Source organism: Coenobita brevimanus, chromosome 51 (genome assembly GCF_032717465.1).
Source record: "Coenobita brevimanus isolate Jiangsu-jjx chromosome 51, ASM3271746v2, whole genome shotgun sequence".
NCBI lineage: Eukaryota > Metazoa > Arthropoda > Malacostraca > Decapoda > Coenobitidae > Coenobita > Coenobita brevimanus.
In genome coordinates, this window is record NC_137004.1 from 897976 (window position 1) to 970064 (window position 72089).

A 72089-nucleotide genomic window follows, 5' to 3' on the forward strand; every position below is an offset into this window, starting at 1 on the left:
GAGGGGTGGAAAAGAATGGAGGGTAAGGGGGGAAGAATTTGGTGACGGTGAAAGGGAAGGATGAGAGGTGGAAGTGTCGAGTATTGTTTTAATGGCAGCTTGATGCTTGCACAGTATACCGATTCTCGTATCTTCGACATACACCCTTTATTGTAGCTGTGTTATAGATGGATTTACATTAGGAGTCCATGATATGCAGTTATATAGGCAGCAGTATTAATGAAAGAATGATTCGGTAAAATATTAAATATCATAACCATACAAGTTTAATAATTGCATGCTGTTCATACTGCTAAAAGATTGATGAGGTTATATGTTGGGACAAAAATAAAACCTAATTTTGCTAAGATCTAACCAACGTGCAAGAGAAAAGGTTAGAAAGGAGGAGGCTCCTCCCCATCCATCACACCATCCGATAAAACCGTCAGGAAAGAAAGATGCAAATTTGTGAATGGCTGCCCCCATTGATTCTCGTTCAGTTATAACAAATAATGACAATAAAGATAAAGGATACGTTGGATAGGATGTCTGAAAATGAGAAATACTGAACATAATAATGTTGACTTGTCACCAAGCTAAACCTCAAGAGTCCCCCTTAAAGAAGAAAACGAAGAATAACTGGTAACGCAGAAAACAGTGTTAAACCGTAACCTAAAGAAAGCTGGAGTGTTAAAGACAAAAACAGAGTCGTTGTTTTGTCCACAGATTAAGTGTAACATGTGAAACATTATGAGAGTTCTACCGCAGTTACATAGTCGTGTTTGGCTAGCCTGACTTCCTTAAGCTTCATATCTGCTGGTGATTCGGTGACGGTATACATGAAACCAGGAAATTCCGAAACCTTAACATCGATTCCCGAAAACTGCGCCCGAGGGAGGAAATGAGAACGATATTCCGTTAGACGATCATAGTCATTCCATGAAATAACACCTTACCACAAAACGTCAGGCAGACCTAGTATATACTTTGGTATGGGGAGGGAAAGCAACATGCATCCAGCTGCTTGGAAGATGAGAGAGAGGGCAGGATCTTCCTTTATTTGTAGGGAGAGAATCCAGGACAAATAGTGCTAACAATTGATGTGAGAACAACCGCAGAAAGGTGGAACAGGTGATTTCGGGGGAAGGCACAAAGGAGAAGGGTCATATTTCAGGTCACTGAATAGACACTAGAATGCTAATCACGTGACACGGCGACAAGCAAGATCGCCATATGACAGGGCAAGGGTCGGGGAACTTTTTTAGGGTACCGTATTATCCAAAAAATTATTTTAGTTAAACGAAAATACCTCAATGACTTGAAAGTAAGCAAAAACAAGCAAATTTTGTGTACACATCTGACAATAGTACGGAACAGGCGGAGGGGAGTGCTCGGGTCACGGGCGGCAGGAGGCCCTGCTCCAGGAACCGCAGGAGGCCCTGCTCCAGGAACCACAGGAGGCGGCCGGGCGTTGGGGGTGGGCCGTCTGGAGCGTATTCCAGGGGTAGGTCGCCTGTAGGGTCGCCACGAGTCCCGTAGGAGTTGGTGGGTGGTGTGGTGGGCGGCCCTCTTTCTATAGAGGCCCTGGGTGATGCGGGGCTCTCTGGACTAGGGCCGAAGAGTGCCAGGAGGCGCACCGCACGGCGCTGGCCCTTAGTCGTTGTTGGGGTACTAGGGGCGGACCTGGGGAGGCCCGAGCCTAGGGGCGGCTGTGGGGATGGCGGTGCCCTGGCTGAGCTGCCGTCTTGTCCGACAGAGGCGGCCGTCAGGGAGGGTCTGCGGCTGCCGTGACTGAGGGAGCCTCGGCTACTGCAGCAGGCGCCGGGGGAGGCCTGCTGATTCTTGGGGCTGCGGTCTCGCCGTCGGGAGGAGGCCGGCAGGGACGAGCTGTGGCCTCTCGTCCTGGGGAGTCCAACAACACCTGGGGCTGCAGGGACAAGACACCGGGCCTCGGGGACGTCACGCCCACTCTGGTATTTGGTGGGGTCCCTGAAAAGGTGCAGAAACTGCCCTCTCGTGTAGAGGGGCAGGGAGAGGGGCACCTTACTCTGCCACCGGAGTGGTGGTCAGGGCAAGAGGTACCTTCCTCTGCAGGAGCCTGGGGGCGGGGGGAGGGGGAGTGGCCGGGGCCAGCTCTCCTACTTGGTGGGGCAGGGAGGCCCCGCCGGAACTCCAGTCCGGGCTACACGGGGGAGGTCCAAGGGACTTTCCTTCTGTCAGGCAGCCCCACTGGGCACTGCCTGGGCTTCCACGGGAGACAGGAGGGCAAGAGGAGTCGGGAGAGGCTCCTCTGGGCACTACAGACCCTGGCGGCGGGGAGAAGGTGCCCAATGGTTACGCCCGGCTATTGCCATAGCTCCGACGGAGGCTGCTATGAGTGTTCTTGTGTGCCTTTCCTGCAGCACTGAGGGATGCTTTTGTTATGATTCTAGTGAAGTCAGTCATGTCTTCTGCTGTCTCCTCTATGTCTGTTAGCTGTGAGTATCTATTCTGGACCTCTAAATTATACTCTTCAGACTTTTCCCTTAGTTTGCAGAGGTTCGGTCTGATGCTTCTAACTGGCTTGTTTCTTTCTACCTTGAGGTTTAGTCCTATTCGCCATCTCACCATTCTGTGGTCACTTCCAACGTCAACTCTGTTTAGTACCGTTACATCTTTCTCAGTATCTGATCTGTCAGTAAGAATAAAGTCAGTTTCATTCTTTGTAATTCCATTAGGACCTTTCCATGTCCACTTTCTGCTTTCTTTCTTTTGGAAGAAGGTATTCATGATCTTTAGCTGATTTCTTTCAGCAAATTCTACAAGAGTATCTCCTCTGTCATTTTTGTTACTTATTTCAAAGTTACCAACTTCTGTTTCTCCTATTTTCTTCTTTCCTACTTTAGCAATAAAGTCACCAATCACAAATGTAAATTGAGTCTTATTCCTTTTCATGGCGTTTTCTGCATCTTCATAAAACATTCAACTTCGCCATCATGTGTTGACGTTGGAGCATATGCTTAGGCTACTTTTACGTGATACCGTTTATTGAGCTTAAGAATTATTCCTGCGACTTTCTCGTTGATACTGAAAAATTCATCCACATTTCCAGCTAGTCGTTTAATTAGAAAAATCCAACTCCACATGCTTTTCTCTCTTCTGTACCTTTATAATATAGTACGTGGCCATCAGCCAACTTAATGAATGACTCTCTTGTTCTTCTAACTTCGCACAGACCTAAGATATCCCATTTCACATCTCTCAGCTCTTCCAAAAGGACAGTCAGGTTTGCTTCTGAGGTCAGAGTTCGTACATTGTATGTTGCCAGGGTCAGATTCCAAAGGCGGCCAGTCTTTACCCAGAGATTCTTAGCACCCCCTGCTCTCTGGTGTTCTTCATGGTTACAATTTGGGAGGGTTAAGCCATTTGGGACTCATCACGCTGGCTTAGGACGTGTTGGTGAGCTGGTTTGAGTTTGGAGTTTTCCTTCTCCCAGGTGGACTGCCAGCCAAGGCTAATGAGATCCACCTACCCTGCTAGATGGTCGTTGGCTTGCAAGCTCTTCTGCCTTTATTTTTCGTCCTGCTGGGAGTCTAGCCACCCTCCTCACTGGAACGACATCCAGTGGGGGTGCCAGTTTAGTCGCCGACGAACCGACCATGGCACAGGTAGTACTGGGTTACATGTTACCAGTAGCAGAATCAGTATGTGATTACTTATACATTATCTCAGTTCGGTACCAAAGGCCTTTTCCAATTTAAATGTCTCCGTCTTTTCTATCCTTTTCTCACACACGTTGGTGGGGTCTTTATTAAAATCAGTTTTTAGCCAATAGAAAATATCAGCCAATACACCTCCTTTTATCTGTGCTTCATATGCACTACTAATCTGTACTTTCTATGTACGGTACCCCTAATCTGTGCTGCTCCCTATGTACTTCTGCTATCTGCATTTTCTTTGTACTCCTGGGAATGTTTCTGGAAGCAGCAAGAATTATCTAAAGTACATTTGCTAACCACGTGCTGGTGTAAATGTCACACAGAATACATGTCAGTTGGCTTAAACATCAGTCAGTATAACCATAAGTACCGCCAACAACACTGACGGTGAGTTATAAATACTATAGGCTGTTTATTTACGTATGACAAAGATCTCAAACTCCTTTCGGCTCAGCTGATTGCCAGGGGTTGTCAAGACTGATGGATCGGTTTGACTCTTAACCAAGGAGACTCATTCCTGACTCATAAATAAGATCCACTGAATTTCATGTATCCATTGCTTAGCATCCAAGGTGAGGGAAGAGCGTGGGTGTGTTAGATGAAAACAAAATTATACAGGCTTATGTACCTCATGACTCATTACGCCACTTTAAAAATTTGCGGAAATTGCGGTACAGAATTGGTATTTGATCTCAGGGTCTGCGTGTGGTGGGGTGATCGAACTAACTAATCTTGCAAACCTGGAAAAGTATGGGTTGGAAAAGTTTTTGCCTAAGTGCTCGCCGGACTTCTCAATCCAGGAGAGAGAGGAAAAAAAAAATGCCTTAACTGGATTGGATCTGGTTCCAATTAGCCCTGATCCGAGGGTGATTTACAATGCTGCCATCCACACGAACCCTTGCTACTTTTTCTGTTATTATCCCTTCAGTATGAGAATGTCAGATTTCCCCTTAGTTCTGCTGCTACAGGGCGGCTTTACTCAACTTGGGAAGGATCTCTGGTAGTGAAGGGGTTAATTAAGGCTGTATCTAATCTGTCAAGTTAGAAAAGATTTTAATATAGGCTGGTCACTTAACAAGGCATAAAACTGCCTCCACTCCATCTTAACTGCTGATCTGCAGTAAGAGAGCAACACCAGAATATGATGCTAGTCACGAAAAAGTGCTGTGTTACATGAATCAGGCCTATAAAAGAGAGTAGTATTGTAGGTGGGGGCGCTTACCATCCACTCACTCCATGTAGTGCTGCTCTCGGATGGCTGCCCTTTCCTCTCTTCCTTCCTTCCTCTTCTGTCTTTTTTTCCTTCATTCTTTCCTCTTCCATCTGTCTACGGGTGACTCTACATTGAGTGACAAGCCAAATGGTTTCCTGTACACCAGGAAACCATTTACTGCGCTGGGTGGTAACCATATAACCAAATTATGGCACCTGATGGTTTAGTGGGTAATTAAGGCGCCCCAGTCGGATTGAGCCTATGAAGGTTTATATCCAAGGGGTAGTTGGTGTTTATTGCTCATGTAATGCCACTCAGGGATGAGTGAGGCTGGTCACTCTCAACTTAAATGTCGGGACCAACTTGCCTGACCCCGGGCTACTGCGCTTCTCATGGGGCAGCATAGGATTGGATGACGAATGGATGGATGGATTATTATTATTATTATTATTATTATTATTATTACTGAGTGATGTTTTGGTATTTATCACAAAATTATTTCTACCATTACATGACTCGTTAAACAAGAAGAAACTTCACCATTACTGCTGCCTTTCATCTTATCTGGGTTCAGGTGACCCTTGGACATCATCAGCTGATAACAATGGGCAGGAAATCCACCAGCTCGTGGGGTGCGGAGGCGCTTGATTGACTGATACCTTAAGACATGTTACCAGCAAGTATCACTATTATTATTATTATTATTAGTGTTATTATTATTATTGGTGCAGTGTTGTTCCTATCGTGATCATCATTATTAGTATTTCTAAAAAAAAATATTGTTTAATACACTAACTGAACAGAAATCCAGTGAGCTTTGCATACAGTTTTCTTTCATCATTGTGACACTGCAGGGGTCTCTTAGTCCACTCCCATAATTTATCAACTCAGAATGATTTTAAGACTTGTAGTACACCTGTTCAAAAGTTATGTTTTTTTCCCACCAGTCAAAGCATAAATCAAGCCATGACGTCATCAGCATGCTCTTATCTATTATAATTTGCCATCTTTGTATATTTTAGATTAACACAGAGCACCGCCGGAAAAGTTTAAGGAAAACGTAGTGTTCTCATTCACATGGTTCGTTGTTGATACACTTACAGATATTTTCAACGTACACACACACACACACACACACACACACACACACACACACACACACACACACACACACACACACACACACAGAAGCATAGTATATTAGATTACTGCACCTTACTCGTAGGATTGCTTGCCATTCTATTCTGTCTGGTGTGTATAGTTTTTTTTTGTTTTTTTTTTTGAGAATCATTAATTGAGCATTCATGCTGTTAGCGTCACACCTTTGTCTTCTCTTATCTTGTTTGGATTTTCAGTTGGCAAGAGTGAGTAAATAATCAGTATCTAGTATATGTTTGTTTCAAGCCGTCATTTTCATAGTTAATAAATTACAGGCTTCACTCGCTGGTCAAAATGTGTGATGAAGACTTTTCCCCCAAACACATGAAAAAATATTGAAGTAACTCTAGTCGCGGCGCACGACTCTGAGGTTGTCACTATCGTGCCCTGGCAACCTACCATTCTAAAGTGCGTCTGATTTCGTATCATATTATACACGAATCATATTATTATGCATGAATATATTACACACAAATATTATTATACACGAACATGTTATACACGAATCACATGCGTCTCATATTGTACACGAAATCGGACGCACTTTTGAATGGTAGGTTGCCAGGGCACGATAATAACAACCTCAGAGTCGTGCGCCGCGACTATAGGAAACTATCCGCACAATTTTGAGAAGCGTCATATTGACAATGCTATCACTTATGGTCACCCTACAAAGCAGATGGAATTGTTAGATTCGGTTCAAAGGAGTATTACAATAAAAGCTGAGGGTCTCTAACACGTAAACTGCTGAGAGGGGTTCTTAAATTGCCATTATGTTCTTTAAAGCAGCAGAGAGAACGCCACCTTATGATTGATGTCTGGTATAGCCTGGGGAGACTTCCAAATACGAGAGTAGTAACTACCTTCTGCCTAGGAACAGGAGGGCTTTGTTGTGTGAAAAATAAAGGGCACAGCACAGCGAATAAAGGCCGGGAAGACCGGGGCTAGTTGGCCTGATGACTGAGATGGCCTTTGTGAGTTTATTTAGATTTCTGGCTCGTAGTACATCACTCTGAATCCACTACCACTAGCCTGCCGTATGGGACATCCGTCGCCCACAAAATTTCAGTGAGATACATTGGGCTGGGTTATGAATGAATGCTTGTCTTTGCAGCATTTACTCTCACTCTAGTACTGTATGTCTTATATGTCTGTAGATTACTTTATAACTGTGATTAATATATTCTTTGGAGTGTAAGGATTATATATCTGAAGGCATGAAGAAAACCTGTATTTATTTAGGCCTCTCATACATCAGGAAGGCTTATTAAACTCTGCTTGTAAACAATTTTTCAGACAGTATCGGCTATGGGCTGTGTTTCGATTTTTATATAAGACTAAGAACATTTAAATCCCTTGCTCGCAAAGCGAGAGCAGATGTTGATCTGTACGGGAGCGTGAGTGTGTAAACAAAGTAACCTTAAAAAGAGTTTTTGGAATTTAAACCAAATTAGATGGAGCTGTAAAAAAGGCCAGCCAGGGTGTTTACCTATTGCTTTGGAGAACAATAGGTCAAAGGTCAAGGACACAGGGCCAGGTCAAGGTGTAACCTAGCATAATCAGCGTAACCAGTTTTTTACTTGATTTAGACCAAACTTGGTGAGAGGGTTAAGGATAATGCAACACCGATAGGCACGGTCACATGGCTAGGTCAAAATTCGACTGGTGTGTCTGTATGTGAACAAAATAACAATAACACTTTTAATCTGATTTGACGCAAATTTGACGACAGGGTTATTAGTCACCCAAAGGGTCGACCCATTATGTTTGAGAACAATAAGGCAAAGGTCAAGGTCACATGACAAGGTCAACTTGAAAAAAAAAAATTATTTAACGTAAGCCAGACTTTGTTGGAGGGTTGAGGGAAAGACAAACATAAAGTGATTCCATTTTGATTTCATTCAGAGAAAGGTTCAGGTCACAGGGAAAGGTCAAATGTCACTGGCAAAGGACAAGGTTAACTCAGTTTAGATCCGATTTGGACCAAACTTGGTGGAATGGTCGGGAGCCAGGCAAGGGTGAAGTAATATGATTTTGAAAGCAGTTGGTCGATGGTCAAGGTCACGAGGCAAAGTCAAATGTTGGGTTCTTAGACCAGTTGGTTGGCGCGGATGTTGCACTCTTTGAGAGTTCCATCTTGTAATGTTTTTATTGCCAGTGCTAGACTGTAATCAGTCTCGTCTTTTCAATATGTTTCTGATTTTGTAAGAACAAATATTAAGGAAGTCAGTGGTGCAATATATATACTGATTTTTATTTTTCGTGAGGGGGGAGGGAATCGGTAAGGATGAAAATATTCATCAGTCAGCGTAAACATGTATGTGAATTTCTTTTTCAAAAATAATTACGGGATGAACACGAAGTGGTTAATGAGATTTGAATCAGAAATTGTGATTTCTGTTTCTGTTGTAGTTTCATGAATGGAAATGCAGAAGCTTTTCCAAATCAGCCCCGGTCTCCCCTGTGTCAACGTCTATTGGCGACGTCACGCTCTAGACAAACTCGGAGCTGTGTGCAAAAAGAAACACTAGGCGGGAGATGTTCCTGGCGTTACCAAGGCTCCTGAGTGTCAGCATGGTTAATAAGTACCTCATGTTAAACCGCTTATGTATTTTTAATATGGACAACATTTTGAAATAATATTTTTTCATCATATCACTCCAGCAACACGAGCTTACATTCTGTAAGTTAAACAAGTCCACCAGACGTACTTGGTACCTTCTTGACCGAAAGCGCTGTCAAAAATTTTTTAGTCTTCATCACGGTATTAATATTCTTCTTATCACTAATATGTCTCACAACGTTAATGTGATGAACCCTTTGCACTGGTGAAAGTTTGATCTAGCAAGGTAGTATGAAAAATGTCCTCCGACACCATCAGTAATGCGTCATGTTCTATGGTTCTGTCGTACATCTGGTATCTACTTTTCAATAAGCTGCTCCACGTAAGCCCTGTAATGCTCAGTATTTAAACTAATCTCCTCTTCTAGTGCCACCTGATTAGATAACCCTTTCATATTTCAGTTCTGATGAGGTACACTAAAGGGGTGAGATTCCAGGCTTTTTCTTAAAACTTTTTGACACTATCTCAGCTGTTGAGTAAGTGTCCTCGGGATTAAGTTTTGGAATCAGCTTGGAGGTGTACCACACAGCCAGATTTCGTACTCCTGAGTAAAAAAAAAAAAATGGCTGCGGATACCAGCTTTGATAACGCCTCTCCAAGGCCACATCGTCCCATTGGTATCAGCCTCCAGGTGCCTCACCCAACCTATACGTAGGTCTGGGTGGGGGCCTTCCATTTTGCAAAATTTTGTTTTCACGTTGAAGTTAACCTTGATGTGTCACATTCTGACCTAACCCTATGACCTTGACCTTAGACCCAAAAAAAAAAAAAAAAAAATATATATATATATATATATATATATATATATATATATATAAGTGCCCATCACCTTTGCTGCCTCTCTACCTCTCCACCACATTTGGTTAAAATCGGATACAACTGTTCGACTTATTTTGTTCACACACACACACACACACACACACACACACACACACACACACACACACCGCTCGCTGGTGCAGTGGTAACGCGCTCGCTTGCCAACTGGTGGACGAGAGTTTGCGCTTCGCTCAGGTTGCGAAAAAGTTTCACTGACGAAGTGGGTGGTTACTGTCCCCCTTGAGCAAGGGGACGGGTGTGTGCGTGTGTGAAGGTCACAGCCTTGCCCTTAGATCGGACTATATGAGCTCTCAGCTCCCTTCCGGGAGAGTAAAAGCTGACGATCACGACCATCAAGTGATCCTGACAGACCCGGTGAATTACACACACACACGCACGCGTGCGCAACAGCAGCTCTTACTTCGTGGACGAAGGTGTAAATATAGTTAGCTGCATGAGTACAAGGAAATTCATTATGATGGTTTGGTTTGCTTTTGTTATTTCTGTGTGAGAGAGAGAGAGAGAGAATGATCATTGCTATGCTATTACATTATTGTGAGGAACAGTAAAAAACTCTCTCTCTCTCTCTCTCTCTCTCTCTCTCACACACACACACACACACACACACACACACACACACACACACACACACACACACACACACACACACACACACACACACGCGCGTATATCTCCCACCCTCGCCTACCTATATCTGCTTCTCACAGTGACTGGCACGATTTACGGGTTGCTCTCCTGTGCCCACATCAACGTGACCTAAGACTGCCATCTCTTCATCATGACAGCAAATGTGTAACAGAAGATTAGCACTAATATATGGCGCTTTCACGTAAAAATTGCTGTGGAATGGATGGAGAGCCGTGACATGGTTTTATTTTCGCCACTGAGCTACGGGATATCATTAAGCTGCAAAATTATAATACCGCCAAGTTAAAGTGACGAACAATAGAGTCCTTATCAGCCCTTTCCACACCAAAGTTAATTCATTTTTTCCTCACTTACTTCCCTCTTCCACCCTCACCTCAAACACTTCTGCACCAGGTATCTTATCATCCCCTTCACAACGATTACACTTTTTTAAATGTATCTCCAGGCATGTAAGAGCAACTGATACTTATTTGTTGTTGTTTTTATTGTTGTTTTTGTTGTTGTTGTTGGGGAAGACGTTTAAAATAAAACTTCACAGCACTCGAACCATTAATCCTACGGCACCCATTTGTATAGGGTAGAACCATCATGGCGTATCCCCTCCCTCACTGCAGTCCCGTCTCATTCATTTCTTTGTTCCCCACTCGCACTTTTGACTCCCTGAAATTTTCATTCCCGGAGGATTTTTTCAAACTGTCAGTGCAGCAAACCACAGATCCTACAACACCCAGTTTCACAGGGTAAGCTTTCATGCCCCCGGCCTAACGCCCACCAAATTTCCTACCCAGCGCAACCAATGCTTTGCCCACCAAACCAATTGCTTTATCCACATTCATTTTTTGCGGTATCACGGTGCGATGCAGGTCACTCGCCGACGAACGCGCTTGTTACCAGCCGCGATAGCGAAACTGGTACTGTTTTCAGTGTGTAATTCACCGGGTCGGTCAGGATTACCTGATGGTCGTGATCGTCAGCTTTTACCCTCCCGGAAGGGAGCTGAGAGCTCATATAGTCTGATTTAAGGGCAAGGCTGTGACCTTCACACACGCACACACCCGTCCCCTTGCTCAAGGGGGACAGTAACCACCCACTTCGTCAGTGAAACTTTTTGCAACCTGAGCGAGGCGCGAACTCCCGTCCACCAGTTGGCAAGCGAGAACGTTACCACTGCACCAGCGAGCGGTGTGTGTGTGTGTGTGTGTGTGTGTGTGTGTGTGTGTGTGTGTGTGTGTTAGCAAGGTAACTTCGCAACCGCTTAAGATATCATCATAAAATTTACGGGTGTGTAGTATAGAAAAAAAGTGACCACGAGTTCGAAATTGGTGAAAGTAGGTTAAGTCTGTGTGTCTGTTACCACGATAACTTCACAACCGCTCAAGATATCATCACAAAATTTTACAGGTGTGTAATAGGGGTGAAAATTTCCCACGGGTATTGTTTTCAGTTTGTTTGTCTGCGTGTCTGTTAGCACGACAACTTCGCAACCGCTCAAGATATCATCAAAAAATTTTACAGGTGTGTAGTAGGGTTGAAAATCTACAAATTCGAAACTGGTGAAAGTAGGTCAAGGTTAAGGTCAAGGTCAAGGTCATATTCCGAGCCGCGCTACATATGCATCAGGTCGTGGCTGGTGTGATTCCCCCCTTGGGGGGACCTCTAGTTTAGTTCTGTAAATGATTTAACAAAAAACTGGAAAGATCTCTTGTGCCGAACGGATTCGTGATAATATCATTTCCACACCTGATGTCTTTATTTAGCTTTAGGACAAAGGATCATTGTGAGGGAGTTTAATGCAGAATATTTCTAACCTATTTCACCGTAAGGGTTTTCCCCAGTTGCAGGAAGTTGTCTGGAAACAGCATGCATACATACATAGAGAGAGAGAGAGAGAGAGAGAGAGACAGACAGACAGACAGACAGACAGAGGGTCGTTTGTTGCCATGACATCACATTGTAAGAAATTGAACACTCTCTCTCTCTCTCTCACACACACACACACACACACACACACACACACACACACACACACACACACACACACACACACACACACACACACACACACACACACACAACGCCTGCCCATGTGTGCAACTCACAGTGACTGGCACAACTGGCAGGTGGCTACGGTGCGTCCTCTTCAACTTGGGATAAAACTACCATCTCTACATCCATATTGGTGGGCCAGAACAAAAGATTTCGCTAAAATATGATGCAAAGAAAAAAAAATATGGAATTGTTATATTTTGCCACTCAGCTACGAACCATAAGTTGCAAAAGTATAAAAATCTCGCCTTTAAGGTAGACGAACTACGTATGAATGACGAAGATCACTTTATGTCTTGGAACTGATCGAGTTTTTGTACAGTTTCCCTACGAATCACTTTCTTTTAGCCGTTTCCTAGAGGTAATAACTCAGGTATTATATTCCAGTAACCGGAAGACGATTTTATTCAGCTGAGTACGTGTCCAGTAACCTGAGAGTGTTAGTACTCACCATTAACTTTCCGTGTTTGGGACAACACTGATATTCTATGGCACCAAATACAGTACCAGGCGGTTAATAGTCACCTTACAGCGAGTCAGGCCATCAACTTGTACCATGAACTCGCTCATGAATAGGACAAATTTAATTCATTTCGGTGATGAACTATGCATTTTATTTTATTTAATCTCAGGGACACGAAATTGTAGGGGTGGGGTTAACAGGGGCTGTACCTGACCCCTCCACTTCAGTCTCTCGTATGTTGAACAAAACCATCATCAAATAGCAAGAGGTATTAAGATATCCTCGGATTGGAGGTGTTAAGCTAATTCTAACCATCACTATATAACTTTATTCAACTCAGAGAGACCCACTGGCAGTGAAGAGGCAGTAAACGGTCTCCATTAACATCTTGACAACGAGGGATGTCTTCTACTCTCGGTAAAATCATCTGAAGCCAGCAGGAATTAAACATAAATGACGTCCTCGGCCTAAAGGGGTTAAGGCAACTCTACCGCTCAACTAATATAGGTCTTCCCGGCCGTTGCTAGGATCATCGCGGCAGCAGCAGGGTTGGGTAAGACATCATGGTACGAGTACTCAAGGTTTTTACAGACCGCCTCTTCCCTCTTCACTGTGAAAGATTCCCCCTAAACTGTATTACACTTCTTTACCTATAGAAGAAAAGTTTCATTCATCTTTGTTTACGCCCTGCCTCTCATCAAGACCAAGAAAATACATGAATAAATGAAAAAGAGCACGTGTTCACAGCTATGCAAAAAGTTCTATTGCATTCCTGCCCTTGTTACATTGTTTCAGCTGAATAAATTTGTCTAGCGTCAACAAAAATAGACGTAAAGGTGTCCGGACCTAGAGAGGGTTTGTTATGACAGTATTAACATTTTCAAGCCTCTGCAAGTCATTCTTAACTAAATAAATCGCCTGGCGTTAGCTGGAATCTAATTCTAAGGAAAATCATGCGCGACTGACAACAAACAACTTTACAACACGGGGAAAGTGCCATGTCATCTTTATTTTCATTCCGTCTTCAATGAACGTCAAGAAGTTATCAGGTATACATGAAAAAGTCACACAGGCACTTGACCCACAGCATCAGTGAGCTGTGACCTTGAGACCCAATAAGCCATAGTGGGTGCATGGTGGCGGTGGTAGTGTGTGGTGGGGTGCAGTGGTGTTGTTGGCGGGACGGGGTGGAGGTGGTGCTGTGCGCTATTACTTTGGCCAGTGGTGGACGTCGCACTGTCACTGCTTCTCTCGTCTCTTCAAAAGGATATAAACTACACCTTCTGAGGTATTTATTTTTCTGTTCGTGTGTGTGAAATCATAGATGATTATTACTTTGCAGTAATTTGAGAAATCAGGGGAACTGTATGACTGTTTTGCCTAGTTTCACAGGAACCTTATTTTCATTGGTTTAGAAACGATCGTAGCTCTTCCTTAGTGATTTAGTCTGCACGTTGAATCTAAGCAACATTTAATGTAATATTATGCTAGCTATGTCGACAATAAAAACATTACTAACAAGCAGATTAAGAGAATATTAATGTGTAATGTGAAAAATGAATAGTCAGAAACTGTAGCTACGATGCCTCCAATATCAAGGAGAAAGATGACTGTGTCATGATGTCAGTTGGATATTTATGCCCACATACCACATAATATACTGAAGCTGTTTATAGTCAGATGGAAACTGTTGTATATATATATATATATATATATATATATATATATATATATATATATATATATATATATATATATATATATATATATATATATATATATCTTATGTATCTACCTATATATCTGTCTATATCTATATCTATATCTATCTATCTATCTGTCTATATCTATCTATCTATCTATCTATATCTATATCTATATCTATCTATCTGTCTATCTCTATATCTATATCTATCTATGTCTATCTCTATCTATATCTACTGTATATATCTCTGTCTATATATCTATATATCTATCTATATGTCTATATATCTATATATATCTGCCTATCTATCTTTCTATCTCTATATATCTGTATCTACCTATCTATCTCTATCTCTATATCTATATCTATCTATCTGTCTATATCTATATCTATCTGTCTGTCTGTATCTATATCTATGTATCTATCTTTATATCTATATCTATCTATTTATGTCTATCTCTATATCTATATCTGTCTATCTCTATATCTATCTATCTATCTCTATATCTATCTCTCTCTCTCTCTCTCTCTCTCTCTCTCTCTCTCTCTCTCTATATATATATATATATATATATATATATATATATATATATATATGTATGTATGTATAATAATGTTACTGCAGTTTTAGATGAGAGTTAACAACCGCACTATACACCCCGACTATTTTCTGTGCTCTGCAAATTCGAGATTAGTTTGTATATCTTTAAGCGATAAGTAAATCCGAGAGAAACTATTCATAATTTACTTAATATAAACAAAACTAAACAAAATTGTCCTTACTTAAATTACAGGGAAAACATAAACTAATTACTATTTACAAAAACATACACAAAAACTAGCCAGCCCAAGTCCAGACCGTTACAGAATCTTTTGGGAGTTATAATACCTCTTGTATACTCGTAAAGGGGAGAATGAATCTTGAGGATGGAGAATACAAGAAAATGTTATAATCCCGTAACCAAGGCGCAGACTCAACACCCTTTACACCACGGAGAGAAGGCCAGGCTATCACTTTTTTTATTATTATTATTAGGCCAACAAGAATCGATAATCATGAAAGCCAAAATAATGATATGAAATATTTGCATCTATTTCACACCAATATTAAGTTATTATTCATAATTATGAAACACAATAAGTAATAAAGAATACATCAGTATACATGGATAGTACCAGGACAAATACTTCCATCTATACACCACATGTAGACTCATTACTATACTACTACAAAATAATTCAATAATTATCAAATTTATGTAAAAAATACATAAAAAGAACAATTACAAATTTACTGGTCCTGAACAAAAGAAAAAAAATACACATTTATATAAATGGAACCTCCTCCTGGGGTTCACAAATCTATAAAAGTGTATTGACGTATTTACATATGTACAAAAACCTTATCCCTATATATATATATATATATATATATATATATATGTGTGTGTGTGTGTGTGTGTGTGTGTGTGTGTGTGTGTGGTCCAATTAAACATGAAAATAGTTTTCTTGTGGGAAGATATGTAGTATAAATATACCTGCAGACTGAAGTGTTCTGCATCATAACGAATACCATGTTTACATAAAAAGGAGGTATGTGTACAAAATCTGTATAATAAATTCCACTGTGTTGTATATAGTGGAACCAGACCAATTAACCTGAGAAGCTTCGGTGACATCCATGTGCTCACTTTCCTCTGTTTGTAATCGTTTTTATTTCAGAAAGGGACCTGGAACCCCCTCCCCTCCCAAGAATCATGGGGGTCACGCTTCACAAATATCACATCGTGCAGCTTGAGCTAAGATATCAAAGCCACGTCTGTCCACCTTTTCGCATTTCTGAGTTTTTATTTGGTGAGGTGGCTGACCCAACTAAAGAATCAAGGTTGGAACACTGTGTATAGTGGAGTACCTTCGGAGTATCCAGAACTCACCTGAGAAATTTCATTCAGATCTATCACATAGCCTAGAAGGAGGTAAAGCGCTCGCGCACACACGCACACACACACACACACACACACACACACACACACACACACACACACACACACACACACACACAGGCTGAATCTCGCTCAACAGTACAGGGCGAGCTGCCGAATATGATACCCTCGTACTTCGCAGGAATAATAATAATAATAATAATAATAAGGTAACTGTGGTGCTGAAAGGGATTGTGTGCAACCCAGTAGACTTTATGAATTTGGTGGCTAACATGAGACGACTGTACCATGCTCAAGGAAAGCTTAACCCTTGAAATAATTTAGTAAATCAATGAATGAATGAATACAAAACAAAGAAAATGATAATCACCTTCTGAAGAATACAAACCTTTGCTCTGTTTCAACTTACGATGGGCGATTATAGTTTAAAGATAAATGGCAGTCTTAAAGGGAGGTAGCAACTAGGTAACTGGTGCAGATAGTATACTGACGGTGTGCAGTCAATTGAGGTATATTACAGGCCGTGGGGTAAAGAGATAATAACATGATAATTGTGGTAAATATGATAACTCAACCACGGTGCCCAAGTGGTTAATTTTGCCAACAAAGAAGCTGCCAGTAGCCTGATAGTGCCAGGGTTTGGTCAACTGGCGCCACTCGACTAAAGTGTCCATCCACCCTCTATAGGTTGGTATGTAAACTGAGCATCTAAGTAATACCTAAGGGAGACAACTGCGGCTACCTGGATGAAGTAGTTGCCTTGTAACACAGAGCAGGTGAATAACCCACAACAGGTTCAAATGCCTAAACCACGGGAAACACAGCAGCTAAGCGTCTCATGGCATCTACCCTCACCTTTACTTATTTGTGGTGCAGAACTGGTTGGTGTGGATTCTGGTGGGGTTTAAGGCGTTTAAATAGATGGATACTGTATTTAATCGAATATAGCGAGGATGATGATGATGTGTTGAAGTGTAGTATTTATGGTGCATATGAGATGCTTGAGTGATGAATCTCGCGTCAGGTATGTAGAGTAAGGAATGCTGGTGATGGTAAGAAGTTAACAAAAAGGCATTTCTGGTGCAGATGGGGCTGGTGAAGAAAATTGTGTTCGCTGTGGTGGTGGGGATGGTGGCGCGGAAGGTGTGGCAGCTACAGGAGGAGCCCCCACTGCCCACGATGGACCCGAACCCCTGGTGGGGGCCTGGACCCTGGCAGCAGGAGGACACAGCCATCAGGGAGTTCCAGATCAATATTTCCGAGACGGTAATTAACACTCTTCATTAACCCCTGATAGCCTATACGATAACATTATATTTTCATTTTACAGTTTGTTTGTATTTATTTTGCATGAAACCTCTTTTAGTGGAAAGGTTCGATGCACGGTTTATTGTGCTTGTCATATCGATGGCATATACTGTGAGAGGCGGCCTTGATTAGACAACCCCCAAGTATCACTGTTCCTTCTTAGTAATAACACGTCTTCCAACAACAATCAACCCTCCTTCATTCTGTCATACCCTGTCCTAAACCGGTATCATGGCTATGGCTCCAGTTATCTCTTTTATATTCGCTCCGATTTTAACTCTGCTAACCTTTTCAGTGTGGTGATATCTTTTCAGTTGAATCATAGAGCCCAATGACAGTTTTTATTCAGCTTAGAAAAGGCATTACTGAAGGTGTGATGTTTATGGTATCAGCCCCTTGACAACTAGACGTCATCCGTAAATTAAATAATATCGTCTAACAACAGCGGAGATAAAACAGATTTGCTGGCTGAAGTGCTGGGAGACAAACCCATGGGAGGAACATGCTCATATAAGTTTCTGATGAGCCTGTGACGAGGGAAGGAAGGTTTGGTAACTACCTTTTTAATTATTATTATTATTATTATTATTGATGGAGTGTGTGGTGAGATGCTGAAGCATGGGGGAGAGATAGTAGTAGAATGGATGTGGAAGATGTGCAGATTGGCCTGGGAGGAAGGTAGAGTCCCGGAGGATTGGAAGTCAGGTATAATTATTCCCTTGTACGAAGGAAAAGGGGAAAAAGAAGTGTGTGGTAGTCATAGGGGCATTTGTCTTCTTAGTATAATAGGAAAAGTGTATGGTAGGATACTTATAGACAGAGTTAGAGAAAGAACAGAGAAATTAGTTGGAGAAGAACAGGGAGGCTTTAGGAAGGGAAGAGGTTGTGTAGATCAGATATTCATTCTTAGATCTTTAGTGGAAAAGTTTCTAGAGAAGGGAAAGAAGTTGTATGCGGCTTTCATGGATTTGGAGAAAGCATATGACAGGGTGGATAGACAAGGATTGTGGAAAGTGTTAAGAATATATGGAGTAGATGGGAAGTTGTTGAATGCTGTGAAGAGTATGTACGATGGTGCGAAGGCTGCAGTGCGTGTGGATGGTGAACTAAGTGAATTTTTCTCTTTGAAAGTTGGGTTGAAACAGGGATGTGTCATGTCTCCATGGTTGTTCAATCTGTACATGGATGGGGTAATAAAAGAGGTACAAGGTAGGGTAGTGGATGTTGGAGTGGCCCTGGTGAGAGAGGATAGTGTTTGGAAACTCCCTGTACTGTTGTTTGCAGATGATACTGTGTTGTTGAGTGAAGATGAAGGGGAGCTGCAATGCTTGGTGGATGAGTTTGAGAGAGTGTGTAAGAAACGGAACCTAAAGGTGAATGTAGAGAAGAGTAAAGTGATGGTCTTTGAGAGAGGTGAAGTCAGTGAATGTATAGCGAGGTTGGATGGTGAGGAATTGGAAAATGTGAGTACGTTTAAGTATTTGGGTAGTGTGATGAGTAAGAATGGAGGTTTGGAGGGTGAAGTGCTTGAAAGGGTACAGCAGGGAAGAAAGGTTGCTGGTTCCTTGAAAGCAGTGATAAGAAACAGGGAAGTGAGCATGGAAGTAAAAAAGTTACTACATGACAGTATTGTGATACCAACTCTAACGTACGGAAGTGAAGCTTGGACGTTGTTGGAAGGACACAAGTCAAGAGTGAGAGCAGTGGAAATGAGTTATTTAAGAGGAGCCTGTGGAGTCACGTGGAGAGACAGGCTGACGAATGAGGATATAAAGGAGCGTTGTGGTGTTGATGTGGATGTGATAGGAAGCGTTGTGAGGAACACACTGAGGTGGTTTGGCCATGTGGAGAGGATGGAGGGTGAAAGACTGACGAAGAGAGTGTATGTGAGTGAGGTGGAGGGTGGAAGAGGGAGGGGGAGACCGAGGATGAGATGGAGGGATGGGGTGGAGAGGTATATGAGAGAGGGGGGTGTGAGTTGGGAGCAGGGTAGTGAAATGGCGGGGGACAGGGCGACTTGGAGGCGATTTGTTTGTGGCCACCCCAAACGGGATTGAGGCGTCTGGCAATAGATAGATAGATAGATTATTATTATTGCTATTTTATTTGCCTTATGAAAGACCTTCTCTTTATGCAAGGAAGCAGAAACAAAAGGCCAGAAACCTGCAAGATTGTTCCTTTCAAGAAAAAAATAAAAAAACAAAAAAGAGAGGGAAATTCATTGTCACCTGTGAGCAGTTAATGGCGGCAACATCTAACCCACGCAGATCTCCTAAGCCCAATACAGTCGCCCGAAGACAGCAAGAATCTAAATAACAAAGTCGTGTCTGTCCGTGCGTTTGGTCGTTTATTTTACGAGAACGGTAATAGATCTATCTATCTATCTATTGCCAGACGCCTCAATCCCGTTTGGGGTGGCCACAAACAAATCGCCTCCAAGTCGCCCTGTCCCCCGCCATTTCACTGCCCTGCTCCCAACTCACACTCCCCTCTCTCATATACCTCTCCGCCCCATCCCTCCATCTCATCCTCGGCCTCCCCCTCCCTCTTCCCCCCTCCACCTCACTCACATACACTCTCTTCGTCAGTCTTTCACCCTCCATCCTCTCCACATGGCCAAACCACCTCAGTGTGTTTCTCATAACGACCTAATTTTTTTTACATTAGGTCGTGGTAAGTCCAGGGTGTACCAGAATTCTAAAAAATTCTGGAGATCGCGCACGACGCAACGGAGTGAAATTGTCGGAAATCGGGACAAGCGAAAATGTCTGTGCGTTCGTTCGTTAGTTTGTTTCACGATAACGGTAATAGATATCCACCTAATTCTTTTTGCATTGTGTCGGGGTAAATCCAGGGGGTGCCAGAGAGAGAGAAAAAAAAGCGATCACGATTGACGCGACGACACGAAACTGTCGGAAATCGCTACACCCAAAAATATGCGAATATCTTTTTTCCACTTTTTGATCAGAACTGATCATTATGGGCTCGATAATGGTGTAGAGACAAAGATAAAGGTATTTGCAAACATTTTGTAATGGAATAGCTACTAGTTAGTCCCACAAATTTTCGTAGGGAAGCACTAGAATAATAGAAGACTCGGGCTGCAAGTGCTGAAAGTCAGACATGCATGAAACACTTATGCTCGGTGGTCAGAGCAACTGTTTCTAGAGAACCACTGATGATGAAAATGGATGTACTGGCTTAACTTCTCTCTCTCTCTCTCTCTCTCTCTCTCTCTCTCTCTCTCTCTCTCTCTCTCTTCTGCTCCAAGACGTTGTTGTATGTAAATTCTTGCTACCATTAGACAATTTTTTAACTTGGGCTTTTCAAAATGGAAAAGTTCGAAATAGCCGACATGAGTACTCGGGAGGTCATCTAAGCTTCAAAAAGTAACCCAGTAGAAGCAGGTAGTTAAAAAAACAATGTCCTCTGCGTGAAAGACTTTTGAAACAAAAGCACAAATTTCTGACGTCATAATTATGACGTGGGATAAAACGATGAGGTGTCTCGCTGGTGTGTTTCGTGACTCTTTATTTTCATATCGTGCTATTGCCCTGAATCCCCTCACTATGATGGTGTCTTATATTTTACTAGCAAGGGTACCCGGCGTTGCTGGGCCAAAAGGTGAACACTCTAATCCTACTTGTTCTAGTTCAGTCTTTCTTTCTACTCCAGAAAGACCATGTACACTCTGCCAGAAAAGCTCGCGACCGTGTACCTAGTATGTTTGTGTCAACTCAGCAGGTAACACTGTGTGGGGGAGGAGTTAGCGTTTGTGGAACATAGTAGAATGACTTAACTGTTAAGTAAATAGCCACTAATATAACAGTTAACGTTTATCCCAGCTCAGTTAACACAAACATACTAGGTATATGGTCGCGAACTTTTCTGGCCAAGTGCACCTATTATGCTTTTGATGAGGGATGCTAAGAGGTCCAGGAACTTTCTGTTTAAGCTTTTGCGGACTAACGGACAGTACTTGTGACCCAGATCTGAATTTTGAACCCCCTAAAACCTTTCCTTGGGGGAAGCAGCCTAGGTATATAGATAGATAGACCCTTACTCCCCTTTAATAAGTGAATGCGTATGATCAAAGAATGGGAAAAAGGAAAAAAAATAAATAAATGAAGGAGAACTATCAACAGAGCGCCAGCTGGAAAAACTTATATATTTGTTCATTGACTGAGTCTTCGAAGTGTTCAAACCTTTATCTGTTTCGTAATTTTCAGTTTTTAGTTTCATTCATTCATCCATTGCCAGACGCCATGTATCCCAAACGGGGTGGCCAAGGGCTTAGAGTTAATTGTTTTACAGGGAGGGGCACTAATCCTCCACCAACCCCACTTGACACGTTATTAGTACTGGAATTTAATTAGGAAGGTATAACCAGACAGGCAGGCTGACAGGTTGACAAATAAACAGTTCAGTCAACAACAGCGTCTGTCCAACAGCGTCATAAAAGGGCAAAAATAAAAACGGGGGGAGGGTTATATGCAACTTGACATCAGTTACTTCCCGGTATGGTGGTTGTTCCCATCCCCCTTGTCTCTTTCTCCTGTGTGATTGACACTAACTGCGCCTTACCTCCCTGTCTAGTATTCTCCACTGAGACATGCCCTTCACGTTTCCCGTCTTTCCACCTAAATTCATCCCCACCCCACCCCCACCCGCATACAGTCCACACCTCCCAACGTGTCTCTCCTACTGTGAACCACCCCTTCCCCCCCCGATACACACACACACACACACACACACACACACACACACACACAATTCTCACCTGCGCAACTAACCCCTGCCACAATAATCCTTCCACCCAGACAAACACTGGCCTATCTCCTTTCCATATCAGGATATACAGGACATGGAGACCCGCTTGGCGCTGCCCCTGAGGTTGACGCCGGGCCTCGAGAAAGCCCACTTCACCTACGGCATCAACGCAGAGACCCTGACCTCCATCATCGACCACTGGCGCAACAGCTATGACTGGCGCCAGAGGGAGGCCAGGCTTAATCAGTATAAGCACTTCAAGTAAGGCAGGGATTGTCTTAACCTGTGCTGGATTCTTTTTTCTCTCAGTATCCTGATATTTTAGCCCACTATTTCTCCAGCTTCAAAACAACACGCACTTTAAGAAGGGGGTATATTATTGCCTTGTTTCTTGAATTTCTTAGCCCATGACATCGCAAGAGCAGACCAATAAATAAAAATAAGTAGGCTATTTCAAATAAGGGTCGATGAACTATTCTTCAGTGGTGAATGCATGTATGAATGGAACTTTTCTGCATTACCCGCTTCTTTTCTTTCTATCTTTGTTTGAAAAAAACAAAGATAAACTTCCGTGGACGTTAATCAGTTTAAATGTTTGAGGGAACACTCATACTGCGAATTTATGTTGTATTAATTTCTGTATCATCTACTTTGACTATGAATTAAGGTAGATTTTCTGAATAGGTGTATATTGGAAAGATGTGCTTTAGTCGGAAGTAGTTTACTGTCCGACTTGCTGTCTGTCTGTGTACCTCTTGCCAGACCCTCAGTGCTAGAATTCAGTTCGACTGGCCTCAGCAACAACCCTTTTATCACTGCTTGCAGCCCATTGAAGTCTCCCTTTTTGTCTTTAACCTCTTCACTCCCACGAAGTCTTTTGTAATTTAATCTTACTGTTTCTATTCAGCTTAAGAATTTTCCTGGTAGTGAAGGGGTTAATAAAGGCTGTATCCAGATTTTCCAGTTCGAAAAGTCAATCCTATTTTGAGTAAAATTGTTCGGAGAAGGCAAGAATTAAAAGAGGATCTCCTTCTGAGGGAATGAAACTACTTTTCCGACACAGCTCACCATAACTATCTCCTGACAATCCAAGCCGCCTTCCTCCATGTCTTAAAAAAAAAAACTCACCACTACTGCGTCCTTGAGATCCAGGTGGCATTCTCTCATACCTCTTCCCAACCTCCAGAACGCGCATCGAAGGGCTGGATATCCACTTCCTTCGTGCGAGTGCCAACGTGGGTAACAACAAGGACGTGAAGGTGCTTCCTCTGATGCTGATCCACGGGTGGCCGGGCTCTGTGGTGGAGTTCTACAGGATCCTGCCCCTCCTCACCACCCCGCAGCCAGGCAGTGCTGTGGTCTTCGAGGTCATCTGTCCATCCTTACCAGGATATGGTTTCTCTCAGGGATCTGCAAAGCAAGGTACTTATCTTTATATTTCCTTTATATATATATATATATATATATATATATATATATATATAGATGTGGCAGCATCTCTTGAAGCGACCAGGTATTTCAGTCACTCTCTAAGGATTTTGATATGCAAGGTGCTTCACTCCAACAGACTTTACCAACACCCCATGTGACTCAACTGTTGCTCCCATATCACTGAGGACGTTTGTACTATTTTTACCCCTGTCAGTAAGACCATCAGGTGGTAGAAGGAACGGAAAGCAATAGGTATCATGAAAGTAACCCTTTTACCAGACGTCCCGTCTTCTAAAGGTAATATAATTACCAGGCAGTACTAAAAATAAATGATAATAGTCATCGTACTCAAGGGATAATCTTTTCAGTACGATGGAGCCATCTTCACTTCCTAACGAACACAATGAGACGGTTACTTTCACTTTAGAGAAGATCCCTTTTGGTGACAATAAGTCACCATTAACCTCTTCAGTATGTCGATGTCTTTGCATTCCACTCGTGTTACCATCAGACAGTTTTATTTAGCAAAAACGGGACCTCTCACAGCGATGAGGTTAGTGGAAATCTTTCCTTATGCAGAATGATAAGTTACAATATGCTGCTGGATCGGCTAAACACCGCTGCAGAGGAGGCCTCGAAGCTACCTGGCCATTGCAGGTCCTAGAGATATCAGCCATTGCCGTATCCACCTAATAGGTCAGGATGTGAGAATCCCAAAGGAAACATCAAAAGTTTGTGGTGGCCTCTTATTTTTTAGACCTGCATTGGCGACATGGCTTCGAGGCTTCCAATTATAGACGTGCTTAACTGTCCCATTAATATATTGCGGTTAATGGAGATGGTTTTCACCCCTACCGTACAAGAAGTATCTCCTACACTGAATAAAATCATCTGATGATAGCAAGAGCAATATACAGAAGACATCATCGCGCTGAAAAGATTGTCTTATAGTATGGTGATGCTTCTTTAAATTTGTTCTAGTATACTTTGGATAATTTTTGTCAGCTTTTGGGAAAGGGGGTAGTCACAAAGTTGATCAGGTTTCTTAGTACAATGATATTTCTCCATCTGTTTAGATGCGGGAGCATCTCCAGTAACAGCCCTGTCCGTCAGTCACTCCCTGTTTTTTCTCTACATTGGCTTTAGTGACTCCATATTAAAACTTTGGTGGTCCTCCATCTATCCAGTAGGCTACTTCTGTACGTGTTTATTATTTGCCAGCGCAACATTTTATTCAGCTTTTGAAAGTAGCCCACCGTTATGAGGAGTCAACCGTCACTGTGATCGTCGCTCATAGGAATTATATTCTTGCTGACACTCACCAGGAGGAGGTTGCTAGCGAACAATATGTGAAAAGGTTTTTTTTTTTTTTTTTTAATCCACGTTAGTCGGACTTCGGCAAAGGAACATCGGTTAACAGCATGGGACTGCCCTGCAGGGACGGTGGCCTACCTGCAGTTGATGGATTTTCTCATCCGGACAGATCGGAGACTATTCAGCAACAACAAGCTCAATCTATTTAATCCATGACAAATATATTAATCTGCCGCTGGCTAGGAGCGTCCTGTTGACGGACGGACGCGAATTGATGCCGGGCTGGGACAGGGAGCAGTTTGTCGTTTGGAATTTCGGTTAAGTGGTCGTAGGGGGTTTTCTATAAGTCACACCAACATGTTATAAAATCACACCAACTAATATCATCACACCGGTCTTGATGAATATAATATTGGCATGTTCTGTATTCAGTATGGACGGTGGTTATTACACCTAAGAGGTGGTATTTGTGTGTAAACCACTCTTTATGCGTACGAGCAGTGCTGGGCTTAACAAATTGTCCAATCTATTCTTAAACTTATATAAAAACCTTTCCCCCACACCTCATTAATACCCCCTCTGGCGCTCCACGCACCATTCCTAAAAAAATACAATATTTCAAAACAAATTAGTCCGTTTTTGTCGTTGTCATTTCACTCAGAGTCAGTAAGTTACAACAGAAAGAATGACGCACACACACTGTACAGACGCACAGAGATTCACTGCATGCATCATGTTACACAGGAGGAACCAAGAGACACTTTCAGCTTTACACCTTCATGAACCATTCCCACTCTGTTGATTGCTACTTAGCTGTTGAAAATGAAACCACAAATTACAGGTAAAATGCTACCACAGTTTATTGTAACTAATTTCAACCACAACTCTCCTCAGGTAATCGCAGTATCCATTAGGTACATTCCCAGCTGGCATACGGAAGAACCCATGGATCAGTTCTTGGGCAGGTCCGACTCTTGCACATTTTAGGTTCTGCCTTTGTTCCTCCTCAACCAGCGGTGTAAATGGGAACCTGGATGTAACAAACGTTTGGTACGGGTCGCGGGTTGGGGTCTGGCCTCGGCCTCAGTGCCACATTTTCAAGGTCTCGATTTGATCTCGACTTCGGCTCCTAGCGTGGCTCTGGCCTCTACCTTGGCCTCGAGGACAAGTGAAAATTCTGAAGGACTGGTGATAGTTCCGAGGCCATATTCACTTGATTCGAGAGGTACTGTAGATCCCCAAACACACACACACACACACACACACACACACACACACACACACACACACACACACACACACACACACACACACACACACACACACACACATCTTACTCTCACCTTACTTCTCTTCCTCCCTCTCTCCTGTCTCCCACTTTTCCAGCTCTGCTATCCTTGTCTTATTCTTGTACATTAGTCACACTGTTACTGGAGCCACCAACCACCGGGTCAACTGCAGTTATCCTCTTGTCTTAAATTCTTATCCTCTCTGCCTCAAACTCACGAATATAAGATGAGGATAACTACATGATTGCCAGTCCCCCTTCTTTTTTCTTTTTTTTTTTTTTGTCTCTACGTGTGAAAGTGGGCCTTAGTGTACGCAGGTGTATGGTAACAATATGAAAAATTACGAAATGTGGTCATGAGCCGTTTCCTTTGGTTTTCGATGCGCTGGTCTTATTTCCAGATTTATAATACCCGATGACAGAATCTACCTGGTGTGACGTCAAGTGCAGATCACCTCTTATGTAATTACTGCCACATATTCCTTGGTCTGGGTTCAGGATAACTCTTTCCCACTACACACTTTTTCTCCGCCTCGATATTCTCTACTCTCTTCTTCCCGTCTCCCTGCTCTCCGTTGTGTGTGTGTGTGTGTGTGTGTGTGTGTGTGGAGAGAGAGAGTTAATACGGACCATACCTCACCTGTCTTTCCACCACCACCTGTCTCCCTCATCTGCTGACAGTCTTTTCGTCCTTCTTCCTTTCTCCTATTCTCTAGTTCACTCTTCGTTTCCTACTTTGCTTTCACCTTATACTAATTTTATCCTCTCTAGTCTCATCATCATTGTCATGTTACTCCTCTCTCTCTCTCTCTCTCTCTGATGTGGTACTTACATTTACCAGTATTTGCGTACTGTCTTTCAAGAAAACCATTACACAAGGAAACATAACATTAACCCGTGCGTAGTTATCTGGTAATTTTGACATCCATGTCTTTGCCCTGATTAACTTTCCTGTACTTGACTTCATCTACTTTCTGTCTGTCGTTTCCTGACCACCTGACTCTAACCTTACGTGCTTTTGTTTACCTTACCTTTGGATAAGAATGCCTTGTTTATTTCAGAACAGTACCTGAGCCTCGGCTGTCTATTTTTATTGCTAGAAAATTATATTTTTCCCCAAAATTTTTACCTTTCGATTCAAAAGAAGACAAGATAAGCTTTAATTTAGGCGATCTGTTGTGTTTTTCCCAAATGATCTAAGATTATCAAATAACTATAGCTTGATCACAGTGTTTCTTAGGCATCAAGAGGCCTCTCATGATAAGGCCCCCAGTCCTAATACAAGACCTTAGTCCCATGTCTAACGGATAGTATTCTAGGGGAAACTGGATGTAGCAAAACTGATTGTTTGCCTTTGTGTCCTTGTACCGTCAATGAACAGTAACCTAAGCCTTCGTCTTCTAAGGTCTTGGCCACCTAGAGACAGCGCAGATCTTCCTGAAGCTGATGAAGAGGCTTGGCTACGACAAGTTCTACCTGCAGGGGGGTGACTGGGGGGCCTTCATTGCCACTGGCATGGCCACCATGTACCCAGAGAAGTCAGTAGTGCCCCTCGTATAGAAGTAAATTTTATGTTGTATCAAACCAAGTAAGTGAAGTCTTTCATGCATCGACAGAAGTTACTCGAGTCCATTAAGCTGAGTTTTTCATCAGAGTAGTGGTAGACACTGCTGGGTTGGCTCCTACGCGATCATTAGCCTTACCAAACAACATCCTTCCTAACTCCCAAACACAGAAGCATTAAATATGCGTAGGCATTTAGCATTGATCTTCGACTTCTTTCTGTACCAAACCAACCCCCTAAGTGCCTAAATCATAAAGCTAAAACACAATCGGCTAAAAACCCCGATTTCCCCATATTCTTTCTCTCGTTCTTTCTTTCTTTCTTCTCCAAGAACGGCCTACCTCCATAATGACACAGCTGATCACACTGATATTTGCACAAAAGGGTTTTTTCTGCACTAGGTATGATACGTGACAGATATTGGCCGAAAAGGTCAGGAATCTTAGGCAGGGAAATGGTTAGCTTTTAGAGTTTTTATTCAACTTAGGCTAAATTTACTGGAAGGGGTGAAGGTCAGGCAAGGGTGAGGTGATTCAGTTTTGAGAACAGTCGGTCAAATCTATAGGTCACAGGACAGCATCAGAGCTTCGGGCCTGTAACTCAGTAAGTTTTTCATTAGATCTGAATCAAACTCAGTGGAAAAATTTAAGATTAGCCAAGGATAAAAGAATTCTGTTTTGAGAGAAACAGGCCAGAGGGCAAGGTCACAGGACAAGGTAAACTTCAACACTTTTGATCCAGTTTGAACCAGACTTAGTGAGGGAGCTGAGGGTCACACAAGGATGAAGTATTTCAAGTTTGAAAATAACCAGTCAAAGGCCAAGGTCACAGGCAGAATCAAAAGTTTGAACTTAGACTAACTGTTAGAGGCGCGTTAGAGGACGCCGGCTCCCTGCAGTTAAGTGGGGCTGTACAGTTTTTGTGCTTATTTTATTTGTTCTCACTTTTATCAGACGATTTTATCTACTGTACATCTAATTTAGTAGGGCTGTCTAGTGGGGATGAAGTTAATGAATGTTGTATCTAACTTCTCCATTGTGAACTGTCTCCTTTTAAGTTACATAAATTCGTTTGGAGATTTCTTTTTTTAAAGTAAGAAGTCGTCACTGTATTGGAGGGGGTTAACACCGCCAACCAGGCGATTGTATTAAGTTTGGAGGAGATTTTTTGAAGCTAGGGGTTACGTAATATAATTTTATTCAGTCTCTTCATCACTAGCGATTCTTCCAAAGTTGAATAAAATTGTTTGACTGTAGTCTGATAAATGGACAAGACGTTATAACAATGCAGGGGTTAATGTGGATTCGTTTTCTCAAGAGCTGCTAAACCATTTACGACGATGAGATTTTTCTATGACTTCTGGTCATCTAGAGACAGTTTTGTTCTGCCATAGAAGGGCCTCTGTCACTAAGGATGTTATGCTCTGGAATAAGTCGTTCAGTACGTGGAATCTTTTACCAGCTGAATATAATCGTCTTGCAGTAGCGATCATAAATCAGAAGATACCGTCATATTTCAGAGGTCAGTGTGTATTATTTTTCATTTACACATATATACTCATATAGTTCACATAAACACTTGCACATATACTACAAAATGAGGCCCTATTATTTTGTACAGTCTTACCTCTGTTCGTGACCCTGCAATAACTGGTGGACACAGTTGTCTAGTTAGGTAGTTTTAATGATAATCACGATACGATGATTTCAAGAGAATAGGTCTGGAGTCAAACGGCTAAAAGAATTCATTCATCCATCCATCCATCCATCATCCAATCCTACATTTCCCCATGAGGAGCGTAGGAGCCCGGGGCTAGGCAAGTTGGTACTGACATTTAAGATGAAAGTGACCAACCTCACTCATCCCAGAGTGGCATTACGTGGGCAATAAACCCCAACCATCCCTTGGATATAAACCTTCACCGGCTCAATCCGATTGTAGTGCCATAATTACCCACTAAACCACCAGGCGCCAAAATTTGGTTATATGGTTACCACCCAGCTTAGTAAATGGTTTCCTGGTGTACAGGAAACCATTTGGCTTGTCACTCAGTGTAGAGTCACCCACAGTCACCACAGGAAGAGGAAAGAATGAAGGAAAGAAAGACAGAAGAGGAAGTGAAAAGTCACCCGTAGGCAAAAGGACAAGGAAAGAATGAAGGAAAGAAAGACAGAAGAGGATGAAAGGAAAGAAGGATGGAGGAGAGGAAAGGGCAGATACCCGAGAGCAGCACTACATCGAGTGAGTGGATGGCGAGCGCTAAAATATTAAAGCCTTTTATTATCAGCATGTTCTATAAAACTGGCTCTCATCGCATTAGCTTCACTTTGTTGGTCTGCGGCACCAGTCGAAGTAACGAGCATGTGCCTTTCCCATTGGTTAAAATCTCTAACATGTGATACCAGTCGTGTAATGCCATAAAAGGAGAAGACTAGCCACCTACCGTGAAATGTTCTGGATTACGGTAGCGAAGCCTAAAGACCCTACACTTGGGAAATGGTTGTTACTATTATTTTTTTTTTTTTACTCCAATGTCAGCGTGTTGGGGGCGCACTTAAACATGATCAACACCGAGACCCCCGGAATGTACCTGAAGATGTTCCTGGGTGCGGTGTTGCCGTCAGGGTTGGTGGTGGACAAGGAGGACGAGCACAAGATTTACCCCTTATCCCGGTTGTACTCACTCATCCTTCGAGAGACAGGTTATCTTCATATTCAGGCATCCAAACCTGACACCATTGGTAAGTACTTAAATTATGTTTTTGGTGTTTCAGGAACAAGGTTCCTTCATACCATCAATACGGCGACGTCAGTTTAAGTAATTTTGTGTTACCTTCATACAGTTTTATTCAGCGTAGGAGACTTTTCAATATAGACACGTTAAATGTGGCCATCATTAACCCCCTTCAATTCCAGCTGAATAAGTGTTTCTTAAGCTGAATAAGTGTATGACGGCACCAAGAACACATTGAAAACAAAATCATCAGACCGAAGGGGAAAATTCGTATTTTTTATTCTTTGCAGGTTTTTTATTTTATTTTAACTACCGCCAGATAATTTTATTTTTCGTTTTTCATCGGCTGTAATAAACTTTGCATTTTATGGCCTATTGTATAGCCTACTGAACTCAGAAGAAAATGGTGTACCGACTGCATGTTATATCATGGTGACTTATAACTTGTATGTATTCCTTTCCCATAGGCGCCGCTCTAGACCAGCATCCCGTGAGCCTGGCCGCCTATTTCCTGGAGAAGTTCAGCACTCTGACGCGCGAGAGTTTCACCAAACTGCCTGACGGTGGTCTCCTGCAGGAAGACTTCCCCATCCCTCTTGACGACATCCTTGACAACATCTGTCTCTACTGGTAACTTCAGAGGACATTGCAGATCACTTGGGTGGCTGTTTTCCTGCCGACAGTATTTCCTGTGTTGGAGCTGGAGAGAACAGAACGATATTTAGGGGGAAAGTAAAGACAGTGTGCACTTCACCTTACGCCTTCAGCCCAATGACGTGTTGTGTATAAATCCCTGCTACTCCCTTCCCTCCCCCCCGCCATCGCCACACACACACACACACACACACACACACACACACACACACACACACACACACACACACACACACACACACACACACACACACACGATATTATTCAGCTTAGGGGAAAGTTTCCAGGCTGGAACCAATCCTCAAACTGTTGACTAAAATCGCCTGTGGTAATAAGAACAATACAAAAAAAGACGTCATTGTACTGATAGTGTTTATGGTCTGGGCATTAAATCTAGTACTAGGATGTATAAAGGAAAATTCTGGGTATTAAAGCTAGTGGTACGGTATTTGTATGTTGCATCTAAACGTATCAGAGAGAAGCACTGTCTTCAGATATAAACTTTTTCATATATAAATCACATTTTTGTTAGCTCCAGTGGCCCATTCGTCATTCATTCAGATGCATCATTAGTTTTGAATTATTTTGCTTATTAAGATTTCATTTCAATATTCACATGATGAAACTGATTGGACAGTTGGTTAATAATGTCATGTAGCCTACTCTGGGTGAGGTATTGAGGACATCAGAATAATATCACAATGTTATGGCTCTGTAAATATCACACAAAAGTAATAATTCTTCGTCTTGGTCAACTGTTTCCTCTAGGCAAGACATATGTGATTAAAGCCATAACACATATCGCCGGTTATATTAGCCCGCTTCATAAATTTAAAAGCTGCCCATTTATAATAGTTTTCGTCTGTATTCAGAAAAATAAAAACGAAGTATACAGTTAATCAAATTCACGGCGACTTCCAGAAACTGTTATCTGTTAAGCAAACACTAAAAGCGTTATTATCGACATTAGCAGCGGATTAATTTTGATGTGTTATACTGTTGGCATGTTGTTAAAGCTTCATTGATATTAATAATTTTCGAAAGAATTTATGGCAAGAACAATATGAACTTCTTGTCTGATCTGGAAGATTGTACTTTCAGCCGCCTATACAATTGAGAATCGCCGAGCTCTAACAGGGATGAGTTTTGCGGCACAAATTCCTTATAGTAGCAGAAGAGTCTGCCCCATCGCATTACCACTTTGTTATAATAATCACATATTATCTGATTTCAGGTTCACGAAATCAGGCACTACATCTGCTCGCTTCTACTCAGAGAATCTTGGTTACTCTTTCATCACCAAGAGTCTTGATAGGTGAGTGAATGGATTATGATGCCAAAGAAAAATAGTTTAGCCATGGAGCATAAAACAAACATGACTGCTGGATCAAAGGACGTGTACTGTACACTTAGAAGAGATAAATGTGTGTAATTCAGTCATGACACTAAAGATTTACTGTTTCCCACATTCTAGGTGGCAGTTAGCAGAGAAGTATGGGAATGCTGACCGTAAGACAACGAGGTTGATCATTTCGTTATTATAGTTTCAGCTGCTTCATCAGTAAATCACTGTTAATATTTTAAACTAATCTCACACAACACTCGTTGACATAAAAATTTCCATGCTAATACCATTACACCAGTCCTGAATGAAAGTGCTTTTGTTTGTTTTAATAACGGTGGTTTGGTGCTAGCACCCATGCTGTGAGATGCGATAGTGCTAGACATCAGAAAACGAACTGTTCGGTCTTTGCTTAGTCATACACATGAACAGTTGTAACAAACAATCACTTATTAGCACTTCTGAGCTGTCAGTCCAGAGGTGAGGCCATCCAAAGATAAGAAACCAGCCTACGCCTTGGTACATTTTAGGATTGAATAACCTCCAGTCGTCTTTTGCAGTCAGAGATAACGTATAGTGCATAGCAGATCCATCCATCTGACTTGTGCAGTCTGACCATTAGATTACAAGAAGTTAAGTCAGAGATAAGATTAATAAATGATGTATTGACATATCTCCTTGCCTAAGTGTTCTCTCAGAGTGGCCGCAGCAAGCCTCTGTGACTAACAATTTATTGCCGTCGCCACCCGACCTTCTCAGTCGTCCTCCTTCATGTGCTCATCCACGTCATCCTCCGACTTAGTTCGCAGTGCTCTCCCGATTGTCTCACCATCATCTCTCAGAGTCCAATCCATCAACCATCCTCACCTTGGTTGGGCCCTACATGGAATCGAACATTTGAGGGGCTGCATGAAAAACGCGTTCTCTCTCTCTCTCTCTCTCTCTCTCTCTCTCTCTCTCTCTCTCTCTCTCTCTCTCTCTCTCTCTCTCACACACACACACACACACACACACACACACACACACACACACACACACAAACAAAGGGTAGGATGGCTGTAAAGACCTACATCATCCAGTTAGTCATTTCCGTGATGTGGACAAACTCTTCACAGAAATCCCAGCATAGTAAATCAGTCCTACAATACATGCAAGTCAACGAAGAGAAAAGACGGGATTTCGAAGTGGTAACTCGACAACAGACCATATTTTATTATTCGGGTGACTAAGAAGACTTCAAAATACATGAAACCTTTGTGTATGGCATTTGTTGATTACGAGAAAGTATCTGATTCAGTAACGACAGCTGAAGATAAACTTGTTTAAAGTGCTAAAAGATGTCTATAGTACAGCCATTATAAAACTCCATAAGGATAGCCAGTAATTATCAGTAAAGAAAGGTGTTAGTTTGAAACGGCTGCAGTGACAGAAACAACTTGGGGACAAGGTGTAGAAGAAATTTGTCAAAGAGCTAGAGGATATCTATAGTATCACCAACATGAAACTCCTTTAAGAAAACCAGAAAATACTACTAAGGAGAGGTGTTGGATAAGGAGACGCAATTTTACCAAAGTTATTCATAGCGTACACTGAGGACGTCTTCAGAAATTTAGATGAGGATGAAAAAATAATAAACGGTTAGCGACTGAACAGTTGGATTTGCAGACGACATAATACTTTTCAGTGAATCAGAGAATTTACTACAAGAAATGATAGCCGATCTGAATATGAATGAGACGAAAATTATCTTTAATCGTTATGTCAACTCCTCCCATTAAAAACAGATGAAGAGCTAGAACGTGTTAACTACATTAACTTAGGCAGTTCTGGCAGACCCATCCCATGAGAGTGAAATCAAGCAAACAACAGGACTGGGATATGAGAGCTTTTGGCACACTAAGTAACTGCATGCAAGATAAGCAATGAGCGTCGTGTTGAAAGAAACAGTTATAAATTCCAAGAGTGGAGTCAAAAAAAAAAAAAAAAAAATGGAACGTTAACTTAGGAGTGTTCACAGAGGTGACAGGATATTAGAAGTCACATGAAGAGATAAAACGAGAGCTTTTCGGAAAAGAGAACAAATGAAACTAGTAGAGGATATAATCTAAGATGAAAAGCAAAATGGATGTGGCAGGTCATGTCCTTCGTAGAATGGACAGCCGACGGACAAGCAGGATCACGGAGTGGCAACACAGAGATGGTGTGAGAGAAAGGCAGACAGAGAACTTAGATGGCGAGATGAGATTTGATGATTTGCTGGGAATGGATGGAACAGCCTAACAGCCAGTATATCAGCTTAAAAAATAATGAGAGAAGACTTTTTCCTGCAGCAGACTGACTCTGGCTGCTGCTGCTGCTGCTGATGATGATGATGATGGTATGATGAATAGGGTGTCCTTAACGTATTAGACCCCAGGGTTCCTGCGTATGGGGTTTTGCTGGAAGAGAATTCAGCGTGCCACCCTTCGCCTTGCTGGTCACTGCCGCGAAGTTCATAAATCCAGAGCTTGGGGCATCGCCTTTAAGTTCCGAAAATGCCTACTTCCGTCCTGTCTAATGAACACGTTCTCACCCTGTCGAAGTTCTCATGATAACATATTCAGATTCACAGTTACGCACACTAGCACTCCAGAAGAATACATTTCCACCTCGGGGGCGGGTCACTCTCCAGTGACGGGAAGTGTGACAGTCAGTCCCGTGGGTCAATTGGCCTTCAAGGGCCACAACACGGCTTCAGTATGTATTCAGCTGTTCGCCTGTGTCTGGCGTGTGTAAATAGGCCGTTATAAGTCGTTGGTTAATACACTGTACACTGTCCTAACCATCTCAGTACATTGCACTTAACTCTCGACTGCTAGGATTTCTCTCAGCTGAGCACAATCATCTGGAGGTAACCTAAATAAAACACTTCAGTCTGTACACAGCAGAGTAAGGGTTGACTGAGATTGCCTTTAGTCCCTTTACTGCTAGGATTTCCCTTGCCTGAACAAAATCTTCTAGTATTAAACCAAATATAGAACCTGAATGTGTCCATTAATTCCGAGAAGATTTTCTTTTCAGCTAGTCTACGTCCACTTTTGTCACTAAACCCCGTTAACCCGGGAGATGCATACATTTTTTTCTTTACGCCTGCTCCCTCCGAACGATATATTATTTAGCTTTGGGGGAGACTTTTCGAACAGGGCTAGAGGTAGCCTTCACAAACCCCTTCAGGATTGGCTGTGTTTTTACCGTCACTGTTTTTCTATTGTTTACAGAATCCCGTGCCGTGTTCCCGTTGGGCTGACCGCCTTCCCCAACGAGCTGCTGAACCTACCCAGGTGCCTCGCCGCCCACAAGTACTACGACATCGTCACCTACACGTGAGAATCTTTCACACATACCTTTCACTCCAAATACCAATTACACATTCAGTGCAGTGACGTACTATCCTGTGTCATTCTTACCATTCAAAGCAGTTTTACCAAATTAAGGAAGACTTTTCGACCCGTAGGAAGGTAAATGCAGCGTTCATTTATCTCTGCACGACACGAGTGTTTCCCTAAGCTAAATTAAATCGTCTGGTAGCAAGAAGAATGAAATACAGATGACCTCCTCAGACTGAAGGAATCCATATTCTTGCCAGATTAGAGGTTCAGGAGCACCTCTTTCTTCGCAGTTAATTTCTGAATTTGGCAGATTGGCCACTTCCAGACAAGGACATGCGTTTGACGGCATTCTTGTCATCTCCAGACCATTTCATTCATCTTAGGGAAACAGAGCAGAAAGGGTTATATACAGCCATCATTAACCCTTTCATTATGAGAGATATTTCCTAAAGTGAATAAAATCATATGGATTCAGCAGGATGCAAGAATAAACTCAAAACAGTTGTCCACCGCAAAGAAGGATTTGATATTGTCTCTTTCGCTGTTTATTCAGGCTTTGTTAATATCACAAGGACATAAGTACTGTTTACGCGAACTTTAAGATGCAAATTTTTAAAATATCGCTGACTAAGATGCGCCTCAAAGCTCACAAAAATACTCTCCTAGTACCTAGCACAATGTCAGTCGATCTCTTGTATCATACCAGCACAGGAGTCCGTCTGTGGCTGGGGACATCTCACCAACTTAATTTCCCATGGATCTATTTTCACATCATATACATATATATATATATATATATATATATATATATATATATATATATATATATATATATATAAATATATATACATATATATATGGGGGAGGCGGTGGCTCAATCGGTAGAGAGTTGGCCTGCAGTCCTAATGGACCCGGGTTCAAATCCCGCTGGGGCACGGAACAGTTTAAGGATTTGAATTTCGTAAAATCAGACTTTAGTGATCTACCAGAAGACCCGCCGACATGTCGTAAAAATACCCCCGCTAATACCAATACACCACTCCTATATAAGACAGCCCTAGCATGTATTCAGTATGGACGGTGGGTGTTAGCGCCGAAGTGGTGACATGTAGAGGTGTGCGGTACGCAGGAGGACTACTGGGCCTTGAAAGCAGGCTGTGAAGCCTATGTCCAGAGTCGGTCACATTATATATCCATCCATCCATTGCCAGACGCCATGTATCCCAAACGGGGTGGTCAAGGGCTTAGAGTTAATTGTTTTACAGGGAGGGGCACTAATCCTCCACCAACCCCACTTGACACGTAGGGATGCCAACAGCATCTGGTGTTCCCTGGCGGTCACCCATCCAAGTACTAACCAGACCCAACGTTGCTTAACTTCGCTGATCGGACGGGAAGCGGTGTACTCAACGTGGCAATATATATATATATATATATATATATATATATATATATATATATTTGTCGGTAGACAGATGCATCAGATGCATAGATAGATAAAATACCGTATAGTATATAACATATATTATTTTTTTAATAATCGCCGAAATGGGAATCGTCCATACGGCAATCGTCTTGCTGGGAAACGTCTTAAGGATGACAAAATCAGTTAAAAATAGTACGATGGTCCGGACGGAAATAATCCAAGTGGCAAAAAACCCTCTGATACACTCAGTTAGTCAGCCACTCGCATTCCACTCTTTCCGTATGACTGAACCACCTAAAAGTTGTTTTAGTTGTTCCACTTCATGAACATCTACATCACATTCTATAGCAATCCGTTCATTTGTCCATCTGCACCTTCATGCAATCCAGAGGTGCTTCTGAAGTACTTTGATTCAACAGCTCTTACTCTTAATTACTATCCCTCAAGCATCATACGCTTCGCTACTGTACGTTAGAGTTTGAGTCAGCACACTACCATATAATGTTGCTTTATTCGCTACCACATCCACATCATTATATCTTGCTACTATTCTCTGTACGAATACTCCTGTCACTTCCCTTCCTTATTGTTCTCCTTTCCTAATGTCATTTAGTTTAGTATACAATATTGTCAGTATACCTGAATTAACTAACATGCCCTATTTCTGTCATTTATTTTAACTGCATTTAATCTCTGAGCCCCTTTTAAACAACACAGCTTTTATTCTTCCTGCATTTAATTTAAATTTACCTCTTTCCCACACATTATTGCTCGTTGCCTATGTGATATCACCAGTCATAATGGGAATTAGTGTGTTCATACTGTGAAGAACAACACAACAGTTCTTCTACCTTAACATGGCGCAGATTTTCATCTTTTTGCTGCCTAGTTCCTTACCCTCAGTGGCAATGGCTCTGTACCCTTCCCACTGCACTATTTCGTAACTAGCATCATTATTCCACTATTACAACTAACCATTCAAATGGGAAGGTGGTAGTTTTAGGTCGTGTTAATCTCTTGTTGCAGCTTAGCATTCAAGATAGAGGTAATGACGATTTTAGGTCAAGGTAAAATGGTCACCGTATACTGCTGATTTTACTAAGCACTAACATTAATGCCAGCATTACACTGGCCAGGTCCACGGAAGTTCTGTACTAAGTTCAAGTATGCTGTTGTTACAATGTATAATGTATAGATCAACAGAGGATGTTAAAGAAGTGATATACTTTGGACAGCTATGACTGGCACTAGTCGAACAGGGCGGTATTCCCAAGATGGATAGAAAGCTGGTGACAGGGAGAGCTGGAGCTCCCATTCCATCAAACCTAGGGACTAGTTTGTGACCATCCCCATTTGTTGAACTTTTTCAGTGTTTCAGTAACACCGAGAGCAGACCAACATACTCTGCTATACAATTTCCTCTAACAGTCATCACCAATCTATATGCACATTACACACCACACTTCCAACTCTAAATTCAGGGAAAATGGCATCTCAACATCCAGCCTCGGAGTCCCTCTCTCGGTGACGACCAAGTGAGATGCATGGAACCATTTTCTGACAGTCTATTAATTTCTGCAATTTTTGCGGCCTTTCCTCTACTCTTCTCGCTGTTGAACACCATCTCTCTACCTCTAAACTTCATCTTCACTTCCCCACTGAGTCTCATCTGTCTGAGGCTACTGATGGCAAACCCTTCTCTGTAAAATTCTGCTTCCTCTATACTCACTTCAAAGCCAAGTTGACTGTCGTGTGTATGAGGAAGTCAGCCAGAACGTCCCTGTACTAGAACTTGACTCTTCCGAAATTGATCCACTTAAGCTACTGACTAGATACGTAAAATCCATCCCAGACAATTTACCAACAAAGCTCTTGGTGCAGATGGAATTCCTCCAATTATTTTGAAAAGGTGTTCCCCAGAACTTGCTACTGTACTAGCTAAATTATTCAGACTATGCATACGTACTTCTTCATTCCCTATTTCTTGGAAGGAAGCCAAAATTCATCCAGTTCCGAAGAAATGAAGTTCATCTGATCCCTCTGATTACAGACCAATTACTATCATATATTCTCTTGATAAAGTATTTGAGATTGTAATTAATAAACACATAGTTAAACATCTTGAATCCAACAACTTAATTAGAGCTAGTCACTATGGTTTTCGCCACGAAAAATCCACCGTTGATATACTCAGTCTTCTGACTCATACCATCCATCAGTCAACTGACCAACATGGAGAAACTCACGCAGTAGCCCTTGATATTTCTAAAGCTTTGGGTAGAGTGTGACACCGTTCCATGCTGTCCAAACACCCTTGCTAGGGCCTATCACCTTTTGTTCCTCTGACTTCCTCATATCTCAGTGACAGAAAGATAAGCGTAAAAGTAGATGAAGTATATATGTTCAAATTTCCACTCAATTAATGCCAGTGTGCCACAGGGATCAGATTTGGCTCCAATCCTATTCCTAATTCATAATAACATGCCTAAAGGCCGCCTTCGGTGGCCTCTGCTCAGTGTTAAGTTACTTCCTATCATCAGTCAGAAATGAGTCAAAACTCGGGAACTGGTGGCCCGATTGGACTGGAAATTGTTTTATTCTTCAGGTTAGAGCATTTTAATGGTACCTTGCTCAAACAAAAATTGCACTACATGTGCTGGTTTTTGCTGTGTTACGGTAACAAACATATCAACAATCTATCTATCTTTCTATATACCCAGGCTGCTTCCCCCAAGAAAAGGGAGGTAGCCGAGACAGGATGACACACTCCCCATTTACTCATCCATTCAAACATTCATTCGCATCTTAGCCCTAAAGGGGAGAACTGGCAGATCCTCACCGCACCACACCGCACAAGGGTCAACTGCGCAATGCAATCAGTGACATCTGCAGCAGGGCCCGACAGCAGAGCTGGTGTACCCCTGCCACATCATAACAGACCCATCCCCTTACCCGCACCTGACCTGACTAGCTAATCAGACCAAATGCGGGAGAATATCCCCTCAGGGCTGCGTCATCACATATTCATTCACAATTTCTCTCCATTTATTTCTGTCACGCACAGCCACTCTTCCTTGCTCAACAGACATCCCTCTCGCATCCAGTGCTCTTTTTACACTGTCCATCCATCCTATTCGTGGTCTTCCTCTCAGCCTTACACCTCTCACATCAGATCTAGTTATCTTTTTCACCAGTCGCTCATTATCCATTCTCTCCATATGCCCAAACCATCGCAACACCCTCTGCTCAACACTACCAGCCATCTCCCGAACAACTCCAGTTCTCCTTCGCACTTCATCATTTCGCACTCGATCCATACGCGTCACTCCACACATACTCCTCAGACACCTCATCTCCATTACATTCAAACTTTTCCTCTCTGCTACACCCATATTCCATGTTTCAGCCCCATATAACGCAGCCGCTACCACAACACCCTCATATAGCCTTCTCTTTACATCCATTCTAAGCGAACGACATCTAAACACTTTTTTCATTCCTCCCAGCACCTTTCCTACTTCATTTACTCTAAACTTCACTTCTGCTTCTATTCTTCCATCCACAGCAACATGTGACCCTAGATATTTAAAACACTCTACCTCCTCAAGCAACTCGCCATTCAAAACTATATTCATCCCCCTACCATCTACCAACCTCGTACACTTCATCACTTTAATCTTATTCTCATTTACTTTCATTTTCCTCCTTTCACACTCCCTTCCCAACTCCTCTACCAACTGTCTCAATCTCTTCTCTGAATCAGCCACCAGTGCAGTATCATCTGCAAACAGCAGCTGCTTCAGATTCCACTCTCCACCATCAACATTCACCAGACTCAGACCTCCACCTAAAACTCTTGCATTCACCTCCCTTACAACATCATCCATGTAAATATTAAACAACCAAGCCGACATCACACATCCTTGTCGCAGGCCCACTCTTACGGGAAACCAATCACTCACAGCATTTCCCACTCTTACACACGCTCTACTATTTACATAAAAATTTTCACCCTTTTTAATAACCTACCATCAAGTCCATACGATCTTAAAACAGTCCACAAAGCCTCCCTATCAGTTCTATCATACGCTTTCTCTAAATCCATGAATGCCCAAAACACATCCTTGTCTTTCTCTAAATACTTTTCACACACTTGTCTCACAACAAACTAACAAAAATACAGAAATTGGATCATTATAATATAGTTGATCACTTATCTGTCATCCATCATTCCATCCATTCATATGCAAATGACCCAACACTTCACAGTTCAATCACACTCAAACACCCATTGACAGAGTTATATATCACTAACTCACAAGTCACAACTCAGTACAGCGATTTCCATAGATCAAAACCTATCTAGGATCACTGAATGGGGATACAATATCATTCTCTCATTTAATGCTAGGAAAAAAAAAAAAAAAAAAAAAACTAACAGACATATTGCATGATTCCTCTACTACCTTCCTTGTTACTAATATTCCCATCTCTAAAAGCATTGAAATTCTCGGTGTTTCAATTAACAATGCCCTCAACTGGACGTTGCAATACCTCTCTTTCGTTTCCATTATATAAATAATTTATTTAATACAGTACATAGGATGGTGAAATGGACAGGCTGACATTGTTTACTGCACTAGCTCGATTTACTTTCGATTGCTTATATATATATATATATATATATATATATATATATATATATATATATATATATATATATATATATATATATATATATATATATAATATATATATATATATAATATATATATATATATATATATATATATATATATATATATATATATATATAATTTATTATGATAGGCATCAAAGGTTTTATCGATTATGAATATTAATTAGGGTACAAATGCCGTGTAAGGTTTACAGTGTAGCATACAATAGATGTCCCTGTCAGTAAGCAGGGGCCTGAAGGCGTTACACAATGGCAATAGTGTAACACATTATTCACTGTTGACTTTTCACTGGATCAATTTATGTCACCTAATGGAGCTGATTTCTACAGAGACCAACCCTCTGGTGGACACTTCGCTGCCATGGAGGAGCCGGAGTTGCTGGCCGCTGACGTGCATAGGTTCATTAACACGCTGCTCACCAGAACGAAACCACCCTCACCCAAATAATAATGCTGCTGACCTGCTGTAAACTTGTGTTACCTTCTATTAAAAATACTATGGAAAATGATTAGTAAAATTTGTTATACATTGGCCACAGGCTGGTTAATTTCTATTTCAATCACTCATTCGGCCAAAAATCTTTAAAATTAATCTGCGTTTTTCACAGGAGACAAGCTCATCCCAAGTAGGCCTACTATGTAAAAGAAATCAAGCATTCTATTGACCTCTGTGAACCCCACTATTCTAAACTTGCTGATGTACTTTACCGTGGATCCAGCATAATGATGGCTTCATACTGATTAATACAACACGTACAAATGCAGTTTGGAATGTAATAAAAACATACGACTGTTAAGGTTGATGTTCATAAAACTTAACTTTTTCATTTATCATTCTCTCTCCTCCCACTTTCCACCGACCAACCGGTGTTACATGACGCATAAGGACATCATCATCATCACCACTATTATCAATCCATATCTTACACAACAGAAGAGTTTCAAGCAGTTGCGTGTCGAGGGCAAGACTGAGAACTGAACCAAGAGATGTGTGGATTTAACACACTCAGGCCTGTATGATTTTTTTCGCAGCCAAAGAAACTCGTCCGATGTTATTTGAGGCAAAACACTACTCTGACCATGAAAGGGGCAGTGGGACAGTATTTATGCCCTCATACTCTTCATTCTCTACGCTGAATAAAATCGTTTGGTGTAAGCTGGAAATAAACTGCAACTAAAGATGCGGCCGTGAGAGGCATAGCATGAATTACTAATATACGCATCTCAATATGGCGACCGGAAGGCACACATTCGCGCCACCATTTGGTGGCTTTCAGTGGCGGACAGGGGTCAATCGCGCTCATTTCAAATCTACAAACGTACATTATATAACTAATATATTGCATAAAGACTTAGCAGGAAAGATGACATAATTTTTCTGAAGTTATTTAGGTATAGTTAAATGATTGGAGATATTGTTGAACTGCACCATTTATTCTCAAAACCATAGAGAAATTTAGCAGTGGGCAAGAGGACAGTCCTGAAAGAAAGCGTATTGTATACAGTAGTTAACCCTTGAAACAAAGTTTTCTATGAAATTGTATTTTCTTTAATTTCAAATTATGTCGCTTAAGCTATATTAGACTAGTACTTGCAGTATAACACTTAATATACTTATAAACTGCTTAATCTGTGAACTAATACGAAAATTTCAATATTAAATATATACATTTTTCTGCTATCGAATGCGCCGGTGTACTGCCATTTTTGTTTACATTCTGAGGGAGTCAGATGCAGGTATGTTTTAGAGTTAGTTTCCGAAGTTTGGACATATTTGGGATATATTAGTGGTGTTAGCGACTGTTCCTACGGTTATCTAATATAACAAGGTTATAGTTATTTGGCCTAGAAAGTTATGAGCAAAACGAAAAGTGAAAAAGGGGCTCGCTCTTTTAGCCCTTGTTTTCAGTATAAGTTTTCAGTTAGGTTCGTGTCTAACTTGACCCATAGTAACTGTGTGTTAACCCGCATTTTATGAATTTGAAATATGAAAATTCATACCATATTCTTAATTTAATAGAACTATTAATCTTAGATAATTCGTATGGATTTAATCATATTTGTTTTTCTTATTCGTATGGAATTAATCATATTTGTTTTTCTTTTAAATAAAGGCACAGATAACTTCTAAGACATATTTGCATACCTTTTGTCAATATATGCGTGAAATTGTGATCTACAGAATTTTTTTTTCAAATCTCAAGAAATTTTATCGATGATTCTACAGATATTTTAGGGCCAGCACCTGGCAACACTGTTAGCAATTAATTAGGGGACGGGGTGGATGTGCGGACGGACGTAGTCATGGCTTTTACTTTCGACTATGTTGACGACCCAGTCGAAGATTACTTGGAAGAGGTAGTTGGCGATGATGATGATGATGATGACCTTGTCTTTGATAGAGTAGCTGAGGGCGACGATGATCAGAATGATGACAAAATGAAGAAGAGTGGGTACCACTCAGAAACAGAAAGCCACTGGTGAAAAATAGATTAATCAGTACTTTGGACCAATGCTTGAACAAACAAAATTATGACGAATTTGTCCTGCCACACCAGCTCAGGGAATATACCTGTATTCTAGAGAATCCCCAGAGAAAATTAGATATTGGTAAGTCAATAACATGGACCAATCATACAGAAGGTAGGCCTGTTGAGAAGGTATTGCCTAGTGAAGGATGTTTGTTAGGAGAGGCAAGGTTAGCTAATACAGAAATAATGGCATGGGAGTTGTTTATAACATCTAATATGATTGATGGAATTGTAACCCATGCTGACACAAGGCATAATTACCGAAATTTCTAATACTGACAGTGCTGAAATACCAACACACGTCAAGATGACTGATGCCATTGAATTGAAAAGCTTTTTTGGCCTGCTCTATCCAAGAGGCGTGTTGGGACAAAATAAATATTGCTATAATCGTCTCTTCATGGAAGGGTTTGGTCACCCAATATTTGGAGCCGTCATATCTGTAAAACGATTAGGTTTCTTACATGCCAACATAACTTTTAACAACATTGATACCAAACACCAGAGATGGGTACACGATCAACATTGATGCCAGACACCAGAGATGGGTACACGATCGGTTTGCAGCAATCAGGGAGCTTTTTGAACAGTTCAGTAATTGTTGTTGTTCATTGTTAGAGCCAGGTGACCTCTTGACCACTGATGAAACGTTGTATGGGTGCAGAACACAAATAGGGTTCAGACTACAGTAAGAGCAAACCCGTACTCTACGGCCTCCAGTATAAATCTATTAATGCTGTTAGATATCCATTTACCTTTAGGACAGCTGTATGTTCAGGTAAACCTGGAGAGCCAGGACCACACTACATACGCGGTACAGTCCCAACAGTGAAAGCTCTGGTAAGTCAGTTACAAGCCTCTGTCGACCTTAGAGGTAGGATTATTAGCCTGGATAGATTGTACAGTCGCCCCAAGAAGTGATGGCAGAGTTTCAGATTGCTTCGGTCACTCTGCACTGCCGTATGTTCAATGAAAACAGTGAATATAAGGTAAACATTCAGTGCCTTCATCAGGTCATATCAAATAAATTATATATTATATTGCGCTATGAATGATGTAAAATGAATAACAGGAGGCAGTGATATTAGAAGTTAACACGTAGTTACCTTTCCAGATTTGAATGAATGTGAAATGTATTACTCCGCGCGCGGTGGGCAGTAGGCCTAAAACTCCGTGTTCCTGATTTAAATGTTTCCCAGGATTTCAAATACAGATGCTCTAGTTTTGAAGACCAGTTAAGGAAAATTCTAGTTACTGCAATACACTGCCTTATTTTCAAATGCTATGGTGATGATCCAGCAACACTAAGTATGCCATAACAATGAAATTATTCTTCGTAATGATGCCCTACCTGCGGTAGCAGCAAGACCATACTGCCTTTTATTCCGTCTTCCTCTCTCCAGTAATAATTATAATTAGCAACTTTATTCCCAATTGATGCAAAATTATTATTAGCTGTAAGGAGGTATGACAGATTCTGCCTTTTTCTCTTACACTAAACAATAAATAGGACCAAAACAAGTTCATAGACTCTTGCAATGCAAAATCACGCACTCTTTACTCCATCTTTTAATCTTAATATCTGTCTTTAAACAAACTGTAATATCCTGCTGAACAGAAAATGCTGATTTGGAAGTTTTGAACTCAATTATTTGTTTACGAACCTCTGCATTTTACTTCTCTTGCTAATCGATTATGCACTGAGGATATCAGACTATGACAGAAGTTAGCATTCTGTAAGGAGCTCCGACTCTAGGCAAACATCGAGGTTCTTTTTTTATACTTCTTTCACCGACAGCCCTCTGGCTTATATTAAGTAATCCAGAGATTTTTTTCTTAATGGAAAAGTGGCCAAAGGCAGTGTAATAACTGCATGTCTTTGAGTAATTATTATCTCTTTTCGTGTGTGTTGATCGAAACATTTAAAATAGCTTACTGGCTTACGCCGTCTTCCCGCTTTCTGTCGTCATGCATGGAGACATTGGAAACGGAAATAAACGACTTTAAATTATTCCCTGGTATTGTAACGGATATTATTTTATAAGTAATAAATACTAATTTTTATTGTTTATTGAAACTCCCTTTTGTTCAGTCTTACGCAACTAAAAAATTATTGCGTGTTACCATTCTAGACTTAAACTCCGCAAATTATTCCTGACTGTCCCTGAGCGATAGTTGTGAAATTTCAGTTAGTTCCGTTTAGGATCTCCTGTTATCGTAACTAAAGAACTGTTTCCTACAATTTTGAAATATACAGGTACTTTGGCATTGCTTTATTGTTTTTTGTAACAGTTTTACGTATTAGGTTTCACATCGTAGAAATACAAGGAAGTGTATGTGCACTGTCGCTGACCGAAAATTTCTGGATACTCCGCCGTCACTTCTTAGGTCCACCAAAAGCAAAGGTAAGAAATATGTGTACACCAGTATAGAGTTACTGGAGTGGCTTCAAACACAAGGTATCTCAGCCTTAGGTACTATAGATTCTGCTAGGAAAGGCATACCACCAGAGATAAAGACAGTCACAGAAAGGGAAGATAGGTCATACCAAGTTTACTGGAAGAAACACGGGGAGGTAATGACACTGAATCCTATGTAACACCCACCAAAAGCAAAGGTAAGAAAAATGTGTTACTTCTGAGCACAGTTTCCCCTATATTAGGCATTACCAAGGATGATGATTTGAAAAAAAAAAAAAAAAAAAAAAAAAAAAGCTATATTTAAATTGATTTCACTAAAGGAGGCACTGACATTATGGATCAGAGAATAAGTTTTCATACAGTACACACTAAATCTAGAAGATGGACAGTAAATGCCCATGGCTACATTGTCGACACTGCCAGAGTAAATTCACAGACAATTTATTCGTTATATAATAATCAGGACCCAAGAAAAATTGCTTCAATCTCCTGTGGCTGGCAGTTAGTGAAGGCATTGTGTAATCCGCAAATTGAAAGAAGAAAAGTTCAGGCTTGTGGTTTGACCAGGAATACAATAGCTAAGATGAATCTGATGCTCGGACAGGGAGATGTAGAGGAGGCCGTCCCAGAAGTAACACGTGTGAATAGGTCAGGCAAGCGGCACAAGTGTCATTCATGCCTGGAGTCTCTTTGTGGTCCAGGATACACTCAGAATCGCCCTAAAGTAAAAGCGTCCACGAAACAATGTCAAGTATGTCACAAGCACACCTGTGATCAGCATTGAAATAAAGTATGTATGAAATGCTATAGTAACATGCCCAATCAGTGAAAAGTCTTGTTTTGGAAATTAAGAATGAATATGCATGTCTGCGAATATGTATAGATTATGACTGAGTTTACGTTATATACTTATTATATTTTTGTTTAAAAATTTCCTTGTATGATAGATGTAAATAGAGATACGGAAGGTGAGGATCTTGCAGCATAAGAATCCTCCAGCTTATATTAGTTGTAAGTGTAGAGTAAAAAGGATGTTCGAGTGCGTAGGATCAAATACCGCCGGAAAATACATAGATTAGGAGCATAGGCATGGATAGCCCCGAGTTAACGGTTACTACTCTTTCGACCTGTGACGGACTGTGGGTCACTGAGGGCCCTGTTAGTTAATTGGCACCCGTCGGGATCTTTTTAACTTACCAGGGGTCGATGCTGCAGGGGGTGGATCAGCTGAAATGAAGCATGGTCTCGCAGTGGAGAGGAGCTGGGACCTGATTGACTGCTGTCTCCCTTGAAAGCGCCAGGCAAGGCTCTGGACCTAACCCCTCATATCCACACTGCGCCTGTGCATTAACCAGGGAACAGCTTGTTCTCCGGTTAATAGAGATATAGGGTTTAACCAGGAAGCTACAGGCTGCTCTAAGCGATTCAGTAATCCAGAGACTGGCACGTTTGCTGGTTAACAGTCTATTCGTAAGAATTTAATGGTGACCCCGCAGGTACGGAGCTTTGGCTGGCAGCTGCATTTTCTCGTGGTGACTACTAACAAAGGATCAAGGGACTGACTTCTGGAGAGACTGACTGGCTGACCGACAAAGGTCTCAGTGATAGGCTAGTGATTGACCAGTGGGAAATTACTAATAAACTGACATCAGAAGGACAGTCTACTGACTAATTTGTCGGTATTTTGGGATTGACTGCCCCACTGAATAACTATTGATTTATACTGTATATTGATGATGTTTTGGGTATAAATATTCATAATTGAATATTTGTTATTGCATTGCTCTGAATACTCCTTGAGGCGTAGCATGAGCAGATAGAGCTACCGTGCCCTTTGAATAATTGGTTATAACTAAATATTTCTTTGTGCCCTTCAATTTTAATTTGCAGTACTCAGATTTAGAAATACCTATATAATATATTGGTGACAACAGATTCAGCCTTCTCAAGGACCTCCTTCAGCTGTAAGTAAGGAGTGAGAAGCAGGTAGACCTTTATTATACAACAGAGGGACAGGCAGAATAGGAGGTAGGTAAGGCACAAGGCTGTTGATGTGGAATTTTGCAATTATTATGCAATATGTATGCCTTTTCAAGCATTTATCTCCCGTACATCTACCGCCTTCTGCCTTATCTACCTCCTGTTCTCCCCGGCCCTTTCTCACTCGCCATCCATTTGTATGATAAAGGCCTACCTGTTTCTCACTCCTTAGTTACACGTGAAGTGGGTCCATGAGAAGGTCGAGTCTGTTTTGTTCTCACGAATAGATTATATTTCACACACCAACACAATCCTCACAAACCACCACAGACCTCACACAAAAGCACAATCCTCACACACCACCACAGTTCTCACACACCACCACAGTCCTCACTCACCAACACAGTCCTCACACGCCAACGCAATGGTCAAACACCACCACAGTCCTCACACACCAACACAGTCCTCACACACCACCAGTCCTCACACCATCACTGTCCTCACTCAACACAATCCTCACACACTACCACAGTCCTCACACACCAACACAGTCCTCACGCACCAACACAGTCCTCACACCACACGTGTAAAATTAATTAATAAGAATAATCTTGTACTTCTGTAAATTCATTATTATATAGTGGTAATGACATTTGAAAAATAAATAAATTACTTTCTAAGGGGAGGAGGTTGGGGAAAGTGGTTGGTGGGATACATGGCGAGTTGAGTCCTCGTCCCGTATCCTGGTTACACACTTTTTTTGAGTGTGGCTGAAACTCGCTTAGCTAAATATTATATTCAGTCATTAGAAAGAAATATATGGTAGTATTCTCATCATCATCATTATGTACTTTCCATTTTTAGTCCACAGCAGGACTGGACTCTTCACTTAGGGAGGTTTTAGTCAGGAAGCCCTAACCCACGGCCCTGCACAGTTGTTGACTTTATACACGGGTTTTATTCGCTCCTGTGTAGAGCACAGCTGTCGTGTGTGGGGAGGCTCCCCACACAGTTCTCAACAGGATGGAGTCGGAGACTTTTAGTCTCATTAACTTTCCTCTTACTGGCTCCCTTCAACCTCTGTCTCTTCGCGGCACTGTTGCATCATTGTCTCTTTTCTGTCGCCACTTCAATGGTCACTGCTCCTCTGAACTGTCTGCTTGCATCCCTCCACCACCACGGCAGGCACGCAGCACCCGTCTTAGCAACAAACTCAGCCCTTTTCTGTCCAACTCTCTAATGCAAGAGTTAACCGTTGCTCCAGTCATTCATGTATGCAACAGGTTAACTCTGGAATTGTCTCCATCTCTGTTTTTCTTACTGCCTACGGTCTCCAGTCTTTCATACACAGTGTATCCAGGCATCTCGAAATGAACTTATCTTGAATTTGGCTCTGCTGTCGTTTTTTTCTTGGAGGGAGCAATTTGTAGGTCCTGCCCTTTGGTTCCTTCTTTCTTCCATAAAAAAAAAAATACTTGCATGTATAACCAGAAATTATTTACATGCTTACATTATTAGATTTCCTTGACTAATAGCTACCTCTCCATCAACTAGTCTACCTAGTAGTAAATCCACTGAAAGTGGGTTTAGGAGTTATGATGGTGAGGAAGAAAGGGAGAGCATTAGTCATGGCGAGTGAGTGAGATGGTGGTGAGAAAAAAAGCGGTGGTAGTGAGACAGAGAGAGTAGGGTAGAAGGGAATATAGCGGTGAGTGTGAGGGTGATGGAGGGAGGGAAGGTGGTGGTGAGGAAGATGGGAGATGGTGAGTGTGAGGGAGGAAGGGTGGTGATGTTGATGATGAGGAAGATGTGTAAGCTATCAACTTCCATGTTATGGACGGTGTGTGTGTGAGAGAGACAACAGTAAACGGTTTATTGATACGCAGCCCTCAGACTGAAAATATAGCCTACAGCTTTGATATATGGCAAACATGATAAGCGTTGGTGAATGGTAAAATATATGGTCATTTGATATTTACATTAATTTTAAATTTGATAATAGTTAAACGTGTGTGTGTGTGTGTGTGTGTGTGTGTATGTTTCAGTGCGCGCGGGTGCGGCACGATATGTTTGGCGGCGCTTGCTTTGCAACGGCGCCGACGTGTCCGAATGCGTTCCTTTCACTTCGTCAAACCAATAATATTACTCAAGATTCTTTTCACGATACTAGGGTCGTAAGTGTGGGAAATCGCCAATGGTTGCACCGAATAGGGTTAACTTAAGCCAAAGTGGCCCCGCAAAAACAGTACTCGAGCCGTACTGACGAATGTAAACAAACACCCCGGTTAGCTGACGACGCAAAGCAGAATGGCAGATATTGGAGAATCAGATGTTTTCGATCTAAGCAGTAGTTCTTCCCTTCAGATGGGAACTTTTCCGTTGTTTGCAGACACAGAAGAGTCTGCGACTGTTGTGACCACTCTTGTAGAGGAATACATGAGCCAGGTCGCTGCGTTGTCGTCTTTAATGGCAACAGGCACTAGGTACGTAAAGGAGCTGTGTTAACCACTGGAAAGATGAAGGGCATTATATAAGGAAAGCTTTAAGTTTACAAACTTGGGGTGCTTGTTGAGAACCCTAGGAACAAGGTACTCTCAGTGACAGTGTATGGGAAAGTAGACAGAACTCATTGATATTATGGTGTAGTAGTAGCAAGCTTAATAATAATGCTGGAGACAACACATTTGTGACCATCATGTTTGTTGTTGTTGGCGCCTACTCCCATCCGGGAGTTCTTGTCTTTAAACAAGATGGCATATTTATTTATTTATTTTTCTCAGTCTCTATTGTTCATTTCTGTGTTGCTCCTTATATTCATAATTACTTCTCTTCGTTTCATTATTCTGCCCACTGTATTTGCTACAACCTGTAATTCATTTTGTTTTAGTATTTCTGTTATTGATTCTTTTCCTTTAATTTCGCTTGTTAAATCTTCGTATGCTTCACATATGAATAAATGATGCTGATTTTCATTCTCTTCTTGGCACATGTCACATATAAGGATAGGCTCATACTTTTTATTATAATTTTCCTTCACTTTTAGCATTCTGGTTCGAATAAAAAATATAATCTTTGCGCTTTCAAACTCTATTTCCTCAAGGTATCTCTGTTGGCCTATTTCTTGTTCCACTGATTCCTTTGTCTTACTCCCTTTTCTCATGTCTTCACAAATTTCTTCTTTATTTTTTGTCATTTTTTCTTTTATTACCCTTTTTGCCACTCTCTCTTCTAATGTTTCTATGTCTTCAGGTATGCTGTACTTTTCTTTAATGTCTTTTATTTCTCTCACGTACTCTCTTTCAAAATCTTCACAATGTTTTCTCATCTACTTCAACAGCGTCTTCTTCCCTATTCTTGAGTTCAATGTAATATTCAAGTTTTCTTTGATTAATTTTGTTCTATTTTTACTTCCTGTGTTTCATTTACTAAAGCACATTTCGGTGTTGTCTTTGGTACTTTGATTAATTTTGTTAAGTACTGAGTTTGAACATTATTTAGAGATTTCTTTTCTTTTTCTCTTAATGTTTTCCCACTTTCCCCTCCAAACAACATTATCGGTAATACACAAGTATTAAATAATTTTAGCCCAATTTTAATTCTACTTGTTTTCAGTTCTTTTCTATTTATGATGTTAATACATTCATTTGCCGCTACCCTTGCTTTATTTATCATATTTTCCACTTTAATATTCTGTTTCCCTTTTTCTTGTATAATTATTCCCAGGTACTTATGACTTTGTGTTCTTACAATTTCTTTACCATTTATTTTTACTGTTTTTCCCTTGCCTGCTAATGCTGATTGCTTTATGTTCATTAATTTCTAGTCTTTTTAATTTTAGAAATACTTCAATTGTGTTTATTGTATCCTGTATTTTGTAATTTTCCTCTATTGCCATGATATCATCTTGAAATATTAATGGGCTTATCCTTACATTTCCCATTTTCTAATTACTTTCTTTTTCCCTCATCATTCTGCTTAGTGAATCCATAGTTATTGAACTTATTTTGGCCCCTAGCACTGATCCCTGTCTTATCATCTCCTGTACATACACTCCTTTACATAACCCAATTTCTGTCATAGGTATCAATTCATTTTTCATATTAATTTCATATATCATTCTCCAGTTTTTACCCTTTTTTCCCTTTAGCCATAACTCCTTCATTACTTCCTTTAATACCATTTTGTCAAAGCACTTTGATACATCAAAATATACTGCTGTTATTTCTTTCTTTTTCTGTTGTGCTTCTTCAATAATATTTCTTATAAAAAATTGATGTTCCCTTACTGATTTTCCTTTCCTTGCCCCGCACTGGTAATCACTCATATTCTCCAGCTTTTCTGTCTCTTTCATTTCTATTATTTTCTACTTGCTGTAATGTGGTCAAAAAGTTATGTTGTTGACGGTAGGAAACAACTGGAATCAGGGACTGTGAGCATTGCACCTTGAGAGTAAATGTAGAAAAGAGAAAAGTGATGGTTATTGAGAGAGAAGGTTACTCCCAGTGCTATGTTGCAGTGAATCGAGAGAGACTGGAATGGGTGAAAGAGTTCAGTTATTTGGGTACAGTGATAGAAAAGAGGAAAATGTGCAAAAGAAGTTGAAAGTAGAGTGACAAGGAAAAGTAGCTGGTGCAATGAAGGCCTTGATAAGAAACAGGGGATTGAGAGTTGCAGCCACATGAGGCTTACATGAAGGAGTGCTAGGGCCAACTTTAACATGAGACTGCAATGTGACATGAAAATGAAAAGTCAAGAGTGAGAGCAACTAAGATGAGACTGCTAAGAAATGTATGTGGAGCACCAAAGGTGGATAGATACGAAATAATGTGATTTGTGAAAGATGTGGAGTGAGGAAGTCGGTGGACACCAGAATCGAAGAGAGTGTATGGTACTGAGTGGAGAGAATGGATAACAATATAGTGGTGAAAAAGGTATAGCTGAGTGAATTTGAAGGAGGGAGGAGGTGAGGTAGGCCAAGGAGAAGGTGGAGAGATATGGTGGATGAGTGTGAGGAAGAGAGGTTTGGAAGTCTGTGAGGCTAGGGTACTGACAAGAGATCGAGCTGGCTGGATGAATGTTGTGAGGAGAAGTGCATGATCAGGGATTTGGCACCCCTTTTTAGCGTGGTATCGTCTGGATTGACTCTGTTGGATACGTTTGTGTGAAGCTACAGAACATGATGAATGTTTTTAGCGTATCCGATAGAGCCAGGATTCTGGGGGCTTGAATGATGAACGTATGGAAGTATAACCCATTGGATTGGGCAAATTTGGGTTGTCTGGACATTGCTACTCCTCACTCTGCCCTAGGGTGGGAAAGGCGGTCCTATTTCTTGATATTTCCCAAGTTGACCTGTCAATGAAGTTTCAATATCTAACAGGCATATGACCTTAGCAGTTGTGCCGCCAGTTTCTACTACAATCAATCAATATCTAACACTGAAAATGCTTGGAAACTGTAAATAAGCCAAAATTTAATATTTCATACTGAAAATATTATTGTGATTATTATTATTTTTTTATTTTATTATTATTTTTTTTTTGACAGACAGGAGTTTAAATGATATTCAGAGTTTGCCAGAAGTGCAGATGTTAATTATAAAGTTCCATAAAATCATCTATCTCTATCTATCTATATACCTAGGATGCTTCCCCCAAGGAAAGGGAGGTAGCCGAGACAGGACGACTCACTCTCCATTTACTCATCCATTCAAACACAGTCATTCGCATCTTAGCGTATGGATCGAGTGCGAAATGATGAAGTGCGAAGGAGAATTGGAGTTGTTCGGGAGATGGCTGGTAGAGTTGAGCAGAGGGTGTTGCAATGGTTTGGTCATATGGAGAGAATGGATAATGAGCGACTGGTGAAAAAGATAACTAGATCTGATGTGAGAGGTGTAAGGCTGAGAGGAAGACCACGAATAGGATGGATGGACAGTGTGAAGAGAGCGCTGGATGCGAGAGGGATGTCTGTTGAGCAAGGAAGAGTGGCTGTGCGTGACAGAAATAAATGGAGAGAAATTGTGAATGAATAAGTGATGACGCATAAAATCATAACACAATTATTGTGTTTTTGACACCTGGAAACGTAATAAAAACATCGTTGAAAATACAGAAATCAAATATAATAGTGACAAATACAATAGTGACATGAAATGTGTTGCAAATCCTGGTTACAGAATGCATATAATAATTGCATTAACTATCAGACAGTAATGAAGAACACACAGTATTTGTATGATATCATATAAACTCCAAAGATGCATGAATGTGAGAATATGTGCTATAATAAAGGATTGTAAAACTGAAAAAAATAATTTTGTTATTTAGGAGACATGTGTGCTGGAGGTGGGGCTGGAGCTAGCTCTGTGGCTAGGGTGAGAAGTGGTTGGAAGAAGTTCAGGGAGCTCTTGCCTCTCCTGACATTGAGGGGGCTCTCCCTACGTGCTAAGGGGTCTTTGTATGCAGCGTGTGTTAGGAGTGTAATGCTGTATGGCAGCGAGACCTGGGCAGTGAAGGAGGAAGACATTCGCCGGCTCAGACGTACAGAAATGACAATGATTAGGTGGATGTGCAGTGCGTCCCTGCGTCCAAGGCCTGGAGGGGCTGGGTTTACAATGGAAGAGTTGAGAGGTAGGATGGGACTGGAGTGTATTGGTGTTGTGATGAGGAGAGGTAGATTGAGGTGGTTTGGACATGTGGAGAGGATGGGGGATGATAGTTGGGTGAGGAAGGTGAGAAGTGTTAATATTGGGGGTGGGGTTATGAGGGGTAGACCGAGAAAGACATGGGACGAGGTCATTAAGTGTGACCTTAGGGTTAAGGGACTGAACAGGGAGGCTGCAATGGATCGTGCAGCATGGAGAGCCGCCATTAGGTGACCAAGGCCGACACATGCAAGCATGTTGGAGCCTTTAAAAACGAAAACGAAAACTACTGCTGCTCTGTCTATCTATCTATTGCCAGACACTGTAATCCCATAAGGGATGGCCACAAACAAATTGCCTCTATGTTGCCCTGTCCAATGCCATGCTCCCAGCTTACCCCGTTCTCATGTACCTCTCCACTCCTTCCCACCATCTCATCCTTGGCCTTGCCCTTCCTCCACCTCATTCACACACACACTCCTCGTCAGTCAGTCACTCTCCATCTTCTCCACGTGGCCAAACCACCTCAAATTGCTTCTCGTAACGCTTCCTATCCCATCTACACCACAGCGCTCCTTCACATCCTCATTTGTCAGTCTGTCTTTCCATGTGACTCCACATGCTCCTCTCAAATAACTCATTTCCATTGCCCTCTCTCTTGACTTGTGTCCTTCCAGCAAGGTCCAAGCTTCACTTCCATATGTTAGTTGTTATCACAGTACTGTCATGCAGTAACTTTTTCACCTCCATGCTTACTTCCCTGTTTTTTATCACTGCCCTCAAAGAACCTGCAACCTTTCTTCCTTGTTGTACCCTTTCAAGCACTTCATCCTCCAAACTTCCATCTTTACTCATCACACTACCCAGGTACTTAAATGCATGCACATTTTCCATTTCCTCCTCATCCAATCTCACTCTGCATTCACTGACTTCACTTCTCTTAAAGACCATAACTTTACACTTCCATCCATTCACCTTTAGATTCTGTTTTTTACGCACTCCCCCAAACTCAGCCACCAAGCCTAGCAGCTCCCGTTCATCTTCACTTAACAACACAATATCATCTGCAAACAACAGTACAGGGAGTTTCCACACACTGCCCTCTGTCATTAGGGCTGCTCCAACATCTGCTGTCCTACCTTGTATCTCTTTTATAACCCCATCCATATACAGATTGAACAACCATGGAGACATGACATGTACACCAGTCCTGTATGAGACAGCCCTAGCATGTATTCAATATGGACGGTGGGTGTTAGCGCCGAAGTGGTGACATGTAGAGGTGTATGGTATGTAGGAGGACTGCTGGGCCTTGATAGCAGGCTGTGAAGCCTATGCCCAGAGTCGGACACATAGAAAAAAAAAATAGAAAAATGTCCCTGTTTCAATCCAACCTTCAAAGAGAATAATTCACTCAGTTCCCTATCCACATACACTGCAGCCTTAGCACCCTTATATATACTCTTCATGGCTTTCAACAGCTTCCCATTTACTCCTTGTATTCCTAATACCTTCCACATTCCTTGTCTATGCACCCTGTCACATGCTTTCTCCAAATCCGTGAAGCTACATACAACTTCTGTCTGTTCTTTAGAAACTTCTTCACTAAAGACTTAAGATTGATTATCTGATCTGCACAACCTCATCCCTTCCTAAAACCTCCCTGTTCTTCAACTAATTCCTCTGTTATTTCCCAAACTCTGTCAGTAGGTCTCCTACCATACACTTTTTCCCCTTTTCCTTTGTACAGGGGAATGATTATACCTGACTTCCAATCCTCCGGGACTCTGCCTTCCTCCCAGGTCAGTCTGCACATCTTCCAAATCCATTTTACTGCCAGTAATGATACTTCTCCACCCCTTAGTATGAGAACCCCTTATCTCAAGCCCATCTCAGGTCTTTCTATGGTGTGTGTTCCTTATTGTGTCGTCACTTTCTATTAATCTAACCATGCCTGTGTGTGTTTCTGATACACAGCATATCATAATGTATGTATTTAGTTGGTCTGTGTTATTGTCAAAGGGAAAATTTGGGATTGCACTTGGGATGCCCGGTACTGTAGGGTAAATCCCATAGGTAGTGTGCTTTTGTTATTGTGCAAGTTCTTTATCACACACCAAGCCTTGTACCAGTTATGCATGATAACCAAGGGATCACAGTACCGTATATAAACGTGTGTTGCCAGGTGAGCTTGACTGCGACATTTTCTCTCATTTTTGTGTCTGTCCTCATCTCTTCCTATTTCTGCCATCTTTTCTGTCACTTTTTGTTAATCTTGTTTTCTTTTTCAGGTGGCTTTACATTGATTGACAAGCCAAAAAGTTTCCTAGATGCCAGGAAACCATTTACAACATTGGGTGGTAACTCTATAACACAACCCATACATGTTCCCTATGTGTCAGCAAGTGGGTTGGTGGTGGGTTAGTTTCCCTCCATATAAAATAACTACCTTGCAGCCAAACGACCACCTATTACGGGATTATGGTGTCTGGCAATAGATATATAGGTAGATAGACAAGTACAGTATCCTTGAGTTAGTGAGTAATGTGGTGTGGATGGTTTTCAGGAGTAGAAGGATTGCCATTGCTGGTGACTCAACTCTGGCCATTTCTACCTCTTCACCAAGTTAGCCGCCATCCATGACTGGACTAAACCACATATCTGCAGTTGGTACTACACATCAAGTTAAGCCACACTGGAATGAAGGTTAGTATTGCATTGCAGTTCTGTAGCAATTATCAGTCATTGGTATCATTATCCATGTGTAGTTTTCTTTGGGGCAGTGAAATGGCAGGGGCAGGGCGACATGTAGGTGATTTGTCAGTGCCCACCCCTTACAGGATTAAGGCGTCTGCTTAGATAAATATAGTTTTCTTTGGCACAGGATGTAAAATATCCAGAATTATAAAAGGAGGCAGGTAAATGGGAAGGTTTAACAGAAGAGTAACGAGTAAAATGGGCTTTACATCCATTTATTTTACTGTCAATCTTTAAAAAATTCTCAGCTCCATTTAGAAGGCATTACACCATGTACAAATGACCTTATATTCTCTTACAAGTTATTCATTTTAGAGGGACGGCATGGTAAATTATCCAGCCCCTACCAGGTGTGCTTTATTGGAAACATCATGTGTTGACTAAAAACAAAAACAAAACGATGTGTTGAGTTTTATAAATCACTACGGTCAGGCAGGGTTGTGGAGTCGGTGATAATATTTCCTGACTATGACTCTGACTCCAGAAATTTTACAAGTACGACTCTACCAACCAACACATGTTCTCAATGTGCCATCAAGTGGGTTGGTGGAGGGTTAGTGTCCCTCTGTGTAAAATAACTTAACCCAAAGTCAAATGGCCACCTGTTACTGGATTATGGTGTCTGGCAATAGATGGTTGATAGACTAGTACAGCATCCTTGAGTTAGTGAGTAATGTGGTGTGGATGGTTTTCAGGTGTGAAGGGTTGCAACTGTTGATGACTCTCAACTCTGGGTTTGTCCATCTGTTCACCAAGTGAGCCGCCATCCATGACTGGACTACCATAAACAGTAGTAATTTACCTTAAGTCGTTGAGGAATCAAGGTGGGTATTGCTGTCATTTTTCATTACAGTAAATCCTTGATATAACAAATTAATTGGGGGAGGGGTGGGTCGCTATATCTGAAAGTTCGCTACATACGAGGTTCAGTATTTCCGAGGGATTACCAAACCAGTTCCCTATGTAAGTGGAGTCCTTCTGTCCTATATGCTACCTAAAGTAATTCAGTGAAGTTTTACATGGAGAATTCGATGGTTTACGAAGTTGTACATGTAAATACAATAGTGTATGAAGTTGTACATATGAATACAATATCTATAATATGAATACAGTGTAATGTACTGTTGCAGTACACTTACTGTCCCAGGAAGGGATGCTGTTGTCACTGTGGGCTGATTTGCGAACTTCCCCCTCATTTAGTGACCTTTGTTCGCAAAATCCAGAGGAAGCTCGGTCGCAATTTGCCTGTTCGTTATATCTGAAATTCGCAATACCAGGTGTTGGAATGTGAAACAACCGCTCTTACTGGCCTCACACTTCATACTGAGCAGGCTCCTCCTGCATACTGCAAGACTCTTCTGATGACGTAGCCACTTACAGCATAACAAGTTTGTGCACGCTCACACACACTCTAACAGCAATGTGCACTAACACTCTCATTCTCTCATCTTAATTTGACGAACGATTCCAAGGACGAAGCTGATGGGATTATTGGTGTCCAATACACACTATGTATCCAATACATAGACTTTTGTTTAAGTGCCATTAAGACCCAGTCTGTAGCCACATACAAATATTTGGTGTCCGTTGAAGTACTATAATCCTTCTAGTCCCAGCTGACTGCTGCACATAGCCGCTCGGTCAAGGCACCTTTCTTGGTGAGACAGTCAGCCAGTTGTTGTGATGTGTCCATCAAAGACACTTCATCAGCCCCCCCTTGCTCCAACATGTCTTGCAATGCAGCAATATCATTGCGCAATCTCCTGTCTTCAATGTTCCTGCAGGAGTAAAGGGCGTCCACCAAACTCTTGTTATCGATGAAACACTTGATCTTGAAATCTCCACACCATCACAGAATTTGGCAGTTGCATGTCCTGCTTCATAAATTTGCCACAGGCAACCTGCCCTCTTCCTTAAATGCCCAGAAAGTTTTTTTTTTTTTTCCCACATCCCCTGGGGAGGGGGGGAAAGAAAACTTCCCCAGTATCCCTGCTTGTCGTAAGAGGCGACTAAAAGGGGCCTTTTTGTCTCCAGTCTTTCTCTCCTTATTGTCCTCTTCTGCTTTTCTGTCCTACCTCTCTTCTTGATATTTCTGTGTTTCTTCTGGCCTTTATTTTCCCTCTACTCCTACAGTGCCATATTATGAGTTGGTGCTAATTCTTTGCTTTTCCTTACTTCAAATCACTTCTTGCAGTCAGCATTCAACATTTAACTATCTGTGTTGCATATGTACAACCAAAATTAAGAGTTTTTATAATATAGTTGGAATTGCCAGGCCCATGTGGTAATATGTTTTATGATGTACTGCTACTGTTTGTGTGTGTTTCTGCCGTAGTTATTCATTTCAGATTGTACCATGATGGAGGTGTGTGCAGTGCCTTTGAAGGGAGTGGATTGATGTGTATGTACACCATAACTGCAAAGGACAGCCCTTCGGAAATAATTGCGTGCCTGTGGTTGATGGGTCTTTGGCCAGACAGACTGGGGTTGATCTACAGCAACCAAGAGGTATATAAAAACATCAATAAGGTCCAGATTGACTCTGTTGGATACATTTATGTGAAGCTACAGAGCGTGGTTAATGTTTTTGGCGTATCCGATAGAGCCAAGATTCCTGGAGCTTGAATAATGAGTGAATGGAAGCATGGCCCATTGGATTGGGCAAATTTGGGCTGTCAGGACATTGCTACTCCTCACCCTGCCGTAGGGTGGGAAAGGAGGTCCAGGTGGTGATAATGATGATGCATATGGTACGGTAATTATTTTTCTATAGCAGAATACAGTACAGTAATCACTCCAATATCCGACATAATAGAGCCATAGGTAGGTCCGGATATTGGTTCTGTCCGGGTATTGGGCCCCAGCTTATGGACTTGTACTTATGGACCCTAACTCAGAGAAACACCTATACAACTCCCTCTGGACATGCATAGCACCTATTTAACACCCAAATCACACCAATAAGGCACATAAATGACTGAAATAAATGCAAAAGAAACATTAAATGAGGGTTTAGAAGTAGGTTCATACAATAATAAACATTCTGGTGACTGGCTCCTGGACTGGTACTTATGGACCCTAACCTAGCCTAACTCAGAAAAACACCTTCCTACTGCACATGCATAGCTCCTAACACCCTATTCACACCAATAAAGGACATTAAAAAGTGAAATGAGGTAAGTATAGTATGGAAAAATATATATATATATATATATGTGTGTGTGTGTGTTGGGATTTCATGCCTTTCATAAAATCCCAAAGACTATTCTTCTTATTGCACATTTATCAAAATCGTCAAGACTCGTAACAGGTGCAGCACATTTCCTCTTCCGTGGTGATAAAAACATAGGCCGTTCTGGTGATGTCGGTGTCCGTTTCGAGCAAATTCGTTGAACTGTTTTCTCGGAAACGTTGGTGGCTTTCGCAGTGCGAGCAGATGCTTTTGAAGGCGGGATTATAAATCCATTACAAGCCTTTTCTTCTGAGAAATACTTGTTAACGTTGTATATCAACTCCTTTTCCCTGCTATGCAGCACTCTCGAGCAGGAGCGGGTGGGAGTTGTGGGACCTTCCATCCTGGGTGGGGGCTAGACAGGGAGTGACCCTGGGTCTCTCGCCGACCAGGGCGTGGCAACATGGGAAAAAAGCGCTGCCGCGTGTCATAGAATTCATTCAAATCGTTGTGATAATTCTAAAAATTGATACTCAGTGTACTATATAACTTCATTTACTATATACAGAATATAAAAAAACAATTTCAAATAGCACATAGATGGGAAATAAGAGAGAGAGAGGCATGTACTACGGTTGATTTGGGAGCATCGCTAGAGGTGATTCACCAGGTGGGCCCCACCCTGAACGGACTTCTTGCGGTGAAAGGACCATATTAAAATGATCGGGGTTGGGTAGGAGGTGGTGTTCCATAATTTTCAAATACCCCCTCTAAAATATGGAGATGGTCTGTTTGAGTGAGGAAATAGCATTGGTTGACTAAAGAATCAAATCTAACCCTCTGTACATATCCCTTGATATGTGGACCCCCAAATTTAGCATTTTACCCTCCCAAAACGCCTCCTGATAGCTAGGGTGAGAAGTGGTTGGAAGAAGTTCAGGGAGCTCTTGCCGCTCATGACATTGAGAGGACTCTCCCTACGTGCTAAGAGGTCTTTGTATGCAGCCTGTGTTAGGAGTGTCATGCTGTATGGTAGTGAGACCTGAGCAGTAATGGAGGAGGATATTTGCAGGCTTAGACGTACAGAAATGACAATGATTAGGTGGATGTGTAGTGCGTCCCTGTGTGCAAGGTCTGAGGGGGCTGGGTTTACGATGGAAGAGTTGAGAGGTAGGATGGGACTGGAACGTATTGGTGTTGTGATGAGCAGAGGTAAATTGAGATGGTTTGGGCATGTGGAGAGGATGGGGGATGATAATTGGGTGAGGATGGTGAGAAGTGTTAATATTGGGGGTGGGGTTATGAGGGGGTAGACCGAGAAAGACATGGGACGAGGTCATTAAGTGTGACCTCAGGGTTAAGGGACTGAACAAGGAGGCTGCAATAGATCGTGCAGCATGGAGAGCCGCCATTAGGTGACCAAGGCCAACTCATGAAAGCATGTTGGAGCCTTTAAAAATGAAACGATTATTATTATTATTATTGTTATTACTATTATTATTATTTACTATTATTATTATTACTACAGACTTTGCAAATTCTTACTGCCATGTAATTAAACCTGTTCCCAGGTTATATTGTTCTTGCTGCTAACCAGATACTTTTGTTAATCAAGGTTTGGAAGGAAGGGACTAATGTGTACTATTTTTTCAGGTGTGTTAATTGACCCAGCTGTGGAAACTGCCAACAGAGACGGAGAAAGGGGAGAAGAAAACCACAACCAGCTGCCCAATTAATACCAACCAGCTGCCCAATCACGGTAATACCAACCATCTGCCTCCACTCTCAGGTAAGCGTCTTATTGTGACTTTTTCGAATTTTGCCAAAGGGACCTGTAGTATGGGGCCTTCTGCTCTTGTCATAATATACTTGCTACCACCAGACTCTTTCATTTATATTAGGAGACGACCATCATTGTGAAGGAATCTATCTGCTACCCAGTTTCCCACTATCTATCTGTTTAAACTGCCATCTGTCCTTATTCAGTGCTGAGTTGTAATAAAGATTAACACAGGAATAAAGCCAGTCATGAAGAGTTTGGTAAATAATGCAGAGCCGTCGGAATTTCTTGTTCTGCTGGGAATAAGGAAGGACTTGAGGGACTATAACCAAGGAATTGAGCCAGACAGATGATGTAAAATGGATTTGTTCATCTTAGGTCTTGTGTACTAGTAGTAGTTGAACCCCAGGCACAGCAGAACATTATCCCAGTGGACTGCAGGCTGAGTTACCCTTTTGTAGTCCATCATTCTCCTCTTGTGGGATAGGTGTGGCATTGAGAAGTGTAAATGTAGTCAGGCAGCCCTCCCCCCCCCATCCAGCACCAATACACTAGGGGTTAATTAAGATCCATATTGAACTCCTCCACAGACAAAAGGATTAAGTTTGAACACACTTGAGATTATCTCCTAAAACCTTACCTTATTTTCAGGGTCCGTCTGTGTTACTCAGGCTGCTGTTCCTGCGATTGCTGAGTTGGTGCTGCCGTGCTGGCGTTGATCCTGGTGGTGCTGCCGTGTTGGCGTTGATCCTGGTGGTGCTGCCGTGCTGGCGTTGATCCTGGTGGTGCTGCCGTGCTGGCGTTGATCCTGGTGGTGCTGCCGTGCTGGCGTTGATCCTGGTGGTGCTGCCGTGCTGGCGTTGATCCTGGTGGTGCTGCCGTGCTGGCGTTGATCCTGGTGGTGCTGCCGTGCTGGCGTTGATCCTGGTGGTGCTGCCGTGCTGGCGTTGATCATGGTGGTGCTGCCTGCTGGAGCCGGCGGTGCTGGCTCAATTTTTCTCATCATGCAGTGGCTGTACCCAAGGGTGGTTGGGGTTTATCGTTAACGTAATGCCACTCGGGGAAGAGCGTGGCTGGTCACTCTCATCTTGAATGTCGGGACCAACTTGCCCAGCCCTGGGCTCCTTCGCTGCTCATAGGGTGATACAAGATTGTGTGGTGAATGTTGAAAAATACTCAGTGGCCTCAAAACTCGGGAAATACCTGTGATAGATATAGAGGTTCCCAGCGCCGTTGATCCTGAAAACCTTTCTACATCTCAGTTCCTTCTACTACAACTACAGCTACAACCACCCGTCTGAAATGTGAGTTAGAAAATTTTTGGATGGTCCACCTCGACTTGGCAGAGAGTTTTGTCCTTGGCAGCCTAATTTCATTGGCCAGAAGCAGAGTAAGACAAGGCTAGCAATACTGTGGCTCTGCATCCTTTCCAGATCACTTTTAAGCCAAGTTGAGATGGACAGAGTATAACAGTTGCTCCCCTACTTATGATATTTTAGTAGAGAACTCCTAACCCCATCGTTGGGTGGGAAGAGGAGTCAGGAATGATGATGATAATGCCTAATGATGAGTTTAATTATGATCAGTGGCAGTGCTGGGCTGCATAACTAGATCATTCCACCACTAGGGTATACAAGACCAGTTAACTTAGTCTAGGTAGTGATTTTACTTGCCTATTGATGACGACGATGATGATTGATGATAGAATAGTTAGTGCTAGGCTCCATAACTAGATCATTCCACCACTAGGATATAGAAGGCCAGTTAACTTAGTCTAGGTGCTGATTTTACTGGCAATCAACGATGATGATGATTGATGATAAGCTAGGATGATGCAGTGCCAGGAGTCAATCCCTGGCACTATCAGGCTGGCAGCCACACAGCCGAATGAAATCTCAAGCCGGTAAGTGTTTAATCTCAACAGCAATTCTTCTTAGCTCTTGTTCGTAAGTGGGAGAGCAACTGTCTTTATTCCCACTAACACCAGATGGTTTTATTCAACTGAGAGTGATGCATTGGGGGTCTAAGGATAATAATGAGCTTTTTTTTAAAACTTATTTTCATCTTAAATGTCAGGACCAACTTGCCTAGCCCCGGGTTCCTACGCTCCTCTGTGGGGCGAAGTGGGATTGGATGATGGCTGATTGGATGGATTTTTAACTTACTTATATTCGTTTGTGCTCAATTATCATACTTCTTGCACCATAACGTGGCCTGGGATTTGTCCATTCACCTGCTTTTTTCATATATCTCTGTGGTAGAATAACACAGTACTACATGTCTACATCCATCCCACTGCACTTCTTCATGACTAGCATTCTGCTTGATAAACTATTGCTAAGATGCTTATTTTATGCCTGGGTAGAGTAACAAGAGTACAGTAAGTAAATGCCCCAGGTTTACCAGTAGCAGATAGTTTTGAAACCTTTCCCCTGCACGTCATGATTAGCATGTCTCCTTGCTAAGGTGTTGCCTCAGCTCAGCAATATTTCAAGCTGATAGATAAAGTACACAGATAGGTAAACATTACACAGATACACATAGATAATAGATATATTGCAGTAAGTGTTAGCTAGATAGATATACTGCAAGAATTTTGTGATGGAAAGGTTCCTCATGTTATTTTTGATGCCTTTGACTGCTAGTAGTGTTTCTCTCAGTTGAACAGTGTCTGGTGTTAGTTCAGTCAAAGTGGCTTGTCTTCCTTGTGGCTGGGGTGATTTCCTAACGTGATTTCTTAGCAAACCTCCTGAGCCACCTAGAAGACACCCAAGTGAATTATGCATATGATTATTGCTTGATTATTATGTTGATGTTTGTATTGTAATTGATGTACAGTGGACTGATTATTTTTATAGCCTATGGTTTGGCCTGTTGTTTGATACTTGTGTATATTGTCGCTATGTTGTCCGTTTAAATCACCCACACCAATCGACCCTGCAGTTCTGGCGTTACTTATTGTTTACGAACCTCGGCCCGTCGATTCCCCTGTGTGAAAGTTGGAACGCTAAGTACCGGTATGCTTTTTTAAAAAATTAGCGCCAAGTTGGACTGAGGAGATTAAAGTTTTGCGCCGGCAGTAAATGAACAAAAAGTCTGCATCGTAAAGATAAACTTTAAAAATTGTGTGCCGAATTAGTTGCCATGATACTGTCGTGTAGCGTGGCCCCAAGTCCCCTTGCTACTAGTGGGGTTTTGGGGGATTGGGGATGCCTGGGGGGTTGGGTCAAAGCTTTTACAGCACACACAACCCACCATTGTGTCCCATGATATATATCCGTTTTGACATCGGTAATGGGGGCTGTCGGACAGTGAGAAGGAGTCCATCATTGCATATGTTGGAAGGATAAGTGGCACACAGGTGGATGATTATATAGGCAAACATGCACTCAGCTCTTGCTTGCAATAACCACGTTGTGGCCGTACAGTAAGGGGGCGGAATGCTCTATGAGGGGGTTGTGTTTGATGGCCAGTTTTTTTGTTTATTTTTTACGGCCTAGGCAATGCCTCAAGGATTGGGCATACGTTCTTAAGTGGATATTGCAAGCCAGACGTTGCACACTTTGTTCACATCTATCAGATGCTGGACCTCACATTCACAGCCACCCAGTCAATCACCAATTTTTTGTTTCCCCATTTTGTGAAGAGACCTGGGACTAGCTACTGACTAATTTAATACCGGATAATGCCACATCCAGCTGGAATGCCGTAACTCTTTACACCACCACGTGACTGTCTAGTTGTATATTACCACCAAGTGTAGTAACTTATATCCTGGGTTGCCAGAAGCCACTTGGCATGTCACTCATGATAGTCACGAGATGTCCACTTTGATTAGTAATCGTATCAAACAACCAGTTCCTTTACCTGCTGCTGTCAGCTCTGAAAGAAGACGTCTTCGTCAGATTCGAGTAAAGCAACTAAGGTTATAGACAACTGGCCAGCCGTACACAACCATTGGCTATGAAATGTTTTGCATAAATCCTGTCCTGAGCATGAGCAATGTATGTAGACACTTCTCTGCCAGCTGTAGGAATTGAAGGTGTTGTTTGAAATATTTTATGTGGTAAGGACTGCACATCAACGTTACTATTCTCTCCTAGTCCACCATTCTCCTGTATGGGGATAGTAAAGGAACTGAAGGCTGTTATTTTAATCTGACATTCAGTATCTGATCATTGCCATAAAAAGGTGTCTGTTCCAGGCATCAGGAAAACGAGAAGGAATGTTACCCTCTAGTCATTTGGGGAAGAGTGGTAAATATGAAATACAAGTTAGTGCTGGCAGAGTATTGTTGGTATACTTTTGCACATGCCTGTACATCACAAACAGATGCAGTTAAGTCCTGGTTATGTGCCACAGATGCTAAAAAATACAGGGTGGTTCATATATAACATGTCTGATCCCATGTGTTTTGTTGTTGCATTTTGAACCATACCTTACCCCATCCTTAGGTGGGAAGAAGAGGCTGGGATGATGATGATGATGACGTTTGCAGTGATGATTTTAATAATAATGAATGATGATTATTATATTGATTTTGATTATTTGATGATTGATATGGTGGAGGCTCAGTCGGCTTTACCATCACTACCCTGCATCATTTTCTGTTTCCCATAACCCTTTCTTACTTGATAGTGATTGCTTGTTTGCAGCCATTGGTTGCATTTTTTTATCAAGTAATTTAATATCTCCTCTTGCATTTGCTTCAGTAATTGCTTAAAGTTCACTCATTTTGGTAAGAAGAGACTTTTACCCTCCACTGACTTTTATATATTGCCAGACATCTCAATCGCATAAGGAAGGCCACAAACAAATTAACTCCATGTCTTTCTGTTATCTGCTATTTGACTGCCCTCTCTCCAACTCACACCTCTCTCCCTTGTATCTCTCCACTCCAGTCTTCCGTCTCTGCCATGGTCTCTCCTCCTCTTCACATCATACACATACCATCTAGTCATTCTCTCATTCCCCATCCTCTACATGGCCAAACTATCTCAAAGTATTTCTCCTAATAGCACCACAGCACTTTTCCACCTCCTCATTTGTATATCTGTCTGTCCATAAAACTGCACACATTCCTCAGGTCATTTCCACTGCTCTCACTCTTGTGCCCTTCCAACAGGATCTAAGCCTCATTTCTCAACGTCTTATCACAGCTTTCAGTGATCCAGCAACCTTTCTACCCTGCTGTACCCATTCAAGCACATCCTTCCATCCTCACTCATCACTCTAAAGTACTTGGATGCACCTTCATTATCTATTTCCTCACCATCCAGTCTCACTTTGTATGATGTGATTTCCCTCAAGACCATAACTTTACCCATACGTATATTCTCTTTAGGATTCTGTTTCTTACATCCTCAGACTCATGCACCAAGCCTTGCAGTTCACATTCATCACAATACAGTATCATCAGCAAGCAACAGCTCAGGAAGTTTCCACATCTTACCCTCCCTCACTAGATACAAATATATTCACATTCCTTCTTATTACCTCTCTTATAGCTCCATCCATATACAAATTGAACAGCCACTGAGACATGACATGCAGAAACACAACACACACAGACATGACACAAAGAGACAAGATTTTTGTCCTTATGCAGATTCATTTCCCTCATGTCACTGGCAGAATAAGATAGCACTGTGGCCCAACATCCTTTCCATAGCACTTCTTCATGACTAGCACCATATTAGTCATGTTTCAACTAGCATTTACAAAGGAATGATGGTAATTTAATACCCAGTTAAACGGAGCATAATTAAGTTGTCAAAATACGTGCTTCCCCCATACCCGCAGACTGAGCCGACAACACCAGATATATATGGGTGTCCCTGTATTTTGGTTTAGTAAATTGTGGGCTGCTGTTGCTGTGGTCCTGTATTCCAGGCTAAGTAGGACAGTGGCAGGTGTTTGAATATGCCTGTGTAGTAGTGCTGTAATCAAACCACTTCTCTGAACCAACATAGCATCAATTTCAGCATTTTTGCCATTACAGTATTTGCTGCCTAAGTAAAACAGTGTCAGTTGGTTGTAGCTTATCTGTGTGTGCTGATCATCTACCTTCTTGAATGAGATGTGGCTAAATGAGCTATGAAACTTTGCAAAGGATATATGCATGTCATTTTCCAGAGTAAACTCCTGAAAGATGCACACACACGTCTGAAGAATATTAGAGGATAATCTTGGTTGTAAGAATTTTGGAGCTCCTATTGCCTCTTTTCTTTGATTAAATTCGAGTATTTAGTTTCTCCAGCATTGACTATGATTCTCAGTAATTAAAATGAGCCAGGGACCACCACAACAGCCGGTATTATCAGCCCAAAAGATCGTAAATAACTGTGGTAAATAAAAGGACTCTGCACAAAAGCCATAGTGCTTGTTTACCCAACAATAAAAATGGGTGTTTAGTATATATTATCCCTCCTGAACTGTTGATGTTGGCTGTTGTATTTGTACGCCAATTGTTATGCCCATTATCTTGTTATATTTGCATTATTATTATTATTACCATGTTGTGATGTACTGCACAGTCAGCTACAGGAAAAAATATGCTGAAAAAAAATATGTACTCTTGTCCTTCTTTGGTTGATTGTAATTGGCAACAGGTCAACTTGAATTTATTTTTCTCAATCTCTATTTCCCTCTGCCTGTGACCTCCAGTCTTGTAAATGCAATGTGTGCAGGAATTTCAGATGTAAGATATCTTGCATTTGGCTCTCTTTTGTGTATTATTTCTTGCACTTTTCAGTTTCTGCTTCTCTGCATTAAAAAGAAAAATGTATTGTCCTAAATAGCACTGAGATTTTAAAACTAACAAGCATCCTTAGTTAACAACCATTTATGTCAAAGGTTGATGAGCAACTTGAGTCGTTTCCCTTCATTTATATCCAAGAATAACAATCATTCCGAGTTTATTCCCCTCATTAAACATAGCAGTTGATTCCCTTCATTTAGGTCAAAGATTAACGAGATTTTTCCCTGCATATATACGAACATTTATCGTTAATACGGTTTATGTTTTTTATATATTTTTTCCTGTGGCTGACTATGTTTTATAGATTGATGTGGGAGTGTTTTTTTTTTTTTGGTGTCTTTATTTCTGTTGATTTATTCTATAGTCAGTTTGCTTCACTTGACAGAGATTCATAACCGTTAGCTTTATGGCCAAGTGTAGTCAGACTGGAGAGTTAATTTGACTAGTAACCAAGGAGACTTATCCGTACCCCATCACTAAGGCATACTGAATTTTAGACAGTGATTTAGTACTGAAGTGATCAAAGTTGCCTTGTTTTGTCTGATGGAAATAAACTGACTATAGTTATATGTTGAATTGGAATATGTTATACTCTCATCGGTATGTGGGAAAATGTGCCACGGGTTTGAAATTTTATAACTATATGGATTAGGGCATCAGGCTATAGATAGATTGATAGATAGGTAGGGAGAGATCCTAGGGTGCCCTTAGACTAAACTATTTTGATATATCTCTTCCTATCACACAGTCATTTGCCATATTTTCCTAAGCATGAGGAAGAACCAATTTGCCTGTCAGGTCTCTATCGTCTTTCAACCCAGGGCATCTCAGAAATCAGCAGTATTATGTGTTGAGCAGATTATTTTGTGCAGTATGCCTAGCCCTGGCTTCCTACGCTCCTTATGGGGTGACATAGGATTGGATGATGGCAGACGATGTTGTATAAAGTTGCAAGGTCTCCAACATCACAGCCAATGGTTGATATGTTTTTAGAATTACTATCGTTATGCTGATTCTTAGGCTATGCTGTTGATATTTCTCCTTCATTGTTGCGTTTTCTTGGTCTGTGTATCCTTTGGGTGTTTGTGATGGTGTTGATGTCTGTTGGGTTGGGTTGTCATGGTTTATGATTAGAGAGAGCAAGGATGTGTGATGTCCCCATGGTTTTGTGTGTGTGTGTGTGTAAGATACTAGGATTTGAATGGTAAGTGAATGAGTGTATGAGCCATTTCATTGGCCTTGCAGTTAGTTTCACTCTCTCTTGGGTTTCCTCTTTGCTTTATGGGCCCTATGCATTTTATCCATGTGTAAAAAAAATAAATAAACAGGTTAGGAGTGACTGCTTGAAAAAGAACAAAAAAATGGTTACCGATGATTGAAAAATAATTGGTTACGAAGATGATGATGATGATTAGTCCACTTCACTAGGCATGGTACTGATAGTTGGCCCCCTTAATGCTTGTTTATTCTTTGTTCTTTGTTCCCACCTCAAATATTTCTGTCATGAGAGATAGAGAGACCCTGTGGTTGTAGTGCTAGAATCATTACATGCCTCTGACCCTCCTATCACCTGTATTGGCCGTCATGACCTTCCCTTCCAGCAGATTAATTCTCATGATAAATTGAATTCCTTTGTCAGTGGATGATAAACCTATTATATCAAAATTATGCTGTTTTGAAGAATATTTGCTATGTATTAGTAAATCTTGGCTTGTAATCCCACTTGACTGACTACAGGAACCCTGGCAGCCCCAAAGGTATATGTTGAAGGATTGTCTGTTGTGGTAGTGTGGTGTGGTGTGTGGGGGGAGGCCTACACTGTGGTACAT

The 72089-nt window shown here is 41.6% G+C and overlaps 1 protein-coding gene and 1 pseudogene across 1 annotated transcript; one reads left to right on the forward strand and one right to left on the reverse strand.

Moving 5' to 3' along the window:
* The first annotated feature begins 17402 nt into the window (after positions 1–17402).
* LOC145399968 (juvenile hormone epoxide hydrolase 1-like) lies at positions 17403–42768 on the forward strand. The gene is made up of 9 exons (XM_080272462.1): positions 17403–17582; positions 22477–22655; positions 23581–23816; positions 27833–27965; positions 30530–30732; positions 31193–31355; positions 32614–32694; positions 35979–36083; positions 42545–42768. The coding sequence occupies exons 1-9, from the start codon at positions 17403–17405 to the stop codon at positions 42660–42662; spliced, it is 1398 nt and encodes a 465-aa protein (XP_080128588.1). The 3' UTR covers positions 42663–42768.
* Positions 37409–37506, reverse strand: LOC145400338 (5S ribosomal RNA; annotated as a pseudogene).
* Positions 42769–72089: the final 29321 nt, after the last annotated feature.

Excerpts from the sequence above, each read along its gene's own strand:
- LOC145399968 (XM_080272462.1), top strand. The coding sequence starts at position 17,403 with ATGGGGCTGGTGAAGAAAATTGTGTTCGCTGTGGTGGTGGGGATGGTG. Across the intron at positions 27,966-30,529 it reads GCCACCATGTACCCAGAGAA|CGTGTTGGGGGCGCACTTAA; the intron begins GTCAGTAGTGCC and ends CTCCAATGTCAG. Across the intron at positions 32,695-35,978 it reads ATCACCAAGAGTCTTGATAG|AATCCCGTGCCGTGTTCCCG; the intron begins GTGAGTGAATGG and ends TATTGTTTACAG.